Source organism: Podarcis pityusensis, assembly GCF_964106645.2.
Source record: "Podarcis pityusensis genome assembly, chromosome: 13".
In the NCBI taxonomy this organism is placed as follows: Eukaryota; Metazoa; Chordata; class Lepidosauria; order Squamata; family Lacertidae; genus Podarcis; species Podarcis pityusensis.
The window spans coordinates 29,910,447-29,974,110 of NC_138038.1; the positions used below are offsets into that span (position 1 = coordinate 29,910,447).

The following is a 63,664-nucleotide window of genomic DNA, read 5'->3' on the forward strand; positions in this document are numbered from 1 at the left end:
GCTTCCACATCTTTGACAGCTATTTCATTGCAAGGGGGACTTATCATGCCACAATGCTCCTTACGTCCAGCCCAGACAGATTCGTCCCCAACTACAAATGTGACACTCAGAATGATTTGATAGCCGTCATTGGGGGACTTGACCCCCTAACCTCTCTTCATGCAGCAACAGTCTTGGATATCTACAAAATTCCACAGGTATTATCAGTCTCTGTGCTGAGCACAATGGGTTTAAGGGGTTTTTCCCTTAATGTTTGTATGGCCAACCATATTTCACTTTGTGGCTTAAAGGTTAAAATATGGAAACTGGTGTTGTGAAGAAAAATATAACCTTAAATAAAAAATCCTGAATCTGTTTATAGAATAAAGAAAAACAAAATAACATTCTCTCACACACAAACATGCATGAGGTTCTTTTACCTTTTCATGCCTCTATGTGTTTCGTTATCTGAGCTTATACAGAATTCAGTATCAGATTGAATGAAACCAGTCACTCCCCAAGAAGAGTTTAGATGCATTAACTCAGAGCAGAGAAGAAGGTGATTTAACAGAGTTCCAGCTTTGTTAATCTTCATAGAAGACAATTATTGAGAAATATATTAAAAGCCACAAATCTTTGGGCAGATATATACGAAAGGCACCAGGGATGCAAAGGTCGTAGCCTCAGAAACTTATAACATGATAATAGCTGTCAACGGTTTCCTTTTTTTAATTCCCTTATTCCGAATAAGATTCCTCGCAAGAAAAGGGAAAAGTTGACAGCTATGAATATGATGGTTGATTTTGTGGTGGAGGTCGAGTGAGAGTTGAAAATGGTATGGGAGGCAGATCTTGGAGTGCACTTCTCAGAAGGGGAGTGGAAAGTTATGGAGCATTGACCCCAACTAAGGAACATTTCGTTAATAATTAGGGAGACTATGCTAAAATTAGCAAACAAGTAGCATTGCATGCCTTCTAGATTGCACCACTTAAATTTGATGTTCTCTCCATTGTCTTTGTAGAGATGCAGGCAGGAGGGTGCCTATATGAAGGGGATGCATATATTTAAAGGATTTGAGGTGCCATAGAAAAGGATCAGGATAGATTCTGCATGAATCTCCCTGGTCCAGAAAAATACTTTTAATGCCATTTGGGCAGTGATGACCATCCCAAATGGCATTAACACTCTTCTGCAAATACAAGCAGATGTTATAACAAAATCTGGAAAATGGAAAATAAATAAATGACACAGTAAAGTAGGATGTCAGGGTTGAAACACAGTGAGACTGTTTCTCTGAAACATGATATCCTCTTTCATCTCCTTTATCAATACTCATATTTACACTCCTCTAGCTCCAGCTCTTAGAATTTAATTTGAGGGCATCCATTCATAACAAAGTAGAACACAAGAAACACATTTCATTTTTTTAAAGAATATTTTGCATTCATTAATTGAACCATAGGAACTGAACTCCATGAGTCATGATAATTTATTTATTTATTTATTTTTTAAAAAAACGCTTGGTGGTAAAGAATACCATAAAAACAGTTAAGAGAAGAGAAAATTTAAAAAATCAAGAAAAGAATCACCACCATAGCTTAAAACATATAAAAGTTAAAATACAGCAGCAAATTAAAATTACCTCAGCTTTCTAAGCATCGGAGTGGGCTAATCTAAACAAAAAAATGGTTTAACAGTGATTATAAAGAGGACAGTGAAGCCAACCATTTGATTTAAACAAGCAAGGAGTTACAAAGTGTAGGCACTACCAAACTAAACAATCACGTTCTTTTTATGAATGAAGAAAATATATTATGATGCACCAGTGGCAATGCCAATTCCACAGAGCATAGCGATCACATAGGCACATGTGGGATAAGGTAGTTCTCGTAGTTATGCAGTTTCATTTATTGTGCTGCTATGTTGAATAAAATCTGACTGAATATCTCCATTAAAGCATTCCTATTTGTTTTGTTCTTTTTCTCCTCCACGAAGCTCACATATGGTCCTGCTCCCATCATGCATGATAAAACTCCAGGCCTCTCCTTCTACCAAATGGTCCCCCAAGAAGCCCTTCAGTATGAGGGGATTCTCTCCTTACTTCTGCATTTCGGGTGGACATGGATTGGGCTCCTTACGATGGAACTTGAGAATGGAGAACAATTTGTGCAAACAGTGGTTCCAATGTTTTCCTCCAGTGGTATCTGTTTTGCCTTCATAGAAAGAATCCCCAAAGTATCTTTCATCACTGAAGTAAAAGTGTTGTTACAACAGGGTGCGAAAATACGTGATAAAGTAATGGGTAGCAATGCCAATGTGATAGTCGTCTACGGAGAATCTTACTCAATGATATTTCTTAGATGGTTTCCATATTTATCAGAAGAAGAAGAGATGAGAGAGGATGTAAGAGGTAAAGTGTGGATAATGACAGCCCAGATGCAGCTGACTTCTGCAGTTTATCAAAGGACTTGGGATGCACAAATAATCCATGGGGCTCTGTCTTTCACAATTCACTCTAATGCTCTACCAGAATTTCACAAATTTCTTGAACACATAAGTCCCTCCACCACAGATGGTGATTTTTTCATCAAGGACTTCTGGCAACAAGCCTTTGCTTGTGTCTTCCCTAGTATAGTCACAGATGTTATGGATCCGAATATTTGCACTGGAGAGGAGAACCTGGAAATGCTTCCTACACCTTTTTTTGAAATGAGCATGACGGGCCATAGCTACTGTATATACAATGCTGTTTATGCCACGGCCCATGCTCTCCATGCCATGTTTTCAGCCAGACTCAATTCAAGATTACTGGAAGACAATAGGAAGCTGGTATCTCAGTTTTATCAGCTGTGGCAGGTAATGTGGCCAGATTTCCCTTGAGACCTTGTGCCATAGATTGGTGTTAAAATAGTGCAGTAAATTATCTCTCAGACAGTTCTGGTCCTTGTTAGATACAGTTAGCATGGTCTTCATCTGTAAAACTGACACAAACTTCTCTTTTCTCTCTTTTCAAAATCTAGTTTCATCATTTCCTCAGGCGTGTGTCATTTAATAATAGTGTGGGAGACACAGTTTCCTTCAACCAGAAGGGGGAGTTGGAAGCTGGGCTTGATGTTATTAATTGGATTGCTTCGCAAAACCAATCCTTTCATAAAGTTGAAGTTGGGAGAATGGATCCCCAGACATCTTCGGGTGAAATGTTCACCATCCATGAGGATGCTATAACTTGGCACAAGTGGTTTAATCAGGTACAATCAGATTGTAGCTATTTTCAGTCCTGATTTTAACACAGTTTCTCTGCTCAATGTTGAGTTTGGAATTTATAAAGAATTTGGGAACTGATTATACAAAGTACACTTCATGAAATTCCTCTTCAGGAGCTCTTTGATTTTATGTATTGATAAGTTGTTGGGTGAACAAAGAATATGCCTTTTTTGCATTGAAGATGTGTAAAATATTCATTATTGATTGAAATATATAGTTAGTCTGCACTTATTTGGTATCCAAGGAAGTGGCATTTGGTTCCCAGCATGGCTGTGACATCATCCCAGGGCCATGTTTTCCTTCCTGTGCAGCTGGTGGTTGGATGCACATCCCCTCCCTCCCCGGCTGTACTGGCAGGAAGTGGGTTGCTTGATACCGCAGACATATCCAATACCTTGGCTGAAACCTACCTATTTCTCTGATCTTCAACCTAATACCCATGCCCTGCATCTTATCACTAATTTACCCCTCACCTGGCCTCAGGTATCACGCACACTAATTTCAGTGAGTACACTCAGAATACTGCATCATTGAATATTACCCAAAACATCAAATTCCCTTCATAGGACCAAGCTATATGTCACTTTTAAGCATTTTCTTTATGCAATGATTTCTGTCAGCTGCTTGAAGTCTGCTGAGTGAGAGTCAGGGAAGTGAGCAATCTAGCTAGCACCACCAGACAGGAGTCCTATTCCCTCTCAACAAGTGGAAAACTTTATTTCCCGCTTGCCTGTAACAAAACAGCTCTTAATACTTTGTAATTCACTGATCCAGTAACCTCACTATTCTGGGTACTTTGACTGATGAGAGGAGGCTACAGTGTTAGGTAATGGGCAAAGGAGGAATGGTGGAATCCATCTCCCCATCCTGGCTCTTCTAGGGAGGAAGAAGAGGTAGATGGCATATACTGTATTTACAACAGGCATTTGAGGGAGGTCACAGCTCAGAGACAGATGAGGGGGAAAGTTGGGAAATCATGGGAGAGCTGGACCAACACTTGGCTGACACGTTGTCATTAGAAATCATATCAGACCCTCCATCTCCCAGACCCTGGTGAGTCTTAAATGTATGAGAGCAAGGAGCTCAAAGACATAGGGCACTTAGGAGCACCTGTAGAGGAGGTGATTATGTTGATGGATGGGGAAGTTGGAAACAGAAAAAGTGAGGGTGGAGATTCACTCGGGACAACACCGTTATCCAAGAGGCAGGGTTCTATAGCCTCTCTCTGAAAAGTCTGAAATAAAAAAAAGGACTGTAAGAAACATTTCCTTGTCTTTATACTTTCCTGGGTAACCATTCGGGAGCCGACGACAGCATCCTGGCACCATACCATCACAATAGCATGTTTCTTTAAAAATATTTATTCCTATAATTGATTGAATATTGATTGAATATTGAATATTGGCAATGAGACCAGAGTTAAATAATTCAAATGGAACAAAATGGACATGACCACACTCCTTGACTGTGGCATTGCCACTATCGTAAGGCACAATTAGAACATTGTTTCAGCTGCTGGATACAGGGGAGCCGTAAACTGTTATTTCCTGCAATGCAGCTAATATAAATGACCAGTCTTCTGTTTATGAAAACAGCCTTCTGCATTCAATGCCCACCCTCTCCTCATCCTCCTCACTGTCTCACTTTTAGAAAGGGCACATGGTTCCTTCCTCACAATGAGTGCATTCTGGACAAGGTCAGCCTGTATCACCACTTGGTGCCTAAAGGTTCAGTTTGAAATAAGATAATTTAAAATTAGCCATCCCCATAATGACTCCATAATTCTCTTTTTTCCTTCATGGATTAGGCAAGGCCTATTTCTCTATGCAGTGAGCAGTGCAGTCCTGGTTCAAGCAAGAAAGCAAAAGAAGGGGAGCCATTTTGTTGCTATGATTGCATCCCCTGTCCAGAAGGGAAGATTTCAGACCAGAAGGGTAAGCAATAATGTCTTTAGAAATAGGAGGGAGTTTATGTGATATTTAATCACAACAGGGCTATACATTCAAAATGTATAATCAGCTGCTCTTGAGATAAAAGGCATGTTTTTTGGGAAAACGTTAAAATGATATGCATTGAAATTAAACTAGGGGGATACGAGGAAGTCACTTAACAATGTTAAGAGGATTAGTTTCAATAAGGTTATACTTTATGTTTGTCTGTTTATTTGTTAGTGTGTTTTTAATTTTGTGAAAATCAATATATATTTTTTTAAAAAAAGAGGGATTAATGGCATGTTTGTGAGATTAAACCATGTATTTTCCATTTCAGATATGAGTGATTGTTCCACATGTTCAGAACAAACATATCCAAATAAAAACCATGATTTATGTATTCCCAAGGAAATAAGCTTCTTGTCTTTTGAAGAACCTGTGGGGCTCAGTTTAGCCCTTTCTGCTCTTTCCTGTTCTTTGGTCACCGTTCTAGTTCTCTTCACATTTATGAAGAACCACAACACTCCCATTGTCAAAGCCAACAACCGGCAGCTCACTTACACTCTCCTCCTCTCCCTCCTGCTCTGCTTCCTTTCTGCACTGCTATTCATTGGACAGCCTCAGAAGGTGACGTGTCTCCTCCGACAAACTGCTTTTGGCATCGTGTTCTCAGTGGCTGTTTCTTGTGTGCTGGCAAAAACCCTCACTGTGGTTCTGGCTTTCATGGCCACCAAGCCAGGATCCAGAATGAGGAAATGGGTGGGAAAGAGGCTGGCCAATTCCATTGTACTTTCTTGCTCCCTTACACAAGGAAGCATTTGCATTGTGTGGCTGGAAATCTCTCCCCCATTGCCAGAGGCTGATGTATACTCAATGGCTGAAGAAATAATACTTGGATGTAACGAGGGGACTGTGATTATGTTTTACTGTGTCCTTGGCTATATTGGCTTCCTGGCCATTGCCAGCTTCACTTTGGCCTTCCTTGCCAGGAAGTTACCCGACACATTCAATGAAGCCAAGTTTATCACTTTTAGCATGTTAGTGTTTTGCAGTGTGTGGTTATCCTTTGTTCCAACCTACTTGAGCACCAAGGGGAAATACATGATAGCTGTGGAGATCTTTTCTATCTTAGCCTCCAGTGCTGGATTGTTGGTCTGCATCTTTTCACCCAAATGCTACATTATTTTGTTGAAGCCTGAATTGAACAAAAGGGAACAGCTAATACGAAGAACTAATTGAATTTCTTTAATTAGTGAACCAGAGTCATGTTTATTATAAATTACCTCTTCATTTCATAAGAATTTAGGGTTGATTTTTCTTCTATAGTGGATGCTACTAAAAAGTCAGCTCTAATAAACATTGTTCCCCGTCCCAAAAACACTAAAGTCAGGGCTGCAATGCTAACCCTTTATCAGGAAGTAATTCTCACTCCATTCTTTGGGATACTGACATAGAATCACAGAATTGTGGAGTTGGAAGGGACCCTCCACAGTGCAGGAATTTGCAAACATGTGAGTAGACATGGTTAGAAGTACCGGTACTAAAAAAACAAATTTATTGTGGGGATGAAGCTGCTCTTTTACATTTCAGTATGTCCATATTTGTTTGTTTTTTGCTCATGAATCTGTTTTCCATAGTATCATAGAATTTCATAGAATTTCATAGAATCATAGAGTTGGAATAGACCACAAGGGCCATCGAGTCCAACCCCCTGCCAAGCAGGAAACACCATCAGAGCACTCCTGACATATGGTTGTCAAGCCTCTGCTTAAAGACCTCCAAAGAAAGAGACTCCACCACACTCCTTGGCAGCAAATTCCACTGTCGAACAACTCTTAGTGTCAGGAAGTTCTTCCTAATGTTTAGGTGGAATCTTCTTTCTTGTAGTTTGGATCCATTGCTTCGTGTCCGCTTCTCTGGAGCAGCAGAAAACAACCTTTCTCCCTCCTCTATATGACATCCTTTTATATATTTAAACATGGCTATCATATCACCCCTTAACCTCCTCTTCTCCAGGCTAAACATGCCCAGCTCCCTTAGCCATTCCTCATAAGGCATCGTTTCCAGACCTTTGACCATTTTGGTTGCCCTCCTCTGGACACGTTCCAGTTTGTCAGTGTCCCTCTTGAACTGTGGTGCCCAGAACTAGACACAGGACTCCAGGTGAGGTCTGACCAGAGCAGAATACAGTGGCACTATTACTTCCCTTGATCTAGATGCTATACTCCTATTGATGCAGCCCAGAATTGCATTGGCTTTTTTAGCTGCCGCGTCACACTGTTGGCTCATGTCAAGTTTGTGGTCAACCAAGACTCCTAGATGCTTTTCACATGTACTGCTCTCAAGCCAGGTGTCACCCATCTTGTATTTGTGCTTCTCATTTTTTTTGCCCAAGTGCAATACTTTACATTTCTCCCTGTTAAAGTTCATCTTGTTTGTTTTGGCCCAGTTCTCTAATCTGTCAAGGTCGTTCTGAAGTGTGATCCTGTCCTCTGGGGTGTTAGCCACCCCTCCCAGTTTGGTGTCATCTGCAAATTTGATCAGGATGCCCTTGAGTCAATCATCCATGTCGTTGATAAAGATGTTGAATAAGACCGGGCCCAAGACAGAACCCTGTGGCACCCCACTAGTCACTCTTCTCCAGGATGAAGAGGAACCATTGATGAGCACCCTTTGGGTTTGGTCAGTCAGCCAGTTACAAATCCACTGAGTGGTGGCATAGTCAAGACCGCATTTTACCAGCTTCTTTACAAGAATATCATGGGGCACCTTGTTGAATGCCTTGCTGAAATCAAGGTAGGCTACATCCACTGCGTTCCCTTCATCTACCAGGCTTGTAAGTCTGTCAAAAAACGAGATCAGGTTAGTCTGACATGGCTTATTTTTCAGAAATCCATGCTGACTATTGGTGATCACAGCATTCCTTTCTAGGTGCTCACAGACTGTTTGCTTAATGATCTACTCCAGAATCTTCCCTGGTATTGATGTCAGACTGACTGGGCGATAATTATTTGGGGCCTCTCTTTTCCCCTTTTTGAAAATAGGGACAACATTTGCCCTCCTCCAGTCTGCCGGGACTTCGCCTGTTCTCCAGGAATTCTCAAAGATGACTGCCAGTGGTTCTGAGATCACATCTGCCAGTTCTTTTAAAACGCTTGGATGCAGTTCATCTGGCCCTGGAGACTTGAATACATCTAAACTAGCCAAGTATTCTTGTACTATCTCCTTAGTTATTCTGGGCTGTGTTTCCTCTGCTGAATCATTTGCTTCAAATTCTTCAGGTCGGGCATTGTTTTCTTTATCGGAGAAGACTGAGGCAAAGAAGGCATTGAGGAGTTCAGCCCTTTCTGTGTCCCCTGTTTGCATTTCACCATCTTCTCCTCTGAGTGACCCCACTGTTTCTTTGTTCTTCCTTTTGCTACGGACATACCCATAAAAGCCTTTTTTGTTGCTTTTAACCTCTCTAGCAAGCCTGAGTTCATTCTGTGCTTTAGCTTTTCTGACTTTGTGTCTACATGTGCTGGCTATATGTTTGAATTCCTCTTTGGTGGTTTCCCCCCTTTTCCATTTTTTGTACACATCCTTTTTTTAATCTTAACTCAGTTAAAAGTTCTTTAGATAGCCACCCTGGCTTCTTTAGGCACCTTCCATGTTTCCGTCTCATTGGTATTGCCTGAAGTTGTGCTTTTACTATCTCCCTCTTAACAAACTCCCAGCCATCATGAACTCCCTTACCTTTTAGTATTACTGTCCAAGGGATCTCACCCAGCACTTCCCTAAGTTTTATGAAGTCGGCTTTCTTAAAGTCAAGAAATTGAGTCCTAGTATGCTTGCCTGCTCCTTTCCGCTGTATAGTAAACTTCAGAAGAGCATGATCACTTGCGCCTAATGATCCTTCCACTTCTACCTCACTAACCAGGTCATCAACATTGGTTAGGACCAGATCTAAAATGGCTGTTCCTCTTGTTGCTTCTCCCTCTTTCTGGACAATGAAGTTGTCTGCAAGGCCAGTGAGGAATCTGTTTGACCTTATGCTCTTGGCTGAGTTTGACATCCAACAAATATCCGGGTAATTGAAGTCCCCCATTACTACTATCTCCCTTCCTTTTGCATGTTTGGCCATCTGTTCCAGGAAGTCATCATCTATGTCCTCCGTTTGGCTTGGGGATCTATAGTAAACTCCCACAATGAGGTCACTGTTATTCTTCTCTCCCTTAATTTTGACCCAAATGCTCTCACTTTGGCTTTGAGGTTCTAAATCTTGGATCTCTTCACAGGTATACACATCCCTGACATATAACGCCACTCCTCCTCCTTTCTTGTCTGGTCTGTTTCTCTGAAATAGATTGTATCCCCCCGTTATTACATTCCAATCGTGGGACTTATCCCACCAGGTTTCAGTGATGCCTATTATGTCATATTTAGTTTGCTGTACCAAGAGCTCAAGCTCATCTTGTTTATTTCCCATGCTTGTATCAGATCCAGTGTAATAGAGTGCTCTGTATCAGGTGCTGAATTTCAGTAATTCAACTTAAAAGGTGAAACTAATTGAAATATACTCAGAGTCGCAAAGTGATTTCATGCTCTTTATTCAGCTCATAGTGGTGAGGAGGAATGAATGAATGTCCCCTCACAGTATCTGCTTTATATACATTATTTACACAATGGGCTGCACATGATTGGCTAATTCTGGAATTCTACTGTAAGCCAATCAGGTTGTGGATTCACTTCTATCTGGAGCAGGATTGGGTGGTTCCTGCCAACCAATCATACTGCTGCATTGTTCTAGGACCAATCAGACTGCTGCATTCTGAATCCTATTGTTCTAGGACCAATCAGACTGCTGCCTTTTGGATCCTATTGTTCTAGGACCAATCAGACTGCTACAGTTTGGATCCTATTCAACTCAGTACATAACACCCCTCCCCTCTAAGTTCCAGTCCTGCCCGGGAGGTCGCATTCATAGTCCTCAAGGTATGCCGGCGGCCTACGTGTGCGTTGTGGCCTGGGGTGTTCCCTGGTCTGGGCTCCGGGTTCTGGCTCGTGTTCCAAGGATGCTGGCTGTGATGCGGCTGTTTGGTCTGGTGCAACCGGCTCGCTCAGTCGTGGTTCTGGTTCCGGTGTCCTTTCGGCCTCACGGGTCCTCTCTGTATTTACTGATTCTGCCTCTCCTGCTGGCCCCTCCTGCTCTATGGGCCTCACTGCCCCGCTGTTCCCTTGGGACTCCTCTGACCTGTCCTCCTCCTGGTTTTCTCCCGGGAATCGTCGCCGTATCTGGTCACAGTGGCGGCGCCAGCATTGCCCCCCATCCGTTAGCACCTCGTACGACACGGGGCCAGTGACCCTGGTGATTGTGGCGGGTACCCATGCTGGGCCTGCCCCAAAATTCTTTGCGTACACTGGGTCCTGGGCCTCGAAGGTCCGGGGGTTCCTGCCTTCCCCCACCGCTACCTCATCCTGAGCTCTATCGGGGTGAAGGCGGTCCAATCTGATTGCAAGGCGCCGACCCATTAGTAGTTCAGCGGGGCTCCGGCCAGTCGTTGAGCTGGGGGTGCTGTGCTGTGCTAGAAGGAATGTGGCAAGGCGGTACTCCCAGTCCCCTTGCGTCATGCGGCGAAGGGTGTCCTTGGTGGTCCGCACCATGCGTTCTGCTTGGCCATTGGTGGCAGGGTGGAACGGCGCCGAACGGATGTGGCGGATGGCGTTCTGCGCTGTGAAGGTTTGGAATTCTCCTGACGTAAATGCAGTCCCGTTGTCTGAGACGAGAGTGTCAGGGAGCCCGTGGGTTGCAAACAGCCTGCGTAGTACCCGGATGGCTGCGGACGTGGAAGTGGACGGTACCAGTGCGACTTCCAGCCATTTGGTGTAGGAGTCCACCACTATGAAGAATGTTTTCCCCTGAAAGGGGCCAGCGAAATCCACATGCAGGCGTGACCATGGTGCTCGGGCGGACTCCCAGGACTGGACTGGGGCCCTTGGGGGATCTGGGCGGGATTCTTGGCAGGCCTGGCAGTGTTTGACCCAGGCCTCTATCTCTCCATCGATCCCCGGCCACCACACATAACTCCTGGCAAGGGCCTTCATTCTTACTACCCCTGGATGTGTCTCGTGTAGGGCTGTGAGGACCCTTTTGCAGAGGGGCTGGGGAACAACGACTCTGCTTCCCCATAACAGGCACCCCTTGTGGGCCGACAGTTCATGTTTGCGGGTTGTGTAGCCGGCGAATTCTGGCCCGGGGCTGCTGCTGGGCCATCCCCTCCACACCCAGTCCAGGACCCGGGAGATGACCCTATCTTTCTTGGAATGGTGTGCAACTTCTTGTGCCTGAATGGGGCGGTCGGGAAGCAGCTCCAGGCTCATAACCTCTTGTGCAGGTGCTGGGTCAGGGCCTGTTTCCGGTAGTGGTAGCCTGCTGAGGGCGTCCGCATGGCCCATCGCCTTCCCAGGTCGGTGAATCAGTGCATACTGGTAGCTGGCAAGGAAAATTGACCACCTGAGGACGCGAGGAGACAGCACTTGGGGGGTCTGCTTTTCGGGGGCAAACAAGCCAAGCAACGGCTTGTGGTCTGTCACCACGGTGAAGGGCCGCCCGTACAAGAAATCATGGAATTTTTTTACTCCCTTTACGATTGCCAGACCCTCCTTGTCGATTTGCGAGTAGTTCCGCTCGGTTGTGTTGAGTGTCTGGGAAAAGTACGCCACCGGTACCTCTCTTCCATCCGGGAGTTGGTGCCCCAGGACAGCTCCAATGCCATAGGGTGAGGCGTCGCATGCTAGCACCACCGGCAGCCTCTCGTCGAAGTGTGCCAAGACCGAGTTTGAGACAAGCAAGTCCTTGACTGCCTGGAATGCGACCTCCTGGCGCTGGCCCCACACCCAAGGGGCCCGCTTGTCCAGGAGTCTGTGTAGGGGCTCCGCTACCGCCGCCTTGTGGGGAAGGAAGGAATGGTAAAAGTTCAATAGTCCCAAGAAGGCCTGAAGTTCAGTCTTGCTCTTGGGCGCTGGGGCATCACAAATGGCCCGTACCTTGTCCCCAGTCGGGTGGACCCCTTCTGCGTCCACCATAAATCCCAGAAAGTCCACCTGAGGCACTCCTAGTAGACATTTTTCCCGCTTCACCTTGAGACCCGCCGTCTGGAAACGGTGCAGAACGGTGCGGAGGCGGTCCTCAAACTCCTCTGGTGTGGGGCCGGCAATCAACACATCATCGAAGAAGGGGGTGACGCCAGGAATCCCTTTAAGGAGAGAGTCCATTATATTCTGGAATATGCCTGGTGCCACGCTGACACCGAATTGCAGCCGCTTTACCCTGAACGCTCCTCTGTGCGTCACAATCGTCTGTGCCTCTGCTGTGGCCTCATCTACTGGCAGCTGTTGATATGCTTGGGCCAAGTCCAGCTTGCCAAAAATTTTCGACCCAGCCAGGGTGGCAAGGACATGGCTGACCACTGGCACTGGGTATGCGTGGGCCGTGAGGGCCTTGTTTATGGTACATTTGTAGTCTGCGCAGATGCGGACCGAACCATTAGGCTTGACGGGTGTGACGATTGGGGTTTCCCAGGGAGCATTAGGCACCGGCTCCAGCACTCCTTGCTCTACGAGTCGGTCCAATTCCTCGTCTATACGGGGTTTCAAGGCGAACGGGACCCGGCGGGCCTTGAGCCTGACCGGTCGTACTGCGGGGTCAAGCTGTAGCGCGATGGGGGGGCCCGTATACTGTCCCAATTTCCCATCGAAAACCCCTGGAAATTCCTTGCATATGGCGTCCACGTCCACTTGTAAGCTAGTGTGGTTCACCCCGGTGACAGCTAGCCCCAGTGGTCCAAACCATGCCAATCCCAGTAAGCTAATGTAGGGGCCCTTGACCACAAGCAAGTCCAGTTGCCGCGTCCGCCCTCGGTATTGCACCCTGAAGGTCCCCACCCCCATTGTGGGGACCTTACGTTTCTGGAAGTCCCGGAGGGTGAATGGGGCCGGCCTGAGTTTGGGACCCCCAGTGGGACACAGTTTCCTTAAGGTCCTTGCCGAGATTATGGATAGAGTTGAACCCGTGTCAAGCTCCATGCGGCATGGGGCCCCCTCTATCTGTACCTCTACATAAATTTTCTCTACGTTGGGGTGGGGCAACTGGTATACCTGGAAGTCCGTGAGCTCCGTCGAGTTGCCTTGGTGCGTTGGGCCCCGGGACCTGGGGCTCTTGGATTGGTCATCTGATGCCTGGTGTCGGGTGGGCCGAGCCCGACACACCCGGGCGATGTGTCCCGATTTTCTGCACTGCCTGCACTCTGCGTTGCGGAAACGGCAGGTCCTCCTCTCGTGACTCTCCCCGCAGCTTGCGCAGTTCCCTCCTTCTCGTCGAGGCAGCTGTGGTCTGTGCGCTGCTTGAGTGCGCTGCTGTACTCGGTGCACCTCCTCCCTGTCGGATCCTGAGTCGTCGGTGAGGTCTTCATGGTGGACCCTCGGTTGGGATGGCAGGCTCGGCCGTGCCTCTTGGGTCGACCTCTCGGCAGCTTCTGTTGCCAGGGCCTCCTCCAGAGCGACCTGGAACGTTAGGTCCTTCTTAGCGTAGAGGCGTCGTTGCAGCTTCTCATCCTTCAGGCCACCGACGAGGCGGTCACGAAGCATGTTCTCCAGCTCTGAGAAGTTGCAGAACCGGGCGGCTTGGCGGAGAGAGGTCACAAACCCAGTTATGGTTTCCCCAGGGGCTTGCCGCTTTGCGTAGAAGGCATTTCGACGAGCCACCACTGAGGGCTGCGGCGAAAAGTGCCCCTTCAGCTGTTCCATTATTGTTTTGTATGGAACAGTAGCGACGTCTTCAGGCGCAAGGAGAGCCCGGGCGATTTCAAACGTCTCCTCTCCGCAGACGCTGAAGAATATCGCCCTCTTCTTGGCGTCTTCTTCGTCGGTGACCCCTTTGGCTTCTAGGAGGAAGGTGAAACGGGAGGCGTACGCTTCCCAGTCTCCAGATGCTGGGTTGAATGGCGAGAAGCTGCTGTTGGCTGCCATTCTGAGTTCCTTGTGCCCCGGAGCTGAAGCCTGGATACACGGTGCGAGGCAGCGGTGCGGCAGTTGGCGGTGCTGCGGTGCTGTGTGTGGCAGTCAGCTCAGCGGGATCCCACCTTCGTCGCCAGTGAAATATACTCAGAGTCGCAAAGTGATTTCATGCTCTTTATTCAGCTCATAGTGGTGAGGAGGAATGAATGAATGTCCCCTCACAGTATCTGCTTTATATACATTATTTACACAATGGGCTGCACATGATTGGCTAATTCTGGAATTCTACTGTAAGCCAATCAGGTTGTGGATTCACTTCTATCTGGAGCAGGATTGGGTGGTTCCTGCCAACCAATCATACTGCTGCATTGTTCTAGGACCAATCAGACTGCTGCATTCTGAATCCTATTGTTCTAGGACCAATCAGACTGCTGCCTTTTGGATCCTATTGTTCTAGGACCAATCAGACTGCTACAGTTTGGATCCTATTCAACTCAGTACATAACACTAATATATGAGATAGATTCATTTCATTTAATATATTCATTTAATTTAATATTCATTTAATGATTTCATTTAATATTCTAATTTTCTGAGATTGTTAATTTGGGGTTTTCATCAGCTGTATGCCATAAACATCACAATTATAAAAATAAAGGCTTGACATATCTCACTTTGCATGTCATGAGTCTATCTCATATATTAGTTTCACCTTTTAAGTTGAATTACTGAAATAAATAAACTTTTCCACAATATTCTAATTTTCTGAGTTTCACCTTTATACCATATTTACTCGAATCTAATGGTCACCTTTTTTGACCAAATTACATTTCAAAAATTAAAGTGCACATTAAATTTGGTGGCACATTTACATTCAGCACTAAATACTTTTTTTGTTTCAAGATTCTGAAAATTGAGATGTGCATTAGATTCGATGGTGCATTTGACTTGGGTAAATATGGTAAGTCCTTTGAAGAATGGCAATATATTGAGATAGCACAACTGGACCACTTTGAATATATGCAATTATCACCACCTGTATTGATTTCTGAATGGGTAGGTACCAAATGCATTGTCTCTGAATACACATCCTGAAATTAAACTGTTCTAAGCAATGGATCAAGTGTTCTGAACAAGCAATGCTTACAGTAATGACAGTTTAGGGCTGTTAGGGACATAGAATTTTTTCTCTCAAGCAAAGAGCTCATTGACATCACAGATTAATTGTATTTCCTGATTGGGCTAGGCACCAATCTTTGTTAAGGTGAATACCATCTTCTACAGGTCTCAGATGCCTATAAATCTGTGCAGCTTTACCTTAAGCTTTAGTTTTCCTATAAGCATATGATAAGGAGCCCAAAAATATTTGGTTCTGAACTGCTATTTTATAAGGAACTCTTCACATGTACTGAAACCCAATTCTGTTCAATTAGGTAACATCTAGCTCAATAAGATTGAATTTATTTGTTTCATGTACAATCCTGTGTTGTGTATAATTGTTTTCCTTCTGTTTCCCTACCATTTCCTGGTCTTCTTATTAAAGGTTTTTATATATTAACATTTGGTTTCCTTGGTTCTGAAAGGCAATTCAGTTGAATTTCTCACTGCCTTCCTCCTAAGCTTCAAAGTTCTATAAGATATGTTATTTGTGTTTGAGGAGAGTAAATTCAGAACTTCACTCATGGTTCATACTGTACCCCACAAGTCTGTTGGGCTGGTGCTGTGAGAGCCCTGAAAATAGGGTTAAAATATCATTCATACAGCTGGACAGAATCGGGTGAGGTAAAGGATAATAATCCTGCCTCATAAAAAGATATCAATACTTCTTGAGGGTGTGAATCCTTATACAGAAACTGGTTTGTCCAGTAAAGAACCCATACTATCTATCACAAGCCACCTTCAGACCTCTGTGCTAAATGTGAAAAAATATGGGAGGAGATACCAAGCACATATAAATTGGGATCAAAGCTGACCTCTATGCTCCCATACCTCTATTCGGTTTTAATAATCCCATGTTTAGGCACAATGATAGCCTGAAATGAGTTATGGTTATGCAGCAGCAAAACTAATTTAGCACCATTGCAGTCAAGCAAAAAAGCAACTTTTGTATGATGGAAGTGGTAACAATATGTATGGAAATACAGGCTTTTATAATGTACTTTCGGGAATTTCCAGGGAATGCTTTGCTGGGTTTGTTGCGTATGGCATCACTTTATCTCTAGAATAAATATGCAATTATTCTGAAAATAATACCAATAATATCAAATAAAAATAAAGAATGAAACCTGGCAAATAAGTGCAGGGGTCTTTGGGTTGGCACCCATTACATATATTTTCGAGGAGGAAGAATTAAATGAACTTGCTTTCCAAAGAATTTCCACTGAATGCAAGCATGGACCATCAGTCACTATCATCTGTGGATACTAGCAGCACAAGGTCACCACAGCGGCCTGCTTAATTACCAACAACTGTGAGAATGCAGGGCTAATGTTTAATTGGGGCTCCTTTGGGAAAACATGCAGGATAGTAATATAATCAGTCATAAATGTTTTTAAAACTCTACTGTAACAGTCATGACGTGGAAAGAGAACTTGTGTTTCCTTCCCCTCTCCAAGCCAAAGCAGAAGCATTGACTCCTGCAAGGTACAGTTTAACAATTCTCATTCCAGCAATGAGTGGTGGATTCAATCCTGCTTGGGTCTCTTTCACTACTGTGTTCCCTGTAAGGGACATATTGTTGAAGCAAACCCCTGTAAACTTCCCACCCAATGCAAAGTCCACTGGCAGATCACTCTGGGTGACCCACCCAAGGGAGATAAGGAGCTATTTTCACAGGACTCTTGTGAAGCTCAAATTCCACTGAATAGGTCTGATTGTGTTCAGTCTTCTGCTGACTCTGGTGTACAGCCCTAGAAATCTCCACAATCACGATACTGCAACTAATATTTCTATTAGAAGAAAGGGCTTGCTATTGAGATTAAGGTCATGTTTGTGAGATCAAGTCAGATATTTTCCACTTGCTGACTGAAGTTCCTGCATGTTCAAACTAAACTTATCCAAATACAAAACACTATTTCTGTATTCCCAGGAATATAAGCTTCTTGTTTTATGTAACATGTAAACAGCACTAGTTACATACTGTCTTTCCCAGGAACATTTGAGTATAGAGTTTCAAAGGACTCAGCAGTTGGGTTTCTAAAGGCAACTGAGTTGCTGATTAGAGAAGAGGCATGTCTTTGTTAAAAGTAAGCAAAACCACCCTGCACACATACACACCGACTGATAATTCCTCCTACCAATGGTTTGCCCACATTTTTAATCTGTGAGAGGGTGTTTGGTATTTTCCAGAATGAGCTAATAAAGTTCTGTATGAAACTTCAGTGTGGTCCCCCTAATACATGTCCATGTGTTTTCCATTTCTAGACCATGGTATTGTACATCTGATGACTTGCTCTTATTCTGATACCAGAATAATTAGGGGAAAATTTGTTCAAATGTGACAAACTAGCTCCCTTCTGCTATTCCACAGTGAAACCCTGTCATTGCAAAAATGGCAATAATTAATTCTGCTGCCTATCAAACTCCCTGTGGAATCTGAATAGGAAAGAATTTGAAACATGGTATTTAGTAAATATACCAATTAGAGTTTAGAGCTACTCCTAGAGATTAACAATATATATTATTCAGGGTTCAGGCTTCTTTACAAGCTGAATGAGCATTTATATTTGCCTTTCAAACTATAGACACTCCAATAAGGGAGTTGACAGTGGACATAGTGTAATATCCCTTGAGTGGGGATTTTTCCTTGCACGCAGGATGCTGATATTTCTGGTGATGCTTTTTGTACTGGCACCTCACACAACATGCAACGCTCACATTGTGAAGTGTCATGTCCATGATCCACACCCTCCACTTCACAAGTATCACCAGTCAGGAGACCTCATCCTTGGTGGCATAGCTTCTCACAGCTACATCATCTCTAATGCCTTAGCCTTCTCTGAAGATCCCCCACAGGTATTGCCCGAAGAGCTGGTGTAAGGACTTCTTCCTTTGTCCCTTTGTTTAGTCAGCCCCAGAACTCAAATCTGGCAGCTGTGCCTTACTGATTTTTTCTTCTGTATTTTCTGCTATTTTCAAAAAAAAGAGAGAATAGAAACATTAAAACAGGTAATTTCCCAAATGCCCAGCTGTAGAAGGAGAAGCAGTTGAGAAAATTTTGAGGATACATAAATGAGATGAATTCATTATCTGAATGAATGAGAACAGAGACCTCATCTGCCAGTGTTCCACAATCTTAGGAAAACGGATGAGGATGTTGCATAGGTCACCAAATGCATTAAATGAATGGACTTCACATTGGGGGGGGGGATCAAATAGTTTTGCCTTTCCTTTGGTCAATTTGTTGTTGAGTATTGTTTTGTTTTGTTGCAAGGGCAATATGCAAAATGCTAAGTTTAATTATTGTGATCATAGAAAAATAATAACAATGCAATTAATGGTATACTGAATGGGTTAAAACTTCCTGTTCCCCATAACAATAAAATAAGGAAGACTATAATAATGATTAATTGATTTAATCAACATATAAGCCTGAATATTCTAACTGCATATCTATTAATTTTAAAAACCATTGTCTACCTTATTCTGCAAATGAAACAAAATCCTAAGTCATAAATCTTCTTCTTCTTTTTTTACCTTCATATATTCCTGATAATGGTACTTATTGATCTCATATTCACATCCTCTCCATCCTCTCCCCCTGCACTAGATAATTTATTGTTTTGGTTATTATCCACTAATACTTCCATGATTAGGTGAAATGCTGATTATTTCTCAGAATGGTTGGCTAACAAAAAGAAAACCTTGTTATTTTCCTTTAAGCATCTCTTATGCGAAAAGACTATTGACTTTAAAAATGCATAAGATTACTGTCATGAATACAACCTATTGTTATACATTAAGTGAATGTTAGAATCATAGCTTTAAAGTTATATATGCCATTTACATTATACATTTTATTTTTTCAAGTCAAATATTTTTGATGAGCATTTCTTTGGCCAAAATTGAGTATGAGACCTGAATCCATTCTCACTTCTGGGAAAGATGTCAAGCATTATGTTGAATTTTCTTTTGGCCAATACAGGGCTGGTGTTGCAAGATACAAAATTTCAGATTTTGGCCAATAAAATGAGCAGGGTTGGTGGTTTCAAAATAATAATAATAATAATAATAATAATAATAATAATAATAATAATAATATTTACATTGGTTAAAATGTTGTAATTCTAATTTTACACAATGTAAGATATCTTTCTGATGCAGATTGCAATTCTTATTCCAGAATGGTGCCTAAGAATTACCAGCACATCCTGGCCTTGGCATTTGCAGTAAAGGAGATCAATGGCAACCCTCAGATGTTACCTAATACCACTTTGGGCTTTCACATCTTTGACAGCTATTTCATTGCAAGGGGGACTTATCATGCCACACTGCTCCTTACGTCCTGCCCAGACAGATTCATCCCCAACTACAAATGTGACACTCAGAATGATTTGATAGGTGTCATTGGGGGACTTGATCCCCTAACCTCTCTTTATGCAGCAACAGTCTTGGATATCTACAAAATTCCACAGGTATAACAGTCTCTGTGCTGAGCACTATGGGTTTAAGGCGGTTTTCTCTTAATGTTTGTATTGTCAACCATGTTTCACTTTATGGTATAGATGCTAAAATATGTAAACTGGTATTGTGAATAAAGCATAACCTTAAATAAAAAATCCTGAATTTATTAATACAATTAATAAAAACAAAACAACTTACTTTTTCATTCCTCTAGTTTTTTCATCATCTGAGCTTATAGAAAATTGAGGATCAGCTAGAATGTAGCCGGGCAATCACTAAAAGGAGGTTAGATGCATTAACTCAAAGCAGAGAACAATGTGATTTAACAGAGTTGCACCTTTGTTAATCTTCATAGAAGACAATTATTGAGAAATATATGAAATCAGCCACAAATCTTTTGGGCAAGAATGTACAAATGACACCAGGGAAGCAAAGGTCATTCATCTCCTTTATCAATATTCATATATACAGTCCTCAAGCTCCAGCTCTCTCAATTCCATTTGAGAGTGTCCATTCATAACTGAAATAGAACACAAGTCTTAATAAATATTTTACAATCATTAATTGAAGCATAGGGACCCAACTTCATAAGCCATGACAATTTGTTTACTTATTATTACTTAAAACCGCTTGAATGCAAATGAAACCTCAAAATCAGTTAAGAGAAGAAAAAAAAGAAAGAAAATCACAACCAAACCTTAAAACATATAAAGGTTAGAATACTGCAACAATATAAATTTACCTCAGCTTTCTAAGCAACTGAGTGGGGTAATTTAAAGAAAACTGTTTTTAGCAGCAATTAAAAAGACCACAGTGAAGCCGACTGCTTGATCTAAAACAGGCAGGGAGTTTCAAAGTGAAGGCACTGCCAAACTAACCAATCTTCTTACAAACGCAGAACATATATTATAGCGGTCACATAGGGACATGTGGGATAAGGTAGTTCTCGTAGTTTTGCAGTTTTGTTTATTGTGCTGCTCTACATTTTTAAATCTTGCAGAAAAACTCACTGGATATATCCATTAAAGCATTCCTATTCATTCTGTTCCTTTTCTGCACCCTCCTCCCTTTAGCTCACATATGGTCCTGCTCCCATCATGCATGATAAAACTCCAGGCCTCTCCTTCTACCAAATGGTCCCCCAGGAAGCCCTTCAGTATGAGGGGATTCTCTCCTTACTTCTGCATTTCAAGTGGATATGGATTGGGCTCCTAACGATGGAACTTGAGAATGGAGAACAATTTGTGCAAACAGTGGTTCCAATGTTTTCCTCTAGTGGTATCTGTTTTGCCTTCATAGAAAGAATCCCCAAAGTATCTTTCATCACTGAACTAAAAGACATGATACAGGAGTGTGCAAAAATACGTGATAAAATAATGGGTAGTAAAGCCAATGTGATGGTTCTCTATGGAGAATCTTACTCAATGATATTTCTTAGATGGTTTCCATATTTATCAGAAGAAGAAGAGATGGGAGAGGATGCAAGAGGTAAAGTTTGGATAATGACAGCCCAGATGGAGCTGACTTCTGCAGTTTTTCAAAAGACTTGGGATACACAAATAATCCATGGGGCTCTGTCTTTCACAATTCACTCTAATGCTCTACCAGAATTTCACAAATTTCTTGAACACATAAGTCCCTCCACCACAAATGGTGATTATTTCATCAAGGACTTCTGGCAACAAGCCTTTGCTTGTGTCTTCCCTAGTACAGTCACAGATGTTATGGATCCGAATATTTGCACTGGAGAGGAGAACCTGGAAATGCTTCCTACAACTTTTTTTGAAATGAGCATGACGGGCCATAGCTACTGTATATACAATGCTGTTTATGCCATGGCCCATGCTCTCCATGTCATGTCCTCATCCAGACTCAATTCAAGATTACTGGAAGACAATATGAAGCTGACATCTCAGGTTTATCAGCTATGGCAGGTAATGTGGCCAGATTTCCCTTGAGACTGTGTGCCATTAATTGGTGTTAAAATAGTGCAGTAAACAATCTGTGTAATGGTTCTGGTCCTTGTGAGATGCAGTTAACAATGTCTTTATTTGTAAAACTGACATAAACCTCTCTTTTCTCTCTTTTCAAAATCTAGTTCCACCATTTCCTCAGGGGTGTGTCATTTAATAATAGTGCGGGAGACAAAGTTTCCTTCAACCAGAAGGGGGAGTTGGAAGCTGGGCTTGATATTATTAATTGGATTGCTTCGCAAAACCAATCCTTTCATAAAGTTAAAGTTGGGAGAATGGATCCCCAGACATCTTTGGGGGAAATGTTCACCATCCATGAGGATGCTATAACATGGCACAAGTGGTTTAATCAGGTACAATCAAATTGTCGGTATTTTGAGTCCTGATTGTAACACAGTTTCACTGGTCAATGATGTGCTTGGATGTTATGAAGAATTCACGAGTTGATTAAAGAAATTAAATGTGAAGTTCCGAAACAGGGGATGTGCTTTAGATTTTATTGAGAAGTTGTTGGAGGAACAAAAAATATGCATCCTTTATATTGAATATATGTAAAATAATTATCATTGCTTGAGGTCAGAACGTAGTCTTGGGGCTCTGGAGAAGCAGCATTTGCTGTCCGCCAAGGCCACAGCATGATCCCAGGGGAAAAGGCCAATGAGGTGCCTGTAGGAAGGTGGGCTTGCAACCCTGTAAAATAGAATCACACCCGGAGTCCCACTTCTTGGATTGCCACCAGATTCACCACCCACCCACCCAGGAAGGGTTGTTATTGTCTGTCTGACCACATCGGGGCCGATGGGCCATAGTTGGGTTGGTAAGGTTTACCTTAACTGTGGCGATTCACTCCAGCAGAGATTGTTCCATGGGCTGGATTGTGCACGTCCTTGAGTGCGCACCCATGATTTTCACCGTTTGCGTCTGCGCAGACGAGGTTTCCAAAGCTGTGGAAGAGAGTCCCCAAGCTGCACTGCACCAGTTTAGCACAGTGATTGGGGATTCACTGATTGGGTGGCTCGGTTCAGGGGAGGCCCGTGGGCTGGTTAAACGACCCCCGTGGGCCATAGTATCATTTCCAATGGCAGTCCTGGCAGGATCCTAACACCTGGTGCATGTCAGTGGGTAACCTCTGATTAGGACTGATCCTACCTTGCATATAAACCAATAGGTGGATTCCTTAATACTAGGTACATACCCAATCACTTCGCCAAAACCTATTTACGTCTGTAATCAGTAATATTTTGGCCTATTTCAACCCAATAACCATCTTATGTCTGGTTTTCCCCTCACTGGGCTTCAGGCATCATGCACCTCGTAATGCAAACACACACTGATTTCAGTGAGGCTGCTCAGATTACTACAACAATGAATATCACCCAAAATAGTTAAAATTCAAATTTCATCCATAGGACTAAACTATATGTCCCCTATAAGTATTGGATACATGCAATAAGTATATGTCCCCTATAAGTATTGGATACATGCAATAATTCTTGACAGCTGTTTGAAGTCTTTGCAGTAAGAGGGAGGGTGGTGAACAAACCAGTTAGCCTTACCTCATAGTTGTCTTCTACCCTCTGAAGGGGAAAACTTTATTTCCCACTTGCTTCTGTCAAAACAAGAAATAATACTCTGTAACACATTGATTCCAGCCACCCCACTCTATTGGGTAGTCTCAGTGACAAAGCGAGGGTACAGTCCACGCCATTAGAAATGCATGTTTCTTTAAAAAAAACAAAAAAGAAAACAGAAAACAAAACTGTTCTTCCTAAAATTGTTTGAAAATTGGGGTTGAGACTATTAACGAGAGTTAAATCATTCATATGGAACAAAATGTCCATGAGCACTCTCTTTGATTGTGGGATTGGCAAGATTATAAGGCAGCATTAGATAATTGTTCCAGGTGCTAGATGCAGGGGAGTAGTCAATTGCTTTCTCCTGGAATGCAGCCACCATTAATGACCACCCTTCTGTTTCTGATAGCAGCTTTGAACATTCAACACCCACTCTCTCCGTCTTCTCCAAACTGCCTCAATTTGAGAAAATGGCAACAGGTTACCTGCTCAAAATGTGTGCATTCTATTTTTTCCCCAAATTTTTTTTTATTGGTTTTTACAATATTAACGACAAACAAAAACACAAAACGAACAAACATAACAAACATAATTCATAACCTAATTGAAAATAATAGTTATTAACTTTGTAGAGCGACTTCCTCGTTTCCCCTTAGTTGAATTTCATTGCATATCCTTATAACGGTTTTCCAAATCCCAATTTTTATACACTTTAAATTAAACATTAACATCTTTAACTCTTCTCCTTATAGTATTAAACATATTACTTTATCAGTTAACATAGATACAATCCTAAGCCCATAAAATATCTGGAAGCTATTTCCAGTTAGTTTAGCTTAACAAATGTAGCTAAATAATCATTAAATTTCTTCCATTCTTCGTGGTATTCCTCCTCCTTCTGGTCGTGGACTCTTCCGGTTAGGTCGGCTAGCTCCGAAAAATGCAACATCTTCATCTGCCATTCTTCTACTGTTGGTAGTTCTTGAGTTTTCCACTTTTTAGCTAACAAAATATGAGCAGCAGTTGTGGCATACAAATATAATTTAACATCTTTCTTGGGCAATTCCAAACCTGTTATTCCAAGAAGAAAGGCCTCTGGTTTCTTTATAAATGTATATTTCAACATTTTTTTCAATTCATTATAAATCTTTTCCCAGAAGTCTTTCGCCCTGGGACAGGTCCACCACATATGAAAAAATGTTCCTTCCTTTTTTTACATTTCCAACATATATTATAACAATTATGATATATCTTTGCTAATTTTACAGGAGTCAAATACCATCTATACATCATCTTCATTATATTTTCCTTTAACAACGTACATGTGGTGAACTTGACCCCTTTCTTCCACAATCTTTTCCAGTCTTCAAACATTGTATTATGTCCCAAATCTCTTGCCCAATCTATCATCACAGATTTAACTTTTTCATCTTTTGTATGCCACTCCAGCAAAAGCTTGTACATTTTAGATAAATTTTTACCTTCAGTATCCAACAACTCCGACTCCAACTTAGATTTTTCCAAGGCAAAACCGTTTTTCTTATCTAATTTATACAATTCATTAATCTGGTGATAATGTAGCCAATTTAGCTTATCTTTAATTTGCTCAAATGGTTTTAATTTATAACCTTCCTCTTCCTCTATTAATAAATCATAATATCTCAACCATTTGGTATTCATTTTTTTTTTTTTTTCTGGGCCTTTGCCTCCATTGGTGAAAGCCATCTGGGCATCTTTCTTTCTAAAAGGTCTTTGTATTTTATCCAAACATTATACAACAATTTCCTAATTATATGATTTTTAAATGCTTTATGGGCTTTTACCTTATCATACCACAAATATGCATGCCAACCAAACACATTATCAAATCCCTCCAAATCTAATAAATCTGTATCTTCTAATTTCATCCATTCTTTAATCCAACAAAGTGCAGCAGCTTCAAAATAGAATCCCCCTCTTTCTTTAGAATCCGTAAGTAATTTATATTTAATTCTGGGTTTCCTCCCCTGCCAGATAAATCTAGAAAGAGTTTTTTGCCATTCTTTAAAACATTTCACATTATCTATAATTGGGAAGGCTTGAAACAGAAAAAGCATCTTTGGCAGCACATTCATCTTAATCACAGATATCCGGCCCATTAATGACAATTTTAAGTTAGACCATACCTTTAAATCTCTTTTAATTTCATTCCATATTTTCTCATAGTTATCCTTATATAGATTCAAATTTTTCCCAGACAGGTTCACCCCCAAATATTTAACTTTTTTCACAAAATCTAGGCCCGTTTTTTCTTGTAGTAGTTTTCTTTCTTCATTATCCAGATTTTTCTCTATTACTTTGGTCTTGCTCTTGTTTAATTTAAATTCTGCTACCTGACCAAACTCATGTATTAGCTCCAGTGCTTTAACTGCACTGGAATCTGGATCTTGTAATGTCAAAACTAAATCATCAGCAAAGGCTTTTAATTTGTATTGTTTCGAACCTACTGTAATACCTTTAACTTGTTCATCTTTTCTAATCATACTTAGCAAGACCTCCAGAACTGAGATAAACAGCAGAGGGGACAATGGGCACCCTTGCCTGGTTCCCTTCTCAATTCTAATTTCCTCTGGAACCACATTATTTACAATAATTTTAGCTTTATGTTCTTGATAGATCGCTTTAATACCATTTAGAAAATCATGACCTATCCCCATACTCTCTAAGTTATGTAACATAAAACTCCAAGAAACATTGTCAAAGGCTTTCTCAGCATCGATAAACATTAACATTGCTTTACAACTCTTTTTTGCTTCTAACTTTTCCAAAATATCCACAACATTTCTAATATTGTCTTTCATATGTCTTCCTGGCAGAAATCCTGCCTGATCTTTATGAATATACTCAGAAAAAACCTTCTTTAGCCTATTAGCCAGTATATTTGCAAAAATTTTATAATACACATTAAGTAGGGAGATTGGTCTGTAGTTTTTAACGTTGGATCTATCCAGACCCTGTTTAGGAATCAGAGTAATGTAAGCTTGTTTCCAGGTTTCAGGTGCTTCCCCCCCCCCCCCGTAAAATTGAATTAGATATTTCTACCAGAGGTTGCATAAGCCAATCTTTCAATGTCTTATAATATTTCGCTGATAGACCATCAGGTCCTGGTGTCTTGCCAAGTTGCATTGAATTTATTGCGTATTCCACTTCCTGACTTGTAATTAAGCCTTTTAGTAGATTCTTTTTATCCTTTGGAATCTGTTGCAGTCCATTATTCTTTATAAATTGCTCGATTTTCCCTAAATCTTCTTTTTCTTTTTTATACAGTTGTTTATAATATTTATAAAAACATTTTCTAATGTCTGCAGGGTTCTCTACCGATTTTCCTTCTGTAACAATGTTTGTAATAGTACTTTGTTTTTGTCTCTTCTTTAGTTGCCAGGCTAGTAATTTCCCACATTTATTTGCAGATTCAAAATTTCTTTGTCTCATCCTTCTTATCTTCCATTCAGTTTCTTGCTTAACTAACTATGAATATTGAACCTGTAAGACTTTAATTTCTTTTTGGATCTGCAAATTCTTTGGGTTTCCTCTAAGCTTCTTCTCTTTATCTTTCAGTTGTTCCATAATTTTGTCTTTAGTCTCATTCTGTGACTTTCTCCTAACTGCGTTTTGTTGTATCAGAAACCCTCTCATTACCGCTTTGCTGGCCTCCCAAATCACCCTTATTTCCATTCCTTGATTAAAAATGTGTGCATTCTAGACAAGGTGCATCTGCATCAACACTTTTATATTGTGACCAAAAGTTCAGTTAAAATTAAGGTAACAATTTAAGGTTGACCCCCCACAAGTTCTCGAGGATTCCAAGCTCTATATTCTCTTTTTTCATTCATGGATTAGGCAAGGCCTATTTCTGTATGCAGTAAGAAGTGCATTCCTGGTTCAAGCAAGAAAATGAAGGAAGGGAAGCCGTTTTGTTGCTACGACTGCATCCCCTGTCCAGAAGGGAAAATTTCAGACCAGAAGGGTAAGAAGTAATGCATATAGAAAGAGGAAGATTGCATGAAATTCAGAGAAACAAGGCTAAAAATGCATAAGGATGTGTGTATACACTAGGACTGCATTCAGATAACACTTTATTCCATTTTCCAAACATTGTTAGCTAATAATTTCAATTTTTTAATGTGGCCTTTTAAAAGATGTAACAGTAGATGCTAGAATTTAGAGGGAGGTTTCTTTACCACTTCCATGTCATTAGCATTCAGTGCTAAATGCATTTGCAATTTTGTTAACCTGTAAAATTGTACAGCCATACCTCTGCTTACGTATCCTTCCGCTTACATAAACTTCGGGATATGTAAGCGGCAAACCAGGAAGTATATTTCTGGGTTTTTGCTGAGTGTGTACGCGCAGAAGCAGTCCCTCCATTTGCAGAGACCTCTGTATCTGACCGGAGCTCCAGAATGTCCGCAACCAGAGGTACCACTGTATTTGTGTTGTAACATAATGTGATGAAATTGCAGGGATTATTTAAGGGATGCAGGTATAAGGGACGCTGGTGGTGCTGTGATATAAATCACTGAGCCTAGGGCTTGCTGATCGGAAGGTTGGCGGTTTGAATCCACACGATGGGATGAGCTCCCATTGCTTGGTCTCAGCTCCTGCCAACCTCTCAGTTCGAAAGCACATCAAAGTACAAGTAGATAAATAGGTACCGCTCTGGCGGGAAGGTAAATGCACTGGCAGAGGAAGAGGAGTGCGGGGGGAGCGCACTGCCCCTGGCAGCACGATCCCGATGGGGTGCCATCACAGCTGCCTTCCCGCCCATGCTGGGTACCATGCCCCCAGGACGCGTGCCAACCCCACCCCGCCTACTCTCTGCCCCCCGGTGCTGAAGCATGAAGCTCCACCACTGGGTAAATGGCGTTTCCGTGCACTGCTCTGGTTTCACCAGAAGCAGCTTAGTCATGCTGGCCACATGACCCGGAAAAACTGCCTGTGGACAAATGACGGCTCCCTCGGCCAGTAAAGCGAGATGTGCGCCGCAACCCCAGAGTCGTTCACGAATGGACTTAACTGTCAGGGGTCCTTTGCCTTTATAACAAGATATACTTCCTTCCAGCCATATGTTGTATTTCAGTTGCTTTTGTCAGCTAATTAGAATTGCATGTGTATAACAGCCTTGGTAGAAGCATTGAAATACAGATTACTAGTGCAATAAGCAAACATGCATAGCAGGGCTCTGTGGTATCATTTCTGTTTGCTTGGTTTTCAAGTTAAACAAAATGGCTGCTTAAGGCCTTAAAGTTGGGAAGAATTTGAAACTTTCCACTTTAGAAAGACTCAGCCTTAATTACTGTAGTCACACTACATTTTACAGGATGAATAACTTATTCTTCTCCAATTTAAATTGTAAAATTGGCTGCTCTGGAGATTAACGGCATGTTTGTGAGATTATGCCAAATATTTTCCTTTTCAGATACGATTGACTGTGCTACATGTTCAGACCAAACTTACCCAAATAAAAACCATAATTTCTGTATTCCTAAGGAAATAAGCTTTTTGTCTTTTGAAGAACCTGTGGGGCTAAGTTTAGCCTTTTCTGCTCTTTCCGGTTCTTTGGTCACCATTCTAGTCCTCTTCACATTTATGAAGAACCACAACACTCCCATTGTCAAAGCCAACAACCGGCAGCTCACCTACACTCTCCTCCTCTCCCTCCTTCTCTGCTTCTTTTCTGCACTGCTATTCAATGGACAGCCTCAGATGGTGACCTGTCTCCTCCGACAAACTGCTTTTGGCATCGTCTTCTCAGTGGCTGTTTCTTGTGTGCTGGCAAAAACCCTCACTGTGGTTCTGGCTTTCATGGCCACCAAGCCAGGATCCAGAATGAGGAAATGGGTGGGAAAGAGGCTGGCCAATTCCATTGTACTTTCTTGCTCCCTTATACAAGGAGGCATTTGCATTGTGTGGCTGGTAATCTCTCCCCCGTCGCCAGAGGCTGATGTACACTCAATGGCTGAAGAAATAATACTTGGATGTAACGAGGGGACTGTGATTATGTTTTATTGTGTCCTTGGCTATATTGGCTTCCTGGCCATTGCCAGCTTCACTTTGGCCTTCCTTGCCAGGAAGTTACCCGACACGTTCAATGAAGCCAAGTTTATCACTTTTAGCATGTTAGTGTTTTGCAGTGTGTGGTTATCCTTTGTTCCAACCTACTTGAGCACTAAGGGGAAATACATGGTAGCTGTGGAGATCTTTTCTATCTTAGCTTCCAGTGCTGGATTGTTGGTCTGCATCTTTTCTCCCAAATGCTACATTATTTTGTTGAAGCCTGAATTGAACAAAAGGGAACAGCTAATACGGAGAACTAACTGAAGAATTAAATATTTGTTTCTATAGTTTATTGAACCAGGGTTATGCTAATTATAAACTGCTTCTTCATTTTATATTAATTTAGTGTTGATTTTTCTTCTACATTGGATGCTACTAAAACATCAGCTCTCTCTAATCAACATAATAAAATTGTTAAGCTCCCCCCCCTTACAAAAACGCCAATAAAAGAGGTTTGTATCATTGACTTGACAAAGTGTCTCCTTTCAGAAACTCCTCCCCAGATATCAATTCCACCTTTGAAATCCCAATAATGTCTGGGAAAATCTGGTCTTAAGGCAGCCCTAATTTTTATATATATTTGATTTCATATTTATTTCTCAATCTGGGAAAGTTTGTGAAGGATAGATTTATGAAATTTATTAAGATTTGTTTTAAACCACTTTCAAAGAGCGCATTTTCATATCAATGTAAGACCAAACAAACATGGAAACATACTTTTAATAACATCAAAATGCATCAAAACATTTTATGTCTGAGTGTAACCTTGAGAAATTAGTGGTGGAAGCAATTTGGCTAAACGGACTGCATGTTATGGCAAACTGCATATATTATGTCAGTGTTAGACATTCTAGTTCAACTGAAAATGAGGAACAGTAGAATGTAGAACAGAGAAGAGGAGGAGGAGGAGGAGGAGGAGGAGGAGGAGGAGGAGGAGGAGGAGTTTGGACTTGATATCCCACCTTTCACTTCCCTTAAGGAGTCCCAAAGTGGCTAACAATCTCCTTTCCCTTCCTCACCCACAACAAACACTGTGAAGTGAGTGAGGCTGAGAGACTTCAGAGAAGTGTGACTAGCCCAAGGTCACCCAACAGCTGCATGTGGAGGAGCGGGGAAGCGAACCCGGTTCCCCAGATTACAAATCTACCACTCTTAACCACTACACCATGCTGGCTCTGAATAGAAGGAGCAGTTAAAGAAAAAAAATGATGATACCTTTAATTCCAATTCTGATCAAAGTCTTTTGCATCTATTCTGCCTCCATATAGCCCTGGCATTTGGGGTGTGGGTGTGGGAAGGAGATTTGGCAGCCATATGGCTTGGAATCCCTGACATAAATTATGACATCCATTTATAGACCCAAGCAATTTCCTATGCAGAAACGCAATAGAAATTAATACTAAATCTTTCTAAAATTAAAAGATTGGGATGAATGAGTAAATTGTCCCTTCAAATAAAACAATACCTCACTTATTAGAAGTAAGGATCACTGGTCTATTGCCACTTCTATTGGGGTTCCCTTATATGCTGCCTCTGGTTCCACAGTGGTGGCCATGCACGGACAATAAGGTTCTTTACAGATGAGTTTCCACAGGGCTTCTTTGACATCTTTGTTTCTCAGACTATAGATCATGGGGTTGAACATGGGTGTGATGACAGTGTACAACAAAGAGAAGAGTTTATTGAGAATGGGTGACTGTTTTGCTGATGGGGCTGCATAAACAGTACCTAAAGTGACATAGAACAGTGTCACCACAATGAGGTGAGAGGAACATGTGGAGAAAGCTTTCTGCTTTCCTTTGGCAGATGGAATTCTCAAAACAGTCGAAATAATTTTGGCATATGAAGCCAAAGTGAGAAGAAAGGGGACCATTGTCACCATGGATGCTAAAATGAATGTGGTCATCTCTGCTATATGAGGGTCAGCACAGGAGAGCTTTATAATAGGGCTTAAATCACAGAAGAAATGGTCAATTTCATTGGAGGCACAGAACGGCAATCGGAAAGTTAGCACGATAGTCACTATAGGAGTCAGGAATCCACTTATCCAGGAACCAGCTGCCATCTGAAAGCAGACTTTGATGTTCATGATGGTTGTGTAGCGAAGTGGATTGCAGATGGCTAAGTACCGATCATAAGACATCACTGCTAAGAGATAGCATTCAACGACTGCCATGGAGCCAAAGAAATAAAACTGGGCAATGCAACCAGAGAAGGAGATGGCTTCACGTACTTTAAGAAGAGTCTTCAGCATCTTTGGGACAACTGAGGTTGTATACCATATCTCCAGGAAAGAGAAATTTAACAGGAAGAAATACATGGGTGTGTGAAGGCCTCGGTTGAGTGATACAGTAATCAATATGAGGATGTTGCCAGAGACTGTAATCAGGTAGATAGCCAAGAATGTCACAAAGAGAAGGATTTGTAGACCATGAAGATTCCCGAATCCCAAGAGAATAAATTCTGTGATGGTTGTTTGATTGTTTTCTAGTAAAATGAGCATCTGAATGCAACAAAAAAATTATAACAAAGAGAAGAGAAACAATAACAACTACAACAACAACAACAGTAAAATGGTTACAGTTATATGGAATAAAATAAAAGTACAATTCAGACCACAGAAAGTATTTCTAGCTGCTTCTTTCAGAATATCCTATGTACTATGTTACTAAATAGAGAATAAACAATAATTAGTAGCCTGTGTTGTTGTCCAGAGTTGTGGAATCACTGTCCTAAAACTGCTGCAACTTATCTGGCTGATGCTGGGTATATATACAATGTCAAGTTAGGGGCTGTGCAGGCACACTGAGAGAGGGTTGCAATCCAGCATGAGCTGCTATGGCCTCATATCCACCAGGGATCTGGAAAAATATTTGGAGTTTGGGCTTAGTACACATTTTGTAACAGGCCAGTAATTTTTAGTATAGACCCTGAAATCCTATACATGGTCAGTTAGAAGCCCCTGGATTAATTTATTTGATGTGGTTTACTCCTACACAAGCATGCAAATGATTGTAGTTCTGTAGCTTTATCATATGGATATAGGAGTAAAGTAGGGTTGCCATATTTCAAAAAGTCAAAATATGGACACAATTTTTTTTGATTTCTCTCCATTTTACTCCTATTCATTTCTCTGACAACAAAACTTGCAATTTTCCCCAAGTCTGTAAAGCTATGATGAGCATCTGGACTCAACAAATAATAATAAAGCCATTAAATCAATTTGGATGAAAATAACATTGTAATGGAAATGGCTACTCCCCACATGAAATGGGGGCACTGTTTGTGTGGTCGTGCGCAGCCTCCCCCCAAGCCTACGCGATTCCCCGCAATGCAGCCCACCTTTGCCTCCCCAAGCTAGATACCTGGAGGTTCCTGCCTAACCTTAAACAATTAACCAATCCCAGCTGGGGAGACGTTGCCAGGAGAATGGGCCAGGTAGGATTGGGACCGCCCTGCACACACAATAGAGGGTGGAACTTACCTGGGAGCCCTCAGTCAGCTCCAGAGCTTCTCCCGCCCGACCCTCCCTCAGTTTATGCCTTCTTATTGCAGGTTACCTCTTCTTTACAAGTATGCAGGCGCTGCTGCAGTCATTAATGGTTGCTGTTGAAGGACCGGAGAGGAATTTCCCGTGGCGGCAATCCCAGGGTTCCCCGTTAAAGGGGTTGTGATGAGGGGAGTCACTGGCCATACGCTGAAAGGTTGTCAGTGCTCTCCCCTGTGTTGCAGTGAAATGGGGGGGGGGGCTCTCTGCTTAAACATACGTCTTCCAGAGCCAGCCCTAACCCCACACGGATTACATAACCCTGGTGTTCCCCAGATCCTCGGCTGGGGACGGGGAGGAATAAACGCCCAATGACTAAGTCAAGGTCTCCCTACATCTGAAGGTTTAATAAAGTTGTGGCCAATTTTAATCCCATAGCATGTTGTCATGAGTCATTACTCCACCCATGTGTCGCCGCCTGGCCATGCAATATATTTATCACAGCTCAATAAAGACACAATTCCCCCTCCCATGTTCTGAAGGAATATTCATTTAAGAGGACATGCTTTTTCTTGTATATTTGAGAGGAGACATTTATAGCAGAAAATTTTATCCAGTGCTATGTACTATTGTGCAGTGCGAACGAGTAGAGGTATTTTTATACATTTTTATCCTTAATTTCAGTTCCTTTCAGTTCCTGTTCATTTCATTTGAAATGCTTTCAAAAAAGTATTTATGCATTTCCCTTCAGAACTGTCAAGAACTACACTGCACCTTTCAAAGATACACAATTTCCACCAGGTAAGGAAGTTTAACCCACCAGGTCATATTCAATTGGAGTCAAATTGCTTAAGCAACGCTGTGGAAAATCAGAATAATCTGGGGCAATCCAGTGCTTTAACAGGAATACTATATTGCCATGAATTGCCTGGTGGAAACAGGGCCCCCACACATATGACAATACCCACACATATATCACAATCCAACTTCTGAATAATTATGAATAGGATTTCACAGCATATAATCAGTATATTGCTCAATGTAGGTTTTATACCCCACACATCTTACTGGGTTGCCCCAGCCACTCTGGGCAGCTTCCAACATATATAAAAACCATAATAAAACATTAAACATTAAAAAAAAAACCCCTTCCCTTTACAGGATTGCTTTCAGACAGTTTGGGGGCTGCCTAACTCCATACCCCCAACATTTCTCAATGAAAATAGGGACATCCTAAGGAAAAGTGGGACATTCCGGGATCAAATGAGAAATCGGGATGGCTTCTCTAAATCAGGGACGTCCCTACAAAATAGGGACACTTGGAGGCTCTGCAATCCAAATAACAGAGAAATCAGCTGAAGTGATCATTCTGCCTTTCATTTCTACACAGTTGCTTACCATTGTACTAAAATGAATGACACATGAAATGCAGTCATTCACATTGGTTATTTAGATATAAGCTGCAGTACCTTCATTGGAGCTTACTCTTATGTAGTGTGTGCAGAGTCTTAATAATCAAAACATGAATTTCATTGGGGCCACAATCATATGCACACTTACTCAAACAGAAAGTGCCGAGGAAATGCTCATAGGAAACTTAACTTCTGAGTGAATGTGCTTTGGAGTTTGCTGTTCATCACTTTCTTCAGCTCAAATGAGCAAATCACAATGTGCCAGTTACTTCTCCATCCAATTAATGATTAACTAATGAAAATCACTCTTACAACATGTGGTAATGGTAACCGTTATGTTATAGCAGTTTCAAAGATACCATGTGCAACACTTGCATATTTTTTTTTCATTTGCCAACGGCTGGATATGTGTCCTGATTCCCCTGATATGCCTTCCATTGCCCATTCAAACAAGGTGGCAGTCATGCAATCATGAGCATGTATGTATGAGTTAAACTGATCCCAAGCTCTTTCTTACTTTCAGGATGTGAATTGAGAGTTCACTGTTTATCTATAGCAAGGTCCATGATCAAGAAGGTTCCAAAGCTTCTTGACCATGGGAGTTGCTGGAGTTTTATCATGTTAGAGTATGCAGACACTTGGACACAAAGGCACCGGGTGAAATAAACAAGCATAAAAAAAAACAGGTGTTACTAGGATCTGAGTTGAAATGTCCTAAAGATTTACCAGTATTACCTTCCTTTAGGGTAAATTAGTGAAAAATATGAAAATGTCTGCAGATAGATGTAAGACTGAATGGCTATAACTTGAAATAAAACATGCTGAATAAAATAAAAGTGCTGTGATATGAACCTCTGAAATCAAACTTATTAAAGATAAATTTAAAATAGCTTACCATTATAAAAAATGTCCCATGTAACCATTTCTTGATTTTCTGAGAGGCTACAAATAATTCATTTAAACTTTTTTCAGGCCGGGGAGCTGTATATTTGATCCTCCTCCCACTTTTGATATTTTAGAAACTAACTCTGAATTAAGGTTTGATCACTTCATCACCAAATCAAAAGCAGACGAATCACAGATTATGAATGTTGGGTGTATATTTAACGTCCCATTATACATCAAAGTTGATTCTAGTGCAGTGACTTAGACATTATACTACAATTGACATTAAAATATAAAGTGAATGTCACACACTACAATATTTATTCCCAAAGGAAAGCTGTTTCTAACTGAGATAGCGTCAGCCAAGTGAACTTTTTGAAGAGGAAGAAAAGTTGAGTTAAAGAAATTACTTTGCTGATTCCTTTGAGGCAGCTAGAACAATGTAAACATATAGAGTATGACCTTTGCATAAGATTAGCACCAAGTTTGAAAGAAATTAAATGACAGTATAACAACCCTTTCGCCCTTTTTAATAATTGATGCATTTTGTATACTGTGTATATTTTTGACTTCTTTGCATTGAGTAATTCTTTTTTGGGGAAAAGCCAAATGAAGAAAAAAAAAACATAAATACATGCTTTAGAATTTATTTAGGATTGTTTGTTAGTTATGTATATTATTTAAAACACACACATATATTCCACAAATGTAATAATTCAATGTTATACCCCCATATGTATTAAAGGCCAACTAGCATAACCTCCTATGCTTAACCATAGAACAATTAAAAAGAAACAGAAAAAAACAGTCCTTTGTGCAATTTTTCCCATGTAAAAAATACTGTGCAAATGTGTTGTGAATCATGATGAAAAGGAAATAAATATATTTTTTTTTTTAAAATGGCGCAAAAGCAAGATGGTGATTGCTTCAAAACATAGCTGGTTTTAAATCCTTAAGTATTATTTTAATGCATTCCACTTACATGTAATTGTGCTGAAAAACTGGAAGTTCTATAGAGATGTGATTTGTGTGTATATATATATATATATATATATATATAGATAGATAGATAGATAGATAGGAAAAAACAACTAGAAGTAACTAGAGGCAATTTTGACCATAGCTGCAATGGCCAGAACCAATCACTGAGCCATGGTGTCTAAACAGTTTATAGATGCTCTAGGTAAAAGGTAAAAGGTTTTTTTATTAGGGTGAGGCAGGGAAAGCCATCATTAGTATCTGCCATCCCTGGGCATCGCCCTGCCCTACTCCCCCCAAAAAACCAATCTCTTAGAGTGCAAACTATGCAGGTGCCGCTCTGGACATTCCTTTTGTGAGAAACAACTGTCCCAGTTTTAATGTTTGCACCCAATGAATGATGGCATAGCAGTGATTAGCAATTTTGGAAATGTATCCAAATAGACAAAATGAAGTCAGTGGGTATATCATTCTGGGGAAGAAGCTTCCTAATTCGTTATTGAGCCATTTTGTTTGTTTTCTGCTAGTGGAGAAGTTACTGTTGTCCCAGAGAAAGAAATGGTTCATTTTCTTTTGAGTGACAGAAATAGCTTTGTAACACACATAGTGGCCCTCTACGCACCAGCTGCAAACAAACAAACAAGCAAACAAACAAAAATAGGAAATAGGAAAAATGATTTAGATAAAATTGCTATACAATGTTGTGGTGATTCTGAGATTTAATCTTAAATCAAGCTTGATTTGAATTGGTTGGTGTCTCTAGTAACTGCTTTCAATAAACCAATCTTTTGCATAGCTCTGTGTGAAGAGTATTTATTGGGCTGATAGGCACACACTTTGAACAACACACAGGTTAACTCTATGCACAAAGTTACAGATAGGTAGCCGTGTTGGTCTGCCATAGTCAAAATAAAAAAATCCTTCCAGTAGCACCTTTAAGACCAACTAATTTAGTTCTTGGTATGAGCTTTCGTGTGCAAGCACACTTCTTCAGATACACTGAAACAGAAGTTGCCAGATCCTTCTATATAGTGAGAAGGTGGGGAGGGGTATTACTCAGAAGGGTGGTGGGAATTGGAGATTGGCAGATAGCTGAGATGAGCCTGCTGACGACTCTTAACGACTGTAATAGGTCTTACAGGAAAAGGCAAGGGGTGAGAAGGTGAGAAATGGCACAAAGTTTCTATGCACAAAGTTTCAGTTCTCTCATAGAAAGGTGTTTTATGGAATCATATGTGGGGTGGACACACCTAGGACCATCCAAATGTACATGTAAAGTGTGTGTGTGTGTGTGAGTGAGCACGTGCACAAACAGAAATCTTACTCCAGTCATCTGCAACTCTCTTAACAACTAGACTGTCTGCTGCTAAAATCTAGGCCAACTAATACAGATTTTATTTATTTATTTCCCTTCCCCTTCACATCTGTGCTTTGTTAATCACCTGCACAATACTTTTCTCAACACCTCCCTCACCTCTTTATTTCTTAGAGTATAGATGAAAGGATTCAAAAGAGGCACCACAATAAGATTGAAGATGCTCACTACTTTGGTTCGTTCTAATGAGGTCTGTTTAGATGGCTTTACAAACAGGAAGATAGTGGAGCCATACCAAATAATCACCACAGCAAGATGGGAGGAACATGTGGAAAAGGCTTTTTGTCTTCCTTTTTTGGAGGGGATGCGTAGGATGGTGAGGATAATGTAAATATAGGAAAGAAGGGTTGTCACACAGGAGCCTACAATGACAAATATAGCTGTGAAAAAAGCTGTTATCTCAAGAAAGTGGGTGTCTGTGCAGGAAAGAACTATCCAGGAATCTAGGTTACAATAGAAATTATTGATAACATTGGGGCCACAGAAAGACAATGTTGTGAGCAGATAGGTTGGTATACACATAGCAAGGAATCCACCAAGCCAACAGCCTCCTGCCAACTTGCTAGAAAGATGAATGTCCATAATGGTGCTGTAATGAAGGGGGAAACATATGGCCAAATATCGATCATAAGCCATGATGGCTATTAGAAAATGTTCTGTGCACCCAAAGGAAAAAATACAGTACATCTGCAAAATGCAACCTGTAAAAGAGATGCTTCTGCTTCTTCCGAGGAACATAGCCAGGATCTTTGGGACAGAGGCTGTTGTGTACCATATTTCCAAAAAAGAGAGATTGCAAAGAAAGAAATACATGGGAGTATGGAGACGGCGATTAGTTACTATTAGAAGGATAATACAGAAATTTCCCAAAATGGTCAAGATGTACATATTTAAAAAGATGATGAAGATTGTTAGCTGGAAATGTGAAGACCCAGGGAAGCCAAGCAGAATGAATTCCATCACTCTTGATTTATTTTGCTCTTCTTTGTTGTTTTCTCCCATCTGTTCTTTTCTTTAACCTGCTGGAACACAATTTTGAATGAATATGCAGAACATTTCTCCTTACCCTCAATATGAATATTACAGACAATCCTTGCACAAAGTTGGTAGAATTTACATCAATTGAGGTTTGGTTTTGGGGTTTGTTTGGTTTAAAAAAAAAAAAAAAAAAATCTAGACCACCACCTAAAATGAATTCCCAGCATTGCTAATACAAAAACTGATATGAATTTTTGAATTATAACTGCATTTTGGGAGACAAGGTTACCAGAACAATATTCAGTACAGTCATAACTTGGGTTACAGACGCTTCCGGTTGCACGATTTCGGGTTGCTCACTGCGCTGAACCCAGAAGTACTGGAACGGGTTACTTCCTGGTTTCGGTGCTTGTGCGTGTGCAGAAGTGCTAAATGCCGCTTTGCGCATGCGCAGAAGCACCGAATTGCGACCCGCACATGCGCAGACATGGCGCTGTGGTTCGCTGATGCTGTGGGTTGTGAACGTGCTTCCCGCATGGATCACATTCGGAACCCAAGCGTCTACTGTATTCTAATAGTATTTATAACTAGGGATCTGTTACTTTAATATGAGAAAGAAACTGAGAGAAACCAAAATGGACAGATTTGACAATTCCTACTTGTGATCCAGGATGCGGGTGGTGCTGTGGTCTAAACCACAGTTCAAATCCCCATGATGGGGTGAGCTCCCGTTGCTCAATCCCAGCTCCTGCCAACCTAGCAGTTTGAAAGCACGTCAAAGTTCAAGTAGATAAATAGGTACTGCTCTGGTGGAAAGGTAAATGGTGTTTCCGTGTGCTGCTCTGGTTTCGCCAGAAGTGGCTTAGTCATGCTGGCCACATGACCCGGAAAAACTGTCTGTGGACAAAAGTCGGTTCCCTCGGCCAGTAAAGTGAGATGAGCACTGCAACCCCAGAGTTGTTTGCGACTGGACTTAACTGTCAGGGGTCCTTTACCTTTACCTTTACTTGTGATCCAACCAACTGAACACAGACCACCAAGCTTGCCTGAATGGTGCCAATGTGTCCATGGGAGCCTAGCAAAAACCCATTTTTGCTAAATGTCTGGAGCTGCAGAAACTCAAAATGTTGTTTTCTTGAGTTTTCTCATTTCAGTTTGGAATTCAAAGCACCAGTGTTGCTTAGTGAAAGACCAGGGTTCAAATTCATATTCAGTCATGAAGCTAACTGGGTGATCTGAGCTCAGTTACTGAAATCAGATGGGAAAGTGGGGTATAAAACAATAAATAATATAAATCAATACATAAATATTTAAAATGACCATCCGGTTGGTTCCATTTTGTGTTCTGGGTTCAGTTTGTAGAGGTTGCATATTGTATAGTCTGGTCTCAAAATCAGATTAAACGTGACTTTTAGATGTTTATGAGAGTTTTTTTTAAAAAATCCAAAATTTTAACAAATAGTGTTCTCTCTCTCTTTTTATATACAGGAAATCCAGCATGTAAGATTCAATATCAAATTTATCTCAAAACCTACATGTTCTGAAAACAAACAGAGCTTGGAAGCTATTTGATTTTCTTAGGCAATATGCTTCCTTCACCTTTATGAGAATGAGAGTTTGGTTGCAATCCTGTACAGAGTCAAGACTGCTTTTATCCCACTAATGCGCATACTTGTGCTTGCTTCTTCAGTCAGTAAAAATGTTGCTCTAAATTCACTAACACTGCAATCCTATTGACCTTGGGAAATGTAGCTCTCCCTCTCCAAGGAAACAGAGAGAGGAGCATCTTTGAACTGTGAGATCAGATTTCATAAGGCCCCCCAAAAGCTGCCATAAACCTTATCTTACTATTGCCAAAAAGACATGCCAAAGAATATTTGGTCATGCTGGACGTGGATCAGGGAAAAGCATGGATCCAAAGGAAACAAAGTCTTCCTATCCCCTGAAGCTGCCATATACATGAGAGGGACATTGTTAAGAAAATAGTAATAATAAAAAGGGGATATAAAATACTGCTTCTCTCTCTCTTCAGCTCTTGCATCTTTAGTTTTCTCCCACTGACCAACACACTGGTAGGATTGCTTTATATGCATTTTAATGTATGATTTTATAGGGTGTTAGGGGGTGGGAGTATCTCTGGTAGGAGACATATTGTGCTCTTTTTGGGTAGCTTATCCACCTTTGACCCCCACTCTGCACTCAGCTCTCACCTGTGGCTCCTAGAAGCTATCAGCATGGGACAGAGGCCATACCCCCGAAACAGCTTCAGCTGGCTGGCTAAGCCAGATGAGGGTAGCCAAAAGGTCTCAAACCCTCAGAGAGTTAGGAACTTGCCCTGCATCTTAAGACAGGCTCCAGCAGATTGAATGGATGAGACCAATAGTGGATCCAGTGGTCAAGAAGGAGGTTTCTTTGTGTGCTGTAGAGAGAAGTGAGGTGCAGATGGGGCTCATTTACCTGGGAAGGTATCCCTCTAGGATAGGGAAAACTCTGATCCTAAACCTCTGCTGTCTTGTGGGATATCTTCAGGAGAAGAAAAGGCTAAGGAGTGAACCCTACCCAAATCTGGAGCCCATATGACATTAGGATGGGTCCTTGTGTGCCTCCTTCTGGCAACTCCTGCTCCTGCAGCCAAGCTGGTGCCAAACATATTGCTCTGCTTTCCCCTGGACCCCATCAGCAAGGCCAAGAGTGGGGTCTTGTTGTCTGGGCAGCCCAGGACCTCTGTACCTACTGCCCAGGCTTTGCCCCAGGGAGGTCACTAATGCAGCACTAATATCACTCCCAGAGGTGCACTCCATTATCTCTCAAGATGGCAAATGCCAACATTTTAATGTAAACAGATCAGCTGCTTCTCAGCTGGTCTTCATGCCCAGAGGCCAATTGTGACCCTCCCGACCTCTCTCTCTGCCCTTCCCCAAACGAGACTCCTCATTAGCCCTGCTCTGTTCCTTCCTTGAGTGCTTTTGCCTATCTGGAATGCGTCCTTCAGCTATCTTAATGGATGTAAGGTGAAGATACAGGAGGAGTGGATTCTTTGCAGAAGCCTCAGGCTTTTGCATGGCTAGTATGTATTACAACAGTAAGAGTCACATCTGTTGTTTCTCTCCCCTTTGTCTCTAGTTTCACCCCCTTCTGGCATGTAGCTCTCTCATGTTGCAAACAAAGAACTGCAGCTCTTGGGCTGAGAAAGGTTCCCCTGCTCTGATTTTTTTATTATTATTACTGGCAGGGAAAGCTACAGGCCAGCTGTTCAAAGTAGTATTTTTTTCCATTTGATGAATTGCTGATCACAAATGCATTTAATATTTAAAAACTGTCAGAAAAAATAAGTAAAGAAAGCCACTTCACAGATATTTATTGCATCATCCTTTCATATCCATACGCAGACAATATCGCTTTGAATTTTCATAGCAACCCACTCACCCATCCTATAATTCACACATACTGTATACATTTTCAGTCTCTCAGTCATCAGCTACTTTATATTTATTACACCCCTCATTGTTTCTACTCACAGAGTCTAAAACCGAACCAGGAAAGCCCTTCTAAGCACCTCACATACAGACAGCTGACCAAGGCATATTTATATCATTGACACGATCAGAGCTTCCCTTTACATTTTATCTCCAAGGAATTCATACAAAATGTTCTCAAGCAATTATGGACTAGATAATTCCCACCCCCCCAGGATATTTCATATTTTTTTGTAATCAATTCTCTCCATGGTTTTGGATTGCAATGCTAACTCAAATTTCAATATGAAATTTCAATTTCTAATAGAGAATAATGAAAATGCCTGAAGCTAAATTAAACACCACTATGGGTATAAATAACAAGTACTCAAACTGGCTTTTCTAAAATTGCTGTTGTTGCTGCTGCTGCTGCTGTGCTGTTGTTTTATCATTATTCCATTTATATCTCACCTTTCCTTCAAGAAGTTCAAGATTTTGTACATGCTTCCTATTTCCCTTCCTATTTTATCCTAATAGCAATCCAGTGGCATAGGTTAGCTGGAGAGAGCATGGCTGGCTCAGGGTCACACTGTGGGCCTCATGGCTGAGTAATGCAACACTTGAATCATGACACCACACTCGCATCCTCAGATGAATGTAAACTGCATGCAGCCCATTGGTTCAGCATTTTTGAACCTGTACTTTCATTTTCCAATGGGCATTTTTCTATTTTACATTTTAATCTATCACCCTTCCTTTATACTTGAGCACAGGATGGCTAACAACACACAATCCGTAGAATGATCTTAAAACCGAACTTTTTTTTTTTTTTTAAATTCCCAAATAATAATAAAAATATAAAAAGACCACCCATGAAACGAACTCCACACCCAAAAGAATGTCCCATTTTCACTGCCACTGGTGGCACATCTATCACCACATAGTTTTTTGTAGGTGGACTGGGGGAGCTACTGGTGGCATAAGTATGTGTGTAATGCCACATCCAAGAGCCTTTTAAGTCAGTCTTTCAGGAGTTTTAGGATTGACCCCTTGTTTCATTTGTTAATTAAAAAAACACCACAGAAATTAGAGTTTTGTTTCCCCAGGCAGGTGCATATTTGTGGCTCATGGGTGTTGTGGAAATAATACAAAATGAACACCAGTTTTGGGAGAAATGAAGCCATAACTTTGATGATTAAACAGTAGGTGGAGGTAGTATGGCAGCAGGGTGAGGATCAAGTCTTTATTCCACTCAGCTTCTACTGATGGAATGGCATTCCTTTCAAGGTTGGGAAGCACAACCCTTCACCTTAGGAGTCGCCCAGTACTGAAGTCATGTACCAGTGTTGAGCTCAGTACTGAACCAAGCATCCGGGGTCCCACCAGGGAACCCAGAGAGATATTCCAGGAAGGCAGTGTCAGGGACGGGCCAGTGGTTTCAAGTTCCCTGGAGGGAGGGGGGAACCTGGGAGTGGAAGAAGTGGTTGATGTGCCCGAGGGGGAGGGAGATACTGAGGAGAGATCTGTTAGAGTAAGCTTAGAGCAAGAAGCAGGAAGGGCGTAGGGAAAAATATGGGTTCGGAGCTGATTTGGGATCTAACAGACCCTAGGTCACACTCTCCTGTGCCCACTTTGGTGGTTTCCCACTGTCTAACACTCCTTCTAGGGTTATACTGTGTCCTCCCTAAAAGAGAGCACGTGTTGCGGTGAGACCTGGAGACCGACCTCCTGGTTGTGGGTGGGACTATTGGATAGCCACAACACCCGAATTGGTAGGTCACTCATTGCTGGGTGTAATCTGACCAATGGGGTGCAGCCTAAACAATTCAAGGGACCTATTTAATCCCTTGCACGTGACCCAGAGATTCTCTTTCGCCTCTTGCAAACGGAACAGAGAGCAACCTGTCCTGAGAGACTTGCCTTTGACGATTGTCAGTTGGTGATATTGATTCCTTTTATCCTCTTTCCCGGTTCCTTTCTAATTTAATTTATTTTCTCCTCATCTTAATTTAACCCCCCACCAACCCTTCACCTACAAAAGGGTCTTTTCCCGGCGTGGGGCTTTGCACCCAGTAAAAGGGAGCTTGCCGCTGTTCCATCCCCATCCCCCAATTAGGCTTCTGCAGCCCCTTTGAAAATAGGGATGAATTCAGCTGAGGCTGACATTGGGCTTACCCGATACAATGTGGCTTTTATTCGCGGAACTGCGCCTGCTTGGTGGTGCACTTGTAGGCACCCACCCTTCTTTAAAATCTGAAGGGGGGGGGGCTTGGAAGAGTTGAGAGCAGCTCTTCCTGGACTCAAAAATTTTGGTCACTGATGGCAGTGATGTGTGTGGCTCGGTAGCCAGTTGCCCAGCTGCCACCGAGAGGGCCAGGAAGTGTGTCCAGAGCACAGCGGCCAAGAAGGTTCTGGCCTTGGGTAGTACGGTGATCTGTCACCCAGGCATTACCTTCAGTGATCCATCCCTTTACAGGCTTGATGGGGTTCATCTGTCTGTGATTGGGAATGATTTGTGGCTGACTGCAGTGTTAGTGGGGTTATGGGATTGGTTACAGGTGTGAGTGGTTGGCGGTGGGTGCGGGTGCTCGTGTGGTGGATAGGCACTGGTTCAGGTGATAGGGATGGGAGAACGGTCTCGTCATCCTTATGTGAAGGGTATTCCATTAAAGGAATCCAGGGACTAAACTTGGTTTGGTCAACCCCCAAGAGGGGGTTGTGCCTGTGCCTGAGTCCAGGGAAGCATCGGGGGGGGGGTGGACAGAGACTGTTCCCGGGCTTTCCACCTACCTCAGGTGTTCACCCTTGGCTGACCTATGATAGAGCTCTGGGTCAGCGCTACCTGGAACGGTGTAGGGACCTAGTCAAACCAGAGCCTATGCAACCACTCACTTTTCAGTAATCAATAAAGTTGTGGCCTAAATTCTGCCAAAAACCAAAACTAAAATTTGAGTCAAATGTGTTTTTATTTGGGGGGGGGGGGGATCCTCTGGGTCTGAACATGCAACACTTCTTCCACCAGCCAATTGTTTGAGTGAGTAACTGGTGTGATCCTTACTGGCAGAGCCAGACAGGTCTGGCCAGAGACCTCAAAAAAGCTTCCAGTGTTGTTTAGGGATGTAGATTGCTCTGCCTCTCCTCATCAACTATGCATAAGATTGCATGGCAAGCCTGTTTTCTATTAATTAAACATTAAAATTATCTCCAAAAATGATAGCAAAACCTCTGTGGCAGAACAACTGAATCACTTATGCAATTTGCACACACACTGGAGGTGGAAATGGTTGCCGTAATCCAACATGTCTTCCACACTTTTTATCTATCTGGCTTTTGGGAAGAACCAAGTGGAAACAAAGCAGGTGGTAGGGATGGTAGAATCTGTCAATTTTGGTATCTCTCAGTTTCTCATTGTTTCCAATCTTCTCCACATTTCATCATCAGCTTGTCATGATGATTATGATGATTTTATAAAGTCACTCAGTGAGCCATTTCTGCTCTAACTGCAACTGAGAGATTTAAAGGGCAGAAAGATAAAAGTTTATGACCCATTCAGGAGATATTGTGCTCTGTCTTCTCCTTAGATATTTCTTATCTACAAAAATAGATCTTGATCACCCAAGAAGAACAATAGATAAAGCAGCAGGGACGAGTAGGTCGGTTCCTATGGCTTGATGGGCCACATGAGGACATGAGCTTTGAGTTAGCCATCCCTACCTTAAACTGACCTTCCCCTCCCCCCAAAAAGCTCTAAAATTATTTGCTTATCTACAATTTCTTTTTTCCTTCAGTTACATCCTGAATAATGATTAACTGCAGGGATGTTCCAGATGCACACAACATAGAACCACACTTGCATATACTGTGTTTTTGTTGTTGCTTTTAAAAGAGAGATATTGAAACAGAGTCTTGTCACTATTAGCTGCTCATGGAATTTTTTTTTCCACCTGCAGATGCTATATATAAATAAAGTTTGTGACTGAGTTTCCTCCTATACCCTAGGGAGAAAAACCCATTCTCCCTGATCCAATACAACTGGCACATTAAAATAAGTAAATAAATAGACAGACATTACTCCTGTGACTTAATAATAAAGCAAGCAACACCCATTGCATTTACTCAAAGTGTATAAATTTATTGACTATAGTCAAGAGAGAATTCCCAACAAAAATGCATAACGGTTGAAACACATGGGATCAGAAACTAAAAAATGTGTTGCAATGGATTAGGCAAGCACCATAAATTTTCAAGTGAGAATGCTTATTATTTTAATGCAAGAAAAAACACAGATAACAATAACAACTTTTTTATCTCCAAGGAATGCAGTTTTTTCTTTAATTGTGACACAGGGTCTTGAGGTCTTCATCAGCTTAATCAGAACAATAGAAAGGTAAGAATTGTTTTTATTATAAATCACTTAGGGCACAATCCAGCACAAATTAATTGAACTAAACTCTACTATTTCAATGACAGAAGTTTAGAATGTTCAGAAGAAGGGAAATAAGTTGTAGTTGTAAATGTAATGGTTAATGTGTGTAGATGTGATAGTAGGGATTTCCCCAAGAATTTTATTCTTTCAAATTTCTTCATGGACTTTCCAATTAACTACTCTTGTTAAATGGAAAACAAACACAAAAATACACTCACATGTATGGGCTCTAAACAATTGGGACAACTGTATATACTTTTGCTATAATATGTGATCCCTATTCCATGGGACCACACAAGATCACAGCAGAGAGAAATGTCCTCCCTCCCCCACTGTTCCACAAGACCTGGCACTGCCACCTTCCCTTTTGGGTGCATAGTGGTCTGGACTGGGAAAATAATGGACTTCTCTTGCCCTATGTTGGACAGCAAAATAACACAAGCTTAAAGCCATTGATAAAATCCCATTAAAGCCATCATTGTCAGCATCCTAACACCAGGAAAATCTTTATGAAAAACATTACAAAGTGAAACTTTTCTAGAGCATCTCCTTGCTTAATAGGTTTAAAGTTTGGATATAGCCCTCATGACAACAGTGTACCATCGTAAGAATATGAAGCAAAGAAAAATCTCTGATAAATTTAATGAAAATAGAATTTTATTAATAAGTTGCTGGAATAGTAAACTTCAGGGGAACATATATTATTTTCATTAGTGTAAATTATGTTCCTATGATAATTTATTTTTGTGTTGTTTGGTTTTCTAATATATTTATTTTTTGCTAATGATATTAATATGCCAAAGATCCAGAGAAAAAGAGAGTAATTTTGCAAACAGAAATCAAAGCTTCTCTCTGCCCTTCTGGCTGAAAATGCAGCATGTATTCTAGACACCCACTAATTCTAGGCTGAAGACCTGTAACAAAAGTGTATAGAAAATATAGGTGTAAAAATGGACATAATAATATAAACTGATTTATGAATAGAAATCATTACAGTAAGACAAATTGATATTATATGAGAAGTAGTGATATTTCATTTGAAAAAGAAAGCATTTTGAACTAAAGTGCTAAATTAATAAAATCCTCTTACAATGAACTTTTGGCTTATATTTTTTTTTGTTAATAGTTATTCTATGGAGAGCATTATTAATATTTCTTCAAATAAGTGAGAGTATAAGAGCCACCATTTCCAATCACTAAGTTTTCATGAATGTTGTTTTGGCAGAAAAACACCTGATTCTGATGAGAGAAGGAAATGACTCCACTGTGAAGGAATTCATCCTTCTGGGTTTCTCTGGATCTCATGAACTACAAATCTTCCTTTTCATCCTCTTTTTCTTTATGTACATCCTGACAATCACTGGAAATGTGGCCATCATAGCTTTAGTGCGAGCCAGACGACAACTCCACACACCCATGTACTTCTTCCTCTGCAATCTTTCCTTCCTGGAGATATGGTACACATCAGCCTGTATTCCCAAGACTTTAGCAATCCTTGTGTCCAAGAGCCACCAAACCATCACCTTCACAGGGTGCATCACACAGATGTACATTGTTTTCTCCTTGGGATGTACAGAATACTTCCTGCTTGCTGTCATGGCTTATGACCGCTATTTGGCCATATGCCACCCATTGCACTACCACACCATCATGTCCAAAATGTTGTCTGTCCAAATGGCACTGGGATCTTGGATATGTGGCTTTGCAGCGATTTCGGTACCAGCCTTCCTTATTACCCAGTTGTCTTTCTGTGACTCCAATGTTATCAACCACTTCTTTTGTGACATTGTGCCTTGGATAGTCCTTTCCTGTACTGACACGTACACATTAGAAATAGCATGGTTCATACTTGCTGGTATTGTCATCATGGGCTCATGTGTGATAACTTTAATATCCTATGTTTATATCATCACCACAATATTAAAGATTGCATCTGCTGAAGGCCGTCAACGAGCCTTTTCCACCTGTTCCTCTCATCTCACAGTGGTGATAATATGGTATGGTTCCACCATTTTCCTACATATCACACCTGCCAAGCATCAGTCACTGGAATTGACCAAAACAGTCACTCTCCTGAATACTATTGTAACCCCTTTGTTAAATCCTTTCATTTACACACTCAGAAATACTGAGGTGCAAGAAGCTTTCAGGGCTACATTCAGATTCACAACTATGTTACAAATTAGCAGAAAAGACAGAGGCTGATGTTCTGTATATGTGTCATTTGCATGGTGCATGGGACATTTCCTGGCAGTGCACAGAATCATCTGTGCATTTGATGTAGGACTTCTGAATTGCTACAGTGTCCTTCCCTATTCTCACTGCTCTCTGTCACGACCATTCTTTATCATCCTCATCCATTTACTAAAGATGGAAGTATTAAACAGAAGCTTAAATCTCTCAAATTCACATCAAGTGAATTTCATTTCAAAGGGACTAAAGTAGGCATAGGCAAACTCCAGCCCTCCAGATGTTTTGAGACTACAATTCCCATCATCCCTGACCACTGGTCCTGTTAGCTAGGGATGATGGGGATTGTAGTTCCAAAACATCTGGAGGGTCGGAGTTTGCCTAAGCCTGAACTAAAGCATCCCTTTGACCCAATTCCAAATATCTGAGGAAAATAATTTTATATCTAACATTGTTTCAGAAATTGTTCTCAATACAGGGTTGGCCTTCCCCCTAAATAATGCTACATTCTCTGATTTCAACAGGTGTAGGAGAGCCCCAAGAATGTGCATTATGGCCCCAGGTGCAGTGAGCCCGAAATTGTTGGGGTTGGAGCATAGGAAGAAGTAATAAAGCCTACCACACTTCTGAGTGCAAGCACACCCAGTTCAAATAAAATGGAGGCTGATCTAAGGCAGGGTCAGATTTCACTCAGGTCCACTTCAAAAGTCCAGCCCCTTAGCTCGCCCATGATTGGTCAATTCACGGGCAAGTCCTGACAACCCCTGCAAATGATGGAGGAGATTACATTGTCCATTGGTCATGTGGGAACAGGAAGTTTCCCTCCCGACTCCCCCATGACTGCACCAGTCCACAACTCTCATTGCCACTGGAACGGTAAATTGACTTTTCAGAAGAAGGCAAACATCTCAGACTCATACCATGTCCCTCTGTGGATCAATGAGGAGAAACTGAAAGAAACTAAGACAAAGCAGTAAACTTATCATTGCTTCCCCTTAATTGTGTTTAACATGAAGGTCAACAGAATATGAATAAACATTTAAATGGTTTAATATGCATTATTTACGGACACTTCAAGCTTCATGTACATTTTTACTGAACTACTGTTGCTGCTACTATTTCCTTATCTCTCCATTGGTAATAGCACATACCCTCCAAATGCCCCAAAATTGCTGGGACTGCCACAGAAACAATTAAGCTATCACTGCCACAAGAAGTCCCAATTTAAGCTGCTCTTAAAGGGGCTTGCAGTTTTAGTGTAGCTGCAATTTTGTCCATGGCCCCTTTAATAGTAGCTTGGCTTCTCATCTTCTGCGCCGTCCATAAATATGTTATGCAGAGAGGAAGACAAGGGGGCGTGAAACAAACATTGATGGTGGAGGGCATTTTTGAGTTATGGTGTTTTCAGAGCCTGCAGGACCCAGTAGGAGAGGAGAGGGGAGGGGAGGGGAGGGGAGGGGAGAGAGCACTTTCAAAATGTGAGTCTACCCTACTAGGAGGCTGGAAGTATCTTGGCTCTCTCCCCTTCCCTCTTGTGCCTTCAGACCAGGGTTTGCCAACTTTTTTTGAGCCAGTGGGCACATTGGAATTTTGAGGAGGTGCTATGGGAACCAGTCACAAAAGGACTATTGTGTGGTCATGGCACAACACAAAATGGCTGCCATGATTTCATGGCATAACATGAAATTGATGCCACAATTAAAAGAGCAGAAAAAGAGACAGGTATAGGTATGCATCCATTACCTTCCTCCATCAATTGTGGGGGAGGGGTGCATCTATATAAGTCACCACTGCAGTCGCTCATGAAGAAAAGTTTTTTGCAGCTTCCCTTTCTTCAGAATGGGGTGGAGGGTGCATATCCATTCCTTATATCAAATGAAGCATGGGACTGCCTGAGAGGGTATGTTTAATAAAGGAGAAGTTGAACCAGTGCCAACAAGATCTGAACAGGAAGAGCTAATAATCTCTGATACACTATGTTTTTTTGAAAGGATATATATTTAGAACACTTGCAGGTGCCATACTGGGGGGCACCCTGGTGTCTGTGGGTGCCATGTTGATGCATTCTTCAGAACATACCCTCATAATGCTGTGGTGATTCTACAATGGTGGCTTAGTTGATAAACACCTCGCTACAAACTGAAACATACTACATTGGGGACAGGACCCAGTGGGGAGACCTAGATTCAAGCCATCACTCAGCCAGGCTCTGGTTTTTTTTGAACCAGTTACCAAATGTGGTTCTTTAGTGCACATTTCTCCTTATATAAACCATTGTGCAAGCAATTTCCAATAACAGGATGCATTTTTGTATGTTGTCTCAACTAATCTATGCATTCTAAAGCACATTTCTCCCTATTATATGTTTTTTGAGAATTTTGTTGTTGTTGGAGACCTAGGGTACTGTAGCCAAGCCAAGGTCAGTCGGCAAATGAAGCAAAGAAAGCTAAATCCCACTGATTTCAATAAAGTGCCGCCTTTCAAAATATTGTTAAATGTGTTTTATCAGTTCAGTAGAGAGGCAAATGTATGGTAACTGGAAGAGAAAAGAGAGAGGAGAAGGAAGGTGGAGGAGAGAGAAAGATACCTTGTTGCCATCATTAGCCACATTCTAAGTGGATCTCCCAGCATTCCATAAACTTATTAACGTAATAGGGCAGAGGTGGGATTTGTGACTAAGCAAAGCCATAAGAAGGAAATCTCTTAGGCTATGAGAAGTTAAAGCTCCAGGGTTCTGCTCATTTAGGATTTCTTGTTTGACTCTTTTGAAAAATTACATCACTCACATCTGAGCTTCTCATCATCTTGAAAGAGGACAGATGTAGAAGTGCTTCAATAAGAATTTTAGAACCGTCCGTGAACTGGAATACAAGAAAGGGAGGTATGAGGAGGTCCGGGAAACAAACTAAGGAAAAATAAGTAATAGAAAATCTGAGTGTTTTTAATCATTTTTATTTTGTAATTTTTTTTTCTTTTTCATTTTTTATTGTAATATTTTAAAAATCCTAATAAATATCTTATTAAAAAAAAAAAAGAATTTTAGAACCATCCAAGTATGGATTTCCTTATTTTTTTACAGTTGCCTTTAGAAAGCATGAAGAATGGGCCATTGAAAGGTCTACCTTCTCCAGAACTATTGCAATCCAATAACTAGTTAAAAAGAAGATGTGCAATGTAATTGTGTCTGTTCACAAGTAGGCATTGCTGAATCCAATGGGTCTTACTCTCAGGTAAGTGTGTACAAGATTTAAGTCTCAGGGTCCTAGATACATTGAAGCAGGACATGCTCCAGCCAAATTTAATAAGGTGCATTAACTCAATTTGAAGGCAGTTCACATTCACACTATACATTTAAAGCACTCTCCTGTCACTTTAACAGTGATGGCTTCCCCCAAAGAATCATTCAAGCTGTAGTTTGTTAAAGGTGCTGTGAGTTGCTGTGGGACCCCTCACAGAGCTACAGTTCCCAGCACCCTTAACAAATTACAATTCCTAAGATATTCTAGGAGAAATCAATGTTTCTCCTAGCAATGTTTTGCAAATATTATACAGTAAATGTATTGTGTGGATATGACCATAAATTTGGCTGAAACAGACCAATTATTTTTAAAAATATATATATTCAGAGTTGTGTTATAAGGATATGAAGAGATATTACAGAAACTGACAACCTGATTATGCCTGTGTTATTGTTTCCAAATCCAGTTTCATTAGAACTTGATAGCTTCAGCTTCTTTTTCTTCCTCCTCCACTAGCTGTCTGCATTTCAATAGGTCAGTGACAGCAGTGAGGTCATCATTTTTAGTTCATGTAGGTATCACATACTTTTAAGTACAACCCTATATTACATAGAGGTCAATTGGGAAATTCCTATTTGTCATGATATTTGACTGTATTCTGAATTAGCAGTGGAGTATTTTGGTAACATATATTACCTTTTTAGAGAGTTATGCTTTATCTCTCAATCTTGAAAACCATAGAGAATAGCTTGAATTGGTTTTATTATTAATTGAAAATATATAAATTGATGCTAGACTCACAATCACATTTCAACTAGAATAAAACCTGAAGTGTATTTTGACAGTCCTGTACTATGTATAGCATCCAGTACTGTCTTCCCAGCTCTACAACAGAAATTAGTGTTTGCCATGTGAGTTCAGGTTTCTCTTCCCCTTCCTTCAGCTTCTCATGCACATTCCAAAACCTGGTCCTGAAGGTCCCCCAACCTTCCAGAGCAGATTTTTGGCTGTATTGGGGTTGCAGTGAGGAGGAAAGAAATTTTAATCTCAGACCAGGAAATGGACCTTCAGCACACAATCAAAATTACAAGCCACTAGTAAATGCAAGTAAGATGTTCAAAATGAGCAACAGATGCTCTCCTGAATTGAAGAACAATAGCAAAGGCTGAATAAATCTCTGCACACATTTTAAAACGTCATTGAAATTGTTAATAATCACATGAGTAAGAATCTTGTGACTATTTTATTAGCTGCTGATCTACTTTTCATCTGATTTGCCCCGTTACTGATTTCAGAATTTCCAGATTGTTTTTTTAGACTATGCCATAATTACTAGTATAAGTGGATTTATTGATATGACTGATGTCACTTTGCATGAATCAGTTTCACCCCCACCCCAAGAATTGTGCTTAGAATACTCTGTTTTTATTAACAGCGGAAGCAGCAATTAACCTACAGAAGAATGTGGAACCAAACCTCACATGTAGAATTCATAATTATGGGTTTCCCTGAACTTCCACAACATCAGTTATATTTATTTGCATTTTTCAGCACCATCTACCTTCTAACTCTTCTGGAAAATGTCCTCCTCATTTTGACCATTTCATTGAACAACCACCTTCATACTCCCATGTACTTCTTCCTAGGAAATCTCTCTCTTTTGGAAATATTCTATGTCTCAGTAACAATGCCCAAATTGTTATCAAATCTGTTGTTGGGTGAGAAGACAATCACTTTGGAGGGCTGCATCACTCAGCTGTATTTTTTCTTATCTTTGGCTTCTTCTGAATGCTTTCTCTTGGCAACTATGGCCTATGACAGGTATTTGGCCATTTGCTACCCATTACATTATGCAACACTCATGAATCACAGAGCATTCACTGTCTTGAGTCTGGTTTCCTGGCTAGGTGGCTTCCTGGCTTCCTTTCCATCAGTGTTGATGATCTCCAACTTGCAGTTTTGCAGGAAAAATACAATCAGACACTTTTTCTGTGACCTCTCACCTTTGTTGAGGTTGTCATGCACCGACACTTCATCCATTGAGATGTTGGATTTTGGGGCAGCTTTAGCAGTCCTCATGACTTCACTGGCTGTCACTGGAACATCTTACGTATGCATCTTTTGCACAGTTGCAAAAATCCCCTCCGTCAAAGGGAAGCGGAAAGCTTTTTCCACCTGTGTCTCACACCTGGCAGTTGTTTCTATGTTCTATGCCACCACCATATTCATGTATGCACGACCCAAGGCCATTGGAACCTTTGATCTCAACAAGCTGGTGTCCATCCTCTACACAGTGGTGGCTCCGTTTCTCAATCCTATCATCTACAGCCTTAGAAACAGGGAAGTGAGGAAGGCCTTAAGGAGAGCTTTACATAACTCAGCCATGTTATCAAAATGTTTTCAAACAGAGAAGCTAAAGCCATCACAAAACTGAAAATTACCAAATTCAGATACCTTCTCCATTCACCATCAAGCTTCACATGATAACTTGTGCAATGATAAAATACATTGGAAACTACGAAAACATTAAGAGGTTCTGATATGTGGCCTCTGTGATTTCAGGGTGGGTTTCAGAAAGTTACATTTCATCTAAGTTTTAATTTGTATTTTTTTAATTGTTGCTATATTTGTATTGTTCCTGTTATACCTAATTGCAAATTCAAATGTATCCCTATCATGTTTTATGACTTCCTTGATATTGTATGTGGGCTGGAACTGGTCTGTGACCAAAATAATAAAATTCATTCATACATTTCATCAGGTTTTCCATCATACACTAAATCAGTTTATACAGTCTGATTTTGCGGATACTTCTTCCCATTTGTTGATTCCAAAATAAAGACATACCAAGCTGTCTAAAAGTTTCTGATTGCCAGGGTTTTTTTCTAAATAAAATGTAGAATTGCACAGTGAGATGTGATCTGAATTCCAATGGATAATGTACATTGTTGCAACCCTCCTGAAAATCGCATGTCTTCTGGTGTGGATAAGTGTTCCCACGTCACATCTTGGAAAGGCAAGAACATTCATTTATCTAACAGGAGATTTTGGATATACTGATAAAATATAGACCAGAACGATGTCAGACATGGAATGGATCCTTAAGGATCTCATGAAAGAAGTCAGTGAATTCATGCTGTCGCAAACTGTATGTAAATGAATTGCTTCCAGGAACCTAGGCTGCAACCTAGGTCAACTCTTCTAACTTGAAATCTGTCCATGTGAAAGCACCTTTACACCTTGATTCTAAACACATTACAGTGGTACCTCGGGTTAAATACTTAATTTGTTCCGGAGGTCCGTTCTTAACCTGAAACTGTTCTTAACCTGAAGCACCACTTTAGCTAATGGGGCCTCCTGCTGCTGCCACGCCGCCGGAGCACGATTTCTGTTCTCATCCTGAAGCAAAGTTTTTAACCCGAGGTACTATTTCCGGGTTAGCGGAGTCTGTAACCTGAAGCGTATGTAACCTGAAGCGTATGTAACCTGAGGTACCACTGGAAGCATGTCTCACATTTATTTGTAATATGCTGACAGATTCTGGTGCTAGTTTTCAGCAGTACAGCCCAATAGGTAGAGACAGCAGAAAATTTATAAGCTATGCCACAGGTTACTGTTTCACAAGTTCTTTCATGGAAAATGCCATCAGCACTGGTGTGCTAAAAAGACATATTCAAGCATTACAAAAGCCTAACCACAACAGTCCCACTCCCTTCATCCTGATCTTGCCACATTTAGTGGTGAGGCCTCAAGTGAGCTTATAAATATGCTCATCTGAATATGTGTATAACCCTCCTTTTAATCAGTGGTCCAAACACATGCGAAATCCCAAAACTGTGAAGCGCTTCAACTTGCCATTAAAAATGACAATGTGAGGGGTGGAGGGGCTGGGCCTGTCAGGCATATCTCCTCCACACATTGAATTTTGTAATGCCTTAAGAGTGATCAAAACTGGGAAGTCTGAGATTCAAATCATCATTCTGTGATGAAGCTCTCAAGGAAGGCTTGGGCCAGTCACTATCTTTCAACTCAACCTACCTTACAACTAGATACCTTCCAGATGGTGTTGGATTGTAACTCCCAACAGACCCTGCTAGCATGGACAATGCTCAGGGACAATGGGAATAGTAGCCCAGTGACATTTAATAAAGCATCATAGTAAAGGACAGGTGGCCATACACTCACCAAAATAGCGTTGTGTGCCAAATGGGGAGGCCTCATGGGCCTAATTAAACCAATAGGTTGTAGGCTCCCCACTACTGGTGTACAGGATTGCATTGAAGAGAATTAAAATGAAGATGGGCTGTGTCTGTTCACATGGCCTTGTGGTGCACCTATCAGCACCTCCATTCATGATAAGCCCTTAATGTAATTTGGTAAGAGCAGAATCCAGTCTCATTACCATTGAACACATACCCTCCAACATTTTTCCAATGAAAATAGGGATGTCCCATTCCATAATGATAATTTTATAATTTACATCCCACACATCTTATTGAGTTGTGCCAGCACTCTGGGAAATTTCCAACATATATAAAACACAATAGAACATCAAACATTTTAATAAAATCTTCCCTACACAGGATTGCCTCCAGATGGCTTGAGGGTTAGATAACTCCATACCCTCCAACATTTCTCCAATGAAAATAGGGACGTACTAAGGAAAAGCAGGACATTCCAGGATCAAATCAGAAACTGGGACAGCTTCTCTAAATCTGTGACATCTCCGGAAAATAGGGATACTTGGAGGGTCTGTCAATATATTAGTTAGCTGTTAGATATCTTGAGTATATACACTTGCTTTGTAAATTCAGAACATATTGATTTCAATAGGATATTTCTTCCCAATATAAATATTATCTTCAGGAGAAGGATTTTCTTCAGAATCCCAGTGAGGGAAAATACTGTATTTTTTGCTCTATAAGACTCACTTTTTCCCTCCTAAAAAGTAAGGGGAAATGTGTGTGCGTCTTAAGGAGCGAATGCAGGCTGCACAACTATCCCAGAAACCAGAACAGCAAGAGGGATTGCTGCTTTCACTGCGCAGCAATCCCTCTTGCTGTTCTGGCTTCTGAGATTCAGAATTTTTTTTTCTTGTTTTCCTCCTCCAAAAACTAGGTGCGTTTTGTGGTCTGGTGCGTCTTATAGAGCGAAAAATACGGGTATATTAAATTTCCCCTTCATACCTGCTGCTATTAATACTTTGAAAAGAGGGCAGGGTTTTTTGGTACACATTTTACATCACATTTATCTGATCCACATTATGTTTTGATCCACTCATTTGTTTTTGATCCACCCATATGTTTAATGGTTCTAGTATATACAGTGAAACCATTATCCAAGATAAATTAGGGAGTGGTTTGTGAAATACCCTTCTATTAATTGTCATATATGTCTATAGTGTACCTTGGATTCAAACACCAGCTTCTAGCATCACACCCAAACAAAAACCAGGAAATCAAATTGATTTGGGTCTTAAATAGAGACTGATCATTGCAGGAATGTTACATCATCTGTTTTCATAAGATACTGACCAGGAAATAAAACAACTATTGAAGACACAACCTAAGTTTTGTGAACTTTGAGGAGATTCAGCAGCTGCAGGACTGTTTCCTAGTGATTCGTAATCCAACAGTGAGTAAATGAAACTGATATGCTACATTCTGCTTCAAAGAGCAGAAACTAGACCAACCTGTTTGACCACAAATACAAAAGCTAGACCAGTAGTTATGTGGGCTTTTGACTGCTGAAGGAAGTACGTTGACATGATGACTGCCAAATGAGGTGACAAATGGAGATAAGTTTAATGCATTTAACAATGGAAAATGGGGATCTGTCAATCCCCTCCCATATCCTCCTTCAGCGAGCTTTGTTTTGATAAGCATGGAGACATTTTCATTCTGAAACCAACTTTTTTCCTTATAAAAAAAAGTTCATTTTTATTCCTGCACTGCTATTGATCCAATGTTGCTATATAGAATTTTAATGGTAGGATTTTGTGTTTTTTTTAATTGTCAGTTGTTTTAAGGACTGTTATTCTTATGTTTCACAAGCTGTTGAGTCTAATGTATTACTTAACAGTATCTAATTAATAATGACTAATGTCTTTCTTTCTTTCTTTCTTAACAAAGAAAAAAGAAAACCTTTTCCATTTACTGTCCTCGTATTTATCTTGCGATCTGTGAAGAAAAAACCTGCAACAATTCCTCTCCCACCTTTCCTCCATCTGGTTATACTACTCTCACATAGCAACGTCAGAATTTCTAAGCTTACATCTTGCTTAGTGTGTCTGAACAGATTTATGTTCACCTGTTTGCATATTCATATACTGTACACATTTTTCATTAGACAGCAGTTTTGCAAGATTCAGCTCTGGTCAAAAATCTCTGTGTCTACATTAAGAAAATAATAATAATAATCTGCATCAAAAATGTATACCATACTCCTAGGATATAGGAGGAACTTTGCTCTTACTTTCACATCAATGAGCAGTTAAGTTGGAGGCAAGTCACATTGACTGGATGTTCTACTGTGAATGCTAGCACAGTCTTATTATGTGTGTTTACTGAGAAGTATGTTTGTGTGTGTTTAGTGGAGCCTACACTCTAGTGAGTTTGTTTAGGTTTGCAGCCTTAGGCTATGCTGTTGTTCTGCCTATATTATTGTTTTCAATGCTGAATATACTTCTCCCCCCCCCCCAAAAAAAATGACCCCTGAATTTTTAAATTTTATTGATATTGATGCTGCATTTTATGTTGTATTTTATGCTGTTTTATGCTGTTTTTAAGTCGCATTTTAATCAATGTTTTATATTTGCTGTTAGCCACCCTGAGCCTGGTTTTTAAACTGGGACGAGTGGGGTATAAATAAAAATTAAAAATAAAATAAAATAGATGCAATGTACCAAGAGCATTATTCTTCTGATGTCTGACTAACTTAAGTGCCAGCACTTCAAAGCACATATCTGGATTTTCAAACTGAGATGAACTGCGAAAAAATAATCTCTAGACTGAAAGAGCACCTCAGTCTAGCCATATTTCCTACAAAAAAAGCTGTAAACAGTGTCAACCTATAAAATCATTAAACTTTGTTTTATTACGCAGCGTCCCTTTAATTGCAACTTCTTTCTAAAAATGAAACTTGTGCAATTAATCACCCAAGGGCAGCTACCTAGACGTTAATGAGATGTGTCTCTCCAGATGATTTTTCTTGTAAATTCCTTGTTCCCTAATAATACTTCTGAGAATTTTGACTCTGGGCAGCAATGATTGGGTCCACAGTGACTAATTCAGCTTCAAGCCCTGTGGATCAGAAACGCTGAGATTTTGATTAATCTCCTGAGATACTATAGCAACATACAATGTGACATTTCTGTAACTCTAATGGGGCCCACAGAGAGCTGTTAGCAAAGAAACTTTTTTCCCTAAGACAAAATGCAGCTCTAAGCAGGGATCTCACTTCATGCTACTTTCAAAAAAATATCCTAGCACTGACAAACATTAGACAAAAAAGGATATAGGTTTTGTGTGAAATATGCTTCTATCTGTGTCTGGCAATGGACATACACATGCAGTGAATTTCTGCTTTTATACAAGGACACTATGTCATCATTTAAAATGTAATCCGGCATCTCAGCACTCAAAGGAATGGCACTCTGAGTCACAGTGATTACATCCCTGCTTCCTGTCACATGGCCAAAATAAACCTCTTCTGCATGGCTGAAATTTACACAAATTAACACACTATGTCAGAGTTGCTGTGCACATTTCAGTAAAATAAATGATAGTTTGGTAAAATAAATGATAGTTTGTGTTCTGCTTCCTCACCTCCACCTCTACCTCCACCCCAGAGCAGCCGGCAATATTTGACCAAGAGGTTATTTTTTAATTAAATTTATATACCCGCCCCCACTTTGCATGGTGGTTCACAGTATAAAAACACAAAATTAACCACAACCCCCCGACACACACAGTCATATTTTAAAGGCCATAGATGGTTTAATCAGTCAAAGGCCTGGGAAAAGAGGAATGGTTTTGTCTGGCACCCAAAGATATGTAATGAAGGTGTCAGATGAGCCTCCCTTGGGAGAGCATTCCACAAACCAGAAGCCACACCCTCTGGACCTCATGGAGGGGACACAGGAAGAAGGGCCGCAGAATATTATTGCAGGATCTGGGTGAGTTCATATGGGGAGAGGCAGTCCTTCAGGTACTGTGGTCCTGAGAGATTGAAGGCTTTATAGGTCAAAAGTGGTGATTTAATTTGGACCCATAAACTAATTGGCAGCCAGTGCAGTCAGGCCATGATTGATGTAGTATGTTCAAAATGCCGTGCCCCAGCAAGCAACCTGGCAGCTTAATTCTGCAACAGCTGAAGTTTCTGAACTGTCTTCAGAAGCAGCTCCACATATAATGAGTTGCAGCAATCTAACCTAGAGGTTACCAGAGCATAGACAACAGTAGTTGGGCAATCCCTGTCCAGATAGGGGTGCAGCTTGGCTGAAGCTGATGGAAGGCACTCTGTGCCACTGAGACCACCTGAGCTTCAAGCGACATTCAATGGATCCAGTAGTAGCTCCAAGCTGTGTACCCAGGCCTTCAGAGGGAGTGTAACCCCACCAAGGGCAGGCAACATCCCATCAATCTGGTTGAGGGAACCTTGCACTAAGCTACTGCTGGATTCAGAGGAGCAGTGGGAAGAACCAGCTGGGGAGCCTACAAGGAAATCCAAAAGGGAAGAAGGTGTAGAGCCAGGGGATTGGTGGTGAGATGACAATGAGTGGTCATAGGGACAAGAGGGAGCAGACTGGGGAGGAGGAGGTATCAGGAACTAAAGAGGTAACAGTGTTGTGAGAAGGGAGAGGCTGTGGCAGAGAGCAGTTCAGAATCAGAGGCTGAAGTGGAGGATGAAGAGGAGGGGGTGGACTAGAGGCAGGTTTCTGAAGAAGCCACGGGGTCTCCCCCAGCTGCACTGACCTCCCTCCTGGTCTCCCAGAACCCACAACGGCATGAAGAGGGTGGAGTAGAAACATACAGATTGGGAAGGCCCCAGGAGAGGAGTAGACTTAGGGAACTGTAGGAAGGCAGGGACTTTTGGTCCTGGCAACTGCCTCATTAGGGTAGGATCTACTGAGAAGAACTGTTGTGCTCTATAGGCCTGAACTGTTTTGTTTCTTTGAATAAATAGTTAACTTCACTGACACCTTGTGAGTTGTTGCTGACCTGTTCCTGACATATGCCCTGATATGACAGGCTTTCTGTGTTCCTATGTGTTCATTTATATGGGAAAACAAACACATTTAGTAGTCCTGCTTCATAGTCTTGATGTTAAGTGTGTAACAATTTACAGTGGTACCTCTGGTTACAAACAGAAACCGTTCCGGAGGTCCGTTTGTAACCGGAAACCGCTCGTAACATGAGGCGCCATTAGTGAAAGCGCGCCTCCCGCTGTGCACTGGCCTACAGCACAAGATTTCTGCTCACATCCCGGGGCAAAGTTTGCAACCGGGAGTGGCTACTTCCAGGTTACCAGAGCTCGTAACTCACAGTGTGCGCAACCAGAGGCATTCACAACCAGAGGTACCACTGTATGGCTATGCCTTCATAAGTACAGCTGTGCACTCAATGTCTCCATTGTTATTGATAATCATACTCTTTCCATGAAGATGGGGAAGGGGATGATTACTTAGGACATCACTGTCCCTGAGTTAATGAACATGGGGACAGTAACATCCCAAACAGGATTCGAAAGTTAGCATCAAATGTGGGAGTTCTTCCTGCAGCAGCTGGCCTTCCCCACTCCTTCATGTAAACATCTCTGCTCGCTCTATCCTCCTGACTGTGAAACTGTGTGTTAGATTTTTTTTTTTCATGTGATAAAGCTTTTTAGGTAATATATTTGAGTGAGAAGCTGCAGCTAGCAGAGGAGTTTTTAAAATGATAATTAAGTAGCAACTAGTTAATAAGACTTGATTAAAAAATAATTATGATTTTGGCCTAGTGGAGCCAGAGGCTAGGCAAATGCACACATTATTGGTTAAAAAAAATTACCTCCCTGCTTCATCAAGTAGCTGAATTCGATTTTACAGTCATACTGTGTTAATTAATTGAAAGCTATGTGTAAATTCCCTTCTGAGGGCTGTAAACTGGCTGGAAGCCTAGAATATTCCCATTCCACTCATGAAATAAAAGGTAAGTTTAGAAACAAAGTTATGTGCAATGGTAATAGGACCTACTGGGAGCTATTAGTGGAAACAATGTTGGGGAAAGCTTAGCTCCAAGTCGGGATCCCATTGAGGGTGATTAAAAAGTAAAAGGAGCTTGATGAAATTAACTTGAATGAGCAAGACCAGAAAGGAAAAGGAAAACAGTTACCACCAAAGTGTATTTAGGAGGCAAAGCTGGGCAGGCTAGATGTCAGGTCACTTAATTGTCTCTCCTGAGGACAGCGAAGCAACTGTTGATAAATTCCTTTAGACTTCTAGAGAGTGAAGGAATGTTTGCATTAACATTGCATTGAAAATGGTGCTTGAGCAAAGGGGAGCATCTCCCCAGCAGGAAAGACCTTTGTGCTTTTAGCATGATTCGGTGGAAGGAAGCAAAGCAAGCAAGCAGCATTTCAAACAAGTAGTCTCTTGATCACAGAAGGATGCTGAAAAACACAATTTTATGTAGGTACCTAGTTTAAATGCATATTCTACCCTTCATCCTAAGGCAGGGATAGCCAGCATGGTGCCTACAGGTACCTACAGCTACTTACATTCCTACAGTTGACTCCTTCATAGACCTCAATGTCCCCACTTCCATTTCCCCACTGAAATTAGGTTTGTCGTCAATAAACTAGATTGTGGGGGAAGGGTGCCTGGTTGTCAGGGCTGAGGAGTTGTTCCATCTTGCAAATATTCCCATTGGCCCCAAAAGGTTGGTGGGTTACAGCATTAGGCACTATATATAGTAGATAGCTGCCAAAACAAATAATTTAAATAAAAATAAAACCTTAAAACTAATAAGTCAGACAATCACAATGTTTGCCATATCTGAAGATATAAAAACTGTATTAGCAGAAATGGACAAAATGGCCTTCTTCAACAGAACAGCTGGGGTCCAGACCTACACTGTTCAATAAGGAGGGGGGTACAAATCAGGAGGGAATTCCAAATCATTGGGCTCACAATATTAAATGCATGATTCCTGGTAGATATGAGCCATGAGCCATGGGGGACCACTAACAGCAACTCTTTTCAAGGCCTTGTATTGAAAGCAATCCCACATTCCAAGTTCCAGGCCTCAGAAACAAGGATAACAGACCAAGTTTCATAGCTAATAAACTGATACACTAATTGTACCAGTATGTGTGTATGGTCTGGCAACACCCTAGAAACACTAGCTTTCTCCAACGAATCCTGGAAACTGTAGTTCCCACCTCACAGTGCTATAATTCTCAGCATATTTAGCAAACTACAATTTCTTGGCTTTTTTTGACAGAAATTCATCTTTCCATGGGTGGATGTGGCAGTTTCCTCTGAGATCTAGAACACAGAGTGTTTGGCATAAAAACTGAAAGGAGAGGTTAAAGCAACTAAGCTATCTTTTGCGTCATGCAGTATAAGCAGGGGTGGAAATTAAGATAGGCATTGGTCAACCCTTGCCAGGATTGGGAAGCTGTGCCCCTCCAGGTCTTGTTAGACTACAACCCCCAACACCCCTGACTTTTGGCCATGTTGACTGAGGCTGGTGGGGGTTTCAGTTCAGCAATATCTGGAGGCCAGAGCTTCCCTATCCCAGACATGGTGGCATCTTCAGTGTGA

The 63,664-nt window shown here is 41.2% G+C and overlaps 6 protein-coding genes across 6 annotated transcripts in view; 4 read left to right on the forward strand and 2 right to left on the reverse strand.

Annotated features, from left to right (window-relative positions):
* Window positions 1–6,413, forward strand: part of LOC308460792 (vomeronasal type-2 receptor 26-like) — a gene marked incomplete at both ends in the record, with an annotated part of 12,832 nt that extends 6,419 nt beyond the window's left edge. Inside the window, 4 exons of the mRNA XM_080977327.1 lie at window positions 1–197; window positions 1,975–2,835; window positions 3,000–3,227; window positions 5,583–6,413. The exon at window positions 1–197 is cut by the window's left edge and continues 95 nt beyond it. Of these exons, the coding sequence (XP_080833453.1) occupies window positions 1–197; window positions 1,975–2,835; window positions 3,000–3,227; window positions 5,583–6,413 (2,117 nt within the window). The remainder of the gene's footprint in view (window positions 198–1,974; window positions 2,836–2,999; window positions 3,228–5,582) is intronic.
* A 14,594-nt stretch (window positions 6,414–21,007) lies between these two features.
* Window positions 21,008–29,697, forward strand: LOC308460793 (vomeronasal type-2 receptor 26-like; the record flags this gene model as incomplete). Its single annotated transcript, XM_080977328.1, has 4 exons — window positions 21,008–21,724; window positions 21,889–22,116; window positions 27,217–27,343; window positions 28,796–29,697. 4 exons carry the CDS (start codon window positions 21,008–21,010, stop codon window positions 29,695–29,697), a joined length of 1,974 nt encoding a protein of 657 aa, XP_080833454.1.
* A 1,222-nt stretch (window positions 29,698–30,919) lies between these two features.
* On the reverse strand, window positions 30,920–31,909 carry LOC308460794 (olfactory receptor 11L1-like; the record flags this gene model as incomplete). Its single annotated transcript, XM_080977329.1, has 1 exon — window positions 30,920–31,909. The coding sequence occupies exon 1, from the start codon at window positions 31,751–31,753 to the stop codon at window positions 30,920–30,922; it is 834 nt and encodes a 277-aa protein (XP_080833455.1). The 5' UTR covers window positions 31,754–31,909.
* Window positions 31,910–37,409: 5,500 nt separating this feature from the next.
* LOC308461526 (olfactory receptor 6F1-like) lies at window positions 37,410–38,580 on the reverse strand. The gene has a single exon (XM_080978523.1). The coding sequence runs from the start codon at window positions 38,570–38,572 to the stop codon at window positions 37,634–37,636; it is 939 nt and encodes a 312-aa protein (XP_080834649.1). The 5' UTR covers window positions 38,573–38,580; the 3' UTR covers window positions 37,410–37,633.
* Window positions 38,581–47,635: 9,055 nt separating this feature from the next.
* On the forward strand, window positions 47,636–48,634 carry LOC308460795 (olfactory receptor 6F1-like; the record flags this gene model as incomplete). Its single annotated transcript, XM_080977330.1, has 1 exon — window positions 47,636–48,634. The coding sequence occupies one exon, from the start codon at window positions 47,636–47,638 to the stop codon at window positions 48,632–48,634; it is 999 nt and encodes a 332-aa protein (XP_080833456.1).
* A 1,682-nt stretch (window positions 48,635–50,316) lies between these two features.
* LOC308461494 (olfactory receptor 6A2-like) lies at window positions 50,317–54,596 on the forward strand. The gene is made up of 3 exons (XM_080978489.1): window positions 50,317–50,347; window positions 51,699–51,849; window positions 53,294–54,596. Exon 3 carries the CDS (start codon window positions 53,321–53,323, stop codon window positions 54,290–54,292), a length of 972 nt encoding a protein of 323 aa, XP_080834615.1. The 5' UTR covers window positions 50,317–50,347; window positions 51,699–51,849; window positions 53,294–53,320; the 3' UTR covers window positions 54,293–54,596.
* The last annotated feature ends 9,068 nt before the right edge of the window (window positions 54,597–63,664 follow it).

Coding starts and splice junctions, on each gene's coding strand:
- LOC308461526 (XM_080978523.1), bottom strand. CDS start 38,572: ATGGGAGAAAACAACAAAGAAGAGCAAAATAAATCAAGAGTGATGGAA.
- LOC308461494 (XM_080978489.1), top strand. CDS start 53,321: ATGTGGAACCAAACCTCACATGTAGAATTCATAATTATGGGTTTCCCT.